The following is a 72089-nucleotide window of genomic DNA, read 5'->3' as shown; positions in this document are numbered from 1 at the left end:
CTACCCCGGCCGCTCAAAGGCCTGGAACCAACCTGTTCGACAGAAGGGGTTCCTTTAAGGGAATGTGGCTAGGGGACCCGAGGGCGCCCCAGCCAGTCACTATTCGGGAAGAACTTCACCGAATGCCACCAGGGAGGCTTGACCTGGCGTCACTATGCGGGACGCTTCCGTCTGCCAGCCCAGTCTGTTAACACACAGAGCCTCTGGAAACTCGCCTCTGGAGAGGCATCCAGCTGAGGGACTGCGAACTGGCAGTGTCCGCCTCAGGCAGGACCTCAGAGACGGGCTATCCTGGAGAACAGCGCTCAGCGTAGTGCTTTCCAACCCTTGCTAGCGAGGGGAGTCAGCTGCTCGATCCTAGGATCTACCGAGCACATACATTACAGGGGTGCTCAGGAGGCCTGAAAAGGCCTACAGGCTGATCTCACAGGGAGGCCCCGAGGGGCCTACGACCAACTGACCAGGCCCAGGCGGCCGTAAGCTCGCAGACAACCCTCATAAGAGGGGAGCTCTTTAGCCTGCCTGGTAGGTACCATGCTATAGGCAACCTATACAGGTCCCTGTCCTGTAGGGACCGCATAGCAGCAGTGTAAACTCGTCGTGCTAGAGTATGCGCCCGCCATCAGGTGCTGCCGGCTAGGACCGAAGCCTGATGGCAGGAACCACTAGCTGTCAGCTTGAGCCAGTTATGTGCCTCCGTCCAAGGAACTCGTTCCCCCAGGGAGGCCCCGCAGGGCCTACTACTTACCAGGCTACTCGTAACCGGCACTGAGGCCGGGGAACGACCTCAGGGAGGCCTGGTGAGGCCTGCTACCTGATAACAGACCATGCTAGCCGCCCTGGCTAGCAACCATGCTCACTGTCATAGGAACTGGGAACCGGGGCTCACCCTCCGGGAGGCCTAGAGAGGCCTAATCCCTGTCACCCAGTGGCCGAGGCCCTGGACCACCCCCTCAGGGGAAGCCAGATGAGGCCTGCTGCAACCCAGCAGGCCCTCCGGGAGGCCTGGTGAGGCCTGCTACCTGCCATCCAGCGCTAGTTCCCTGGAGTACCCCCTCAGGGGAAGCCAGATGAGGCCTGCTGCATCCCAGCAGGCCCTCAGGGAGGCCCCGCGAGGCCTACTACCTGTCATCCAGTGACTGAAGCCCAGGAACAACCCCTTGGGGGAAGCCAGATGAGGCTTACTGCTACCACAGCAGGCCCTCAGGGAGGCCTGGTGAGGCCTACTACCTGCCGTCTAACACCTGAAGCACGGGAATACCCCCTCAAGGGAAGCCCGGCAAGGCCTGCTGCACCCCAGCAGGCCCTCAGGGAGGCCTACTAACTGGGCTTGTAGCCATGCCAGCGACTAATGCTCGCTGGCAGGTTGGATGAATGCTGGCCGATCCAAGTCGGGCTGACAGGGGCTGTCTGCTTGGCTGACGAAGACCTAGACATCCAGTTTCCACCTGGGGACTCACCCCAGGGAGGCCATGATGGGCCTGCTTGTCGACGAGGTACAGCTGAAGCCGACATCGTCGGGGATATTCCTCCCAGGCGCACATTGGCCCGATGTCGCGACTCACCCGCAAGGAGGCCTGCTGAGGCCTCCTGCTCAGAGTCCACTGCCAGGACTGCCCAAGCTGGCTGCTCACAGCCAGCTGGCAACCCATGCCCCTCCCAGGACTGGCTTCATCCCAGAGGCTCACGGGGTCCTCCATGCGATGACGCAGTCCCATTCGGCAGTGCCTACAGACATAGTCTAAACACATTGCCAGAAGCAGTGTACTCAGCACAAAGTGCCTAGACCCTCAAAGCGAGGGGAGTACAACTTACGTCACCTGCGTCGGGGCGGCCGCTCTTCCTTCATGCTTCGCTTCTTCCTTATCATAGCTATCAAAATCCAGTGTTCGGCACTTTGCGTACGTGAGTTTTTGTTGTAGATGTCTGTCTTTATAAAAAAAAAAAAAAAAAAAAAAAATGTTGTGTATTGTGCTAATTAATTGAGATTTCTTACAGCTCTTACAGGTTTTTGGCCTTGTCTGTTCCGTTGCTTCTATTACTCTCCCCTTTTTTGTAAGTCGCTTTGGATAAAAGCGTCTGCTAAATGATTAAATGTAAATGTAAATGTTCATGCAGCGGCCTACCGTTCACGCTAGGGCGTCAGCCATGGCAATGCTTCGGCTTCCAGGGGAGCATCCGACCGAACCATCACGAAGCACGCAGGTTGCGAGTGCAGCTCAACCCGAGCCCTAAAAGGTGGAGCAGAAGACACAGAGCAGAGGGCAAAAAATATTCACAAATATGCTACCCACCGGCCCAACATCCTCCAGGATAGGACAAGCTCTGGAAAGCGGGGTTTTCGCAAAACTAGCCCACCCGCGTACAAGCGTGGGACGCCAAACCCCGCCCCACGACCACTGGTTAAGTCGCTGTTCATTCTGCTTAACACCAACCTGCATTACTAAAAACCCCAAAACGCAGAGAAGGGGGCGGGCCTTGGCCGGACGACTCTAATGTAAGAGGAGGCTGACTAGGGATGCGAAAGAAAATGCCCTGCAATATTCAAACAGAGGGCCTCGGGCAATAATTGCTTTCCTTCTTTGGAAAGAAATGCCCCCATCCCGAAAAAGCCTAGGCCAACAGATGCGGCGGCCCGGAGAGGGCCAGCCTACATAAGAGTATTATCCGCGGCTCGGGGGAGTGAAAAACCTCAATAATACTCCGTCCAAGCCCTGCGAGGCTAGACATAAATCTGTAGTTCGTACGTCAGCCTGAACTCACCCTCCCATCTATGAAATTCCACGAGGGGCAACGTTGACCGCTTTACCCTGGGGTGGCTAAGAGCTTCCTGTTTGACTAGGAGAGCACATTCGCCTAAAACAACAGCACATTCCCACCAGAATGAGCGGTTGCCTCAATACTGCTTCATCACACAGAGAGAAGGCAAAAACTGTTCGCACAGCTGTACATACAACGGCGGCTATTCTCTCCTAGCAAAGCTAGCTCTAAACATACCACATAATGACATCTAAAAAAATCATTCTAGCCACCGGACAGGGGAAGTACAGGGCCATATGGTGTCCTCCATCGATACCGTGATCCCCAAACCCTCGGCGGGGAGCATGAAGTCTCACACAACATAAAGAATAAATGTTTCCCTCACAAGGGGGACTTACCAGCTCACCTCCTGCACGACGATATCCACGCATAAGTTTTACTCACAGTATGCATGCTTAGGAGCGCAACCGCCGGAGGGTGCGCTTCTCACAGCCCAGCCAGGCGGGATCTAGAGTATCATCGTCATGGCCCCACTCAGGACCGGATGTAAGAAGCGCCTGGGGAGAAAATGAAGAAGAGCAGTAAATGAGATGTAATTCTTAACTCACCCACCTAAGGGAGGGATATTTCATTCACGCCAACAGCGTTGTGATACTATTCCTCTTCTGTGGGAGTCCGCCTCTTTGCGCCCCGCTTTTAACCGCGGGGAGCCAGAGAGGCGATGTTGGCACTCAGGCCCCGTCACTGGTCCGTATACCGTGAGGCCTCCCGCCTGCCTGGGACCCGGATCTCAGCGGTGTGCGGGTCCTCGGACACCACCACCCGCGCTCCTGCGACACTGGCCCTCGGACCCTGCTATCGCTAATATGGCGCACAGCTGCGCAGCGCGTCAGAGTATTTTCCCTGATTGAGATCCCTCAGCAGGTCTTCCCAGTACACTTGCAACACCGACATGGCGTAAAAGTAACACCAAGCTGACCCGCTGCCGTGTATGCCCCCCCATCTAAACTTCTTGAAACATAGTTGAAAGAAGCTCAGATGGCAGGGTTGGAGCTCTTAGTGTCCCCGCCTACCCGGATCTTTCTAGATTATTCTTAACAGCAATCCGTGGTGAGAACACATACCCATATCCACACATCCTCCACACATCCTCCAAACATCAGCGTTTACCACCCGCTGATGTCCGTGAATACACTGAATATGGTTTCTTCCATATCCTCACGATCTCAGTCAGGAGATCAGGAAGGAATGGAAAAGCTCAACTGAGCTGATGGTTTTATGGCCGGGGAGAAATCGATCGTTCCGTTTAAACGAGCGATCTCTCCTCTAATGCGCCCGCATGACGGCCGCAGCCTGCATGCAGCACGCTCATTACAGCCATCGACTCAGCATACACGGTAAGGATGGCTGAGAAATTAATTTCCCTTCTCACCAGCCATCCCTATGAGCATTCGTGATTAATCTCGTCAGTCGCTAGATCGCCGGAGGGAAACATCCCCTCGCAGCGATCGGCGACCCCATCCGAGGGACTGTGACGTGCATCCGCGCTCAGCCTCGGCGTGAGCGGGGACCACATCACTAATCTCAGATGCAAAAACGCTCTTCCCTCAGGAAGAGCGCTAGACGAGAATGGAGCGATCTCGGATTGAAAACTTCGCTCACATTACACACAATCAAACACATGACTCCACAAGAGCTTAATTGTGCATGCTCTTAATCCCAGGCAGAAAATAAATGAATTTGGATTACCTTTGACTTGAAGCATTCAGACAAAAACAGTCCCTGAAGACGAAGAAGCTGGTGTCATGTTTGCAAGGCGCCCTTATATACTTCCTGGTCGCACCTTGATGACATCATGGGCTGTCGCCGGTCAATAGGATTGCTGTGATTTGTATATGCATTCTTTAGATAGGAATAAAATACAATCCCGCTTTTATTTTTATGTATTTTCTATACTTCTATACAGGTGTCTGTTCCGATTTGTGTATAAATGCAAGATGTCACATTAGGCTATTCAATTTGTTTTGTTTTGTGAAAAAAAAAGATATGTAAATGTGCAGCTGTGGATGTGTGTTGTTTAGAGATTTCAAACGATTTGTCATTACTTGCACAAAAGCGCATATGAGGAAAACACCCGGACAGTGTGTGAAATAATATTACAAAAAGGGAAAAGTGCCCATAGTTACCAAATTACCCTTAATTGTGTTCAAATATAGGCATCATTGTGACACCATGTTTATTCGGGTTTGGAGCTGAAATTCTTGTAAGCTAAGATGTCAGTTGTTTTGCTGCACACAGCATGCATTGCATTATTAAACTATTCTTTTTGACATCTTAGAGTGAAAACATAGCCTGAACTTGAGGCCACGGGTGATCTGCTTCCCGTATGAAGGGTGATCTTCCTCTGCTTCTGCATCCCTGCTCTACATCACTGCTCTAGAGGAAACCTGCATGGAGAAATGGGCCAAAATACCAGCAACAGTGTGTAAAATCCTTGTGGCGACTTACAGAAAACGTTTGACCTCTGACATAGCCAACAAAGGGTATATAACAAATTATTGAGATTCACTTTTGTTATTGACCAAATACTTAGTTTCCACCATAATTTGCAAATAAAATCTTTAAAAATCAGACAATGTTATTTTCTGGATTTGTTTTCTCATTCTGTCTCTCATAGTTGAAGTGTACCTATGATGAAAATTACAGGCCTCTCATCTTTTTAAGTGGGAGAACTTGCACAATAGGCGGCTGACTAAATACTTTTTTGCCCCACTGTATGTATGCAAGTTATAATTTGTAAATGAAATAAATTATTTTGTACATTTAGTTTTGTCACATCAATTAATTTGTCAATTAAACAAATTGTTCTATATTGGAAGACTGGAGAAGTCCTGAAGTGGGGTCAGGGATGCTTTCCAGGTTGTTCCCTTTCGTTCAGTCACTCCGAGCAACGTCAGTGACTGACGAATGGGGGTTTTGCTTAGAAGCCTATCAACATTGAGATCTAGAAAATGCCCAATGGCAGTGCCAATGCCACGGGCATGCGAGATTTGCATGCGTAACTCCGCCTACCCACGTGGGTATATAATGAAGTAGCTGGCATGATCGCATTATGTTTCTGCTTCAGAGGCAAGGGTTACATACCTCTTCACTCCAAAAGCCTGCTGAGTTATCTGTCAGTTCTTTGAGATGACAAGACCTTCCGGTCTTTGTTGGTGCCAACGGCGTGTTCCAGTGATCGCATACTTCCTGCCTGCTGATCTGACAATCTAGTATCCAGCTGGTGTGTGGTCACCTTCTGATGGCCACATTCACTGCCTGACGTGTTTGGGCTTTCAGCACGCTCAGGCAGCGCTTGTGGATGAGTCGTGTTCCCACTGCGGGAATATGGCCATCTCTGTGTTGCAGTCGAGACTCCCCTCTGCCACACCCCGATCTGACGCCTCTACGCGAGGCATCACTTCGGCTGGTGGCCAGGGTGACCTGAGGGTGATGGTGTGGAATACAGCTCCGACACTCATGTCTCTGCCCACACCCCCCTCTACGCACGGGTACCCGCGAGAGTTAGAATCGAGCCCGCGGCTTCGGCCGCCTCGTGGGTTTCATTCGGCACTCCAGAGGACGATGAGATGTCGATCGCTGCATCTTAAGGTGGGCTAGAGTCCTCAGAGGATTATGATTTGGCTGTGCTGCCGCCCTCGGGTGTGCCAGCAATACCTGAGTCAGACCTGGAGCTGATAGCCATGCTTGCCCGGGCAGCCGCGGCGCTTGGGTTGGAGTGGAACCTTCCGCCTCAACCCGAGCACTCGCGGTTGGATGATTGACTTTTGGGTGCGCCACATCAGGACAACCATCCTGCCGTGCCCCAAATTTCTTTCTTCCCGGAAGAGCCACCGATTGCTTCATATGAGACTGCTTCAGCACTGGCTTCGCGATCGAGTCCTGAGATGGGCATGGTAGTCTGGCACGCTCCAGGTCCCAGTGACTCGGGCCTGCAGACAGACACTCACCCAGTGGTCGAACCTCAGCTTTCTACGGGCCGGTATACCCTTAGAACGAGTTTCCAGGCATGTTGTTGTGTTAACAGATGCCTCCACTACGTGTTGGGGTGCCATGTGCAATGGACATGCTGCCGCGGGCTCCTGGACAGGGCCCCAGTGCCGCCTGCATGTCAATCGCCTCGAGTTGCTGGCAGTACGGTTCACCCTGCACCGCTTACGGGCGTTGCTGAAGGGTCAACATGTACTACTCAGGTCGGACAACACGGCCGTTGTAGCATACATCAGCCACCAGGGTGGTCTACGCTCCCGCCGCATGTCCCAACTCGCCCGCCATCTCGTGTTGGAGTCAGAAGTGCGTGAGGTCCCTTCGTGCTGTCCATATCCATATCCATGGAGACTCCATCCCCACTTGGTTCAGCTGATCTGGGATCAGTTCGGGGACGCACAGGTAGATCTGTTTGTCTCCCACGACTGGTCCATTGCAGCTTGTACTATTCCCTGACCGAGGACACACGCGGCATGGATGCACTGGCACACAGCTGGCCGCAGGGCCTACGCAAGTATGCGTTCCCCTCAGTGAGCCTTTTTGCACAGGTTTTGTGCAAGGTCAAGGAGAACAAGGAGCAGGTCATGTTGGTCGCCCTGTATTGGCACGGCCGGATCTGGTTCCCAGAACTACTACTCCTTGTGACAGCCCCTCCCTGGCCGATTCCTCTGAGATAGGATCTCCTCTCTCAGAGACGGGGCACCCTGTGGTACCCGCGTCCCGATCTTTGGAACCTCCATGTGTGGCTCCTGGATGGGAAGCGGCAGGTTTGAGTACCCTACCACTGCCGGTGGTGGCTTTCATCACTTCCGCTAGAGCCAAGTCCACGAGACACGCCTATGCGTTGAAGTGGAACCTCTTCATCACCTGGTGTTCTTTTTGCCAAGAAGACCCCTGGAAATGCCTGATCAGGTCTGTGCTGTCGTTCCTCCAAGAAGGGTTGGATCGAACGCTGTCTCCTTCCACCCTCAAGGTTTATGTGGCCGCTATCGCCGCCTATCATGACCTCTTGGACGATAAACTGATGAGTAAGCACGATCTGATCATCAGGTTCCTGAGGGGTGCGAGGAGACAACATCCCCCTCGCGCTCCCCTCGTACCCTCTTGGGACCTCTCAGTAGTCTTAGATGCTCGGCAGAGGGCCCCATTTGAGCCTTTACGGTCAGGGGAGATTAAGTTTTTGTCGATGAAGACAGTGCTCCTGACCGCATTGGCCGATTTGACCGGTTGGCATCAAGAGGGTAGGGGACCTGCAAGCATTTTCGGCTGACGAAGCGTGCCTGGAATTCGGTCCGGCTGACTCACATGATCCTAAAACCCCGGCCTGGATATGTGCCCAAGGTTCCCACCACTCCGTTTAGAGACCAGGTGGTGAACCTGCAAGCGCTGTCTTTGGAGGAGGCAGATCCAGCCTTGATACTGCTCTGTCCAGTTCGCGCTTCCACGCTTACGTAGACAGGACACAGTGTTTCAGGACCTCAGCCCAGCTCTTTGTCTGTTATGGTGGGAAGCTGAAAGGGAAGGCTCTCTCAAAGCAAAGTTTGTCCAACTGGAATATTGGATGCCATTGTTTTGGCTTACCAGATGCTAGGGCGTCCATGCCCCCTTGGGGTTAGGGCACACTCCACTTGGAGTGTGGCCTCCTCTTGGGCTTTAGTGCATGGCTCTTCGCTAAAAGACATCTGCAGAGCTGCAGGCTGGGCGACACCAAACACATTCACAAGATTTTACAATCTCCAAGTGGAGCCTGTGTCCGACTATGTACTCACCTCTACAAGTGGCCGGTAATGGATTGGCTCAGGTGTCTTCGCTTGCTCGCCATTCCACTCCACGCACTGGATACGTGCGATATTCTTCTCAGGTAAGCTTCTCCGAATGCCCTGATCTCCTCTAGCACTGACAACGCCGACGCCAGTAAGCCTGCCCTATCTAGCCCAGACACTCATGTCCGGCCAGGTGACCCCCTCATGTGTATTTCCACCATAAGCCTCCCTGAGCGGGTGTATTCCCTTGGCAAGCTTGCTGCTCTTAGCGGGTCATTTGTGTATTCTTAAGTCCTCCCTACGGTTAGGCATTGTGGCGCATATCTTCACCTGGAATTTGTCTCCCAGTGTACCTTGGTATCTTCTGTGTAAAGTCGAAAGCCTTCGGCCGTACTAGCCTTTCGCCAGGGCACTCGCGCTTACACAGGGCACTGGATGACAGCCGAGTGGCGTGATTAAATTGGGACCCCCATTCGTCAGTCACTGTCCAGTCGAAACCCCCCTTGAGAAGCAGTCTGTGGATATTTCACACTGTTACGCCCCATTCAGTGACGTCTTCTGCCCCGAGAGAGCCTCTTTGTTGCCTCCACACTGGCCATGAGACTGTTCCATGGACTTGATTCAGGGTGAGCCAGTGCACCATCTACCATCAGGCAAACTTGAGGAAAGGTTATGGGTTCCTAGGAATGATATCATGACTTATGCATTACTACATGCATTAAAATCTCATGAATCATCAGGAACTAACAGGAATTCAAAGTCTTTCATTCATGACTTCATGGATGAACAACGCCTTAATTAAAACATTAACTAAGGTGAGTAAATCATCATACATTATGGTTTTTTACACATGATCACGATGTTTTCTATGTTTAAAAAATGGTCTAATTCATCATATATGTAAGACTACTTTCGAAACCAGAATTGATGTATGTTTGAATGTTTTATGTAATTTCTGTATATTTTACCTACTATAATGCAATGTTGTTGTTGTAGTTGCAATGTAACATTTTAGAATGGACCCCAGTAAGAGTAGCTGATTGCATAGACTTTCAAGCTAATGGAACCCATTAAAATAAACAAATAAATAAAACTAAGACTACTTTAAATTATGTTTTATTATATTTATTGGGAGGAGCACATTCAGACAATTAACCTTATTAATTAATTTGCTTTACTCTAGTTGTGTAATGTAAGTGTGAACTTGTGAATTATTAAAGGAATATACAAAAATCCACATTACCTTATGCACAGGCTAGACCAGTAACGTTATATCAATTAATGTGATTAACTTAAGTTTTTTATTAATCGTGATCTGAGTTAAGCATGTCTTCTTCATAGTAGCCTGCAGGTAAATGGTCAGACCCCAAAACTGGCCCCAGGCTCAGCACATAGCACATTAATTTTGTTGCCATTATAATACAGTAGTCATCATTAACTAAGCATTAGCTTCTCATGACTTCATCATGTTTGTGGCCCCTCAACTGAAGTGGTGACATGGTCCTTTGAAACAATGATGAATGTGTTATTAAAGATGGCATTGTGAAATAACATGGATATGTACATGTAAGTTCAAGCCTTTACACACAGTTATGTTTCATCTGTACCTCACAGTTTAATGTGAGGTGCAGATGAATATTGAATCAATAAATTCAAGTTAAATTTCCTCCCTCTGCTGCGGCATCGCGTTATGACAGTCAACATGATGATGATTCAATATTCCCGTTATTATACTTAAAATAGTTGACAGAAAAGGCTTAACAAACTTGTGCATAGATAAGCTATATTAGGCCTACAGTACGCATTAATATCTCTTTCCTTTGTGCTTTTAATGTTGTGAAGTGTGGGCGCTCCCTCTGCGTGCTATTGTCACCGGCCGGAGCGGACCGCCACTTTAGCGCGAGTCCCGCTCCTCCCTTAGTTTCCACCCCGAGGAGGTCCCAGAAACACCCCAATGACCAGACGGACGAGTACGAGGGTAAATTAAGAACCAATATTTATTATCTTTAAAAGAGATTTATGAAGAGGGGAAGGGGGAGGGGATACTAAAAAAAGGGGAACACCAGTCCTCCAGGACTCGGGCCTTGGTTTCTCGAGTCGCTCCTGGTTTTCGGCAGATCTTCCCAGCTCTCTCTCTCTCTCTTGTCGTTCACGCCTAGGTTTACAGGTGAGTGTACAGGCGGTACACTGGGCTTTTAGCTTTGGGCATGCAGGTGAGTATACAGGACCATACACTGGGCTCTTAGCTTTGGACGTGCAGGTGAGTATACAGGACAGTACACTGGGCTCTTAGCTCTGGGCATACAGGTGAGTATACAGGCGGTACACTGGGCTCTTAGCTCTGGGCATACAGGTGAGTATACAGGCGGTACACTGGGCTCTTAGCTGTGGGCATACAGGTGAGTATACAGGACCATACACTGGGCTCTTAGCTTTGGACGTGCAGGTGAGTATACAGGACAGTACACTGGGCTCTTAGCTCTGGGCATACAGGTGAGTATACAGGCGGTACACTGGGCTCTTAGCTCTGGGCATACAGGTGAGTATACAGGCGGTACACTGGGCTCTTAGCTGTGGGCATACAGGTGAGTATACAGGCGGTACACTGGGCTCTTAGCTGTGGGCATACAGGTGAGTATACAGGACCATACACTGGGCTCTTAGCTTTGGACGTGCAGGTGAGTATACAGGACAGTACACTGGGCTCTTAGCTCTGGGCATACAGGTGAGTATACAGGCGGTACACTGGGCTCTTAGCTCTGGGCATACAGGTGAGTATACAGGCGGTACACTGGGCTCTTAGCTCTGGGCATACAGGTGAGTATACAGGCGGTACACTGGGCTCTTAGCTCTGGGCATACAGGTGAGTATACAGGCGGTACACTGGGCTCTTAGCTCTGGGCATACAGGTGAGTATACAGACGGTACACTGGGCTCTTAGCTCTGGGCATACAGGTGAGTATACAGGCGGTACACTGGGCTCTTAGCTCTGGGCATACAGGTGAGTATACAGGCGGTACACTGGGCTCTTAGCTCTGGGCATACAGGTGAGTATACAGGACCATACACTGGGCTCTTAGCTTTGGACGTGCAGGTGAGTATACAGGACAGTACACTGGGCTCTTAGCTCTGGGCATACAGGTGAGTATACAGGCGGTACACTGGGCTCTTAGCTCTGGGCATACAGGTGAGTATACAGGCGGTACACTGGGCTCTTAGCTCTGGGCATACAGGTGAGTATACAGGCGGTACACTGGGCTCTTAGCTGTGGGCATACAGGTGAGTATACAGGACCATACACTGGGCTCTTAGCTTTGGACGTGCAGGTGAGTATACAGGACAGTACACTGGGCTCTTAGCTCGGGGCATACAGGTGAGTATACAGGCGGTACACTGGGCTCTTAGCTCTGGGCATACAGGTGAGTATACAGGCGGTACACTGGGCTCTTAGCTCTGGGCATACAGGTGAGTATACAGGCGGTACACTGGGCTCTTAGCTCTGGGCATACAGGTGAGTATACAGGCGGTACACTGGGCTCTTAGCTCTGGGCATACAGGTGAGTATACAGGCGGTACACTGGGCTCTTAGCTCTGGGCATACAGGTGAGTATACAGACGGTACACTGGGCTCTTAGCTCTGGGCATACAGGTGAGTATACAGGCGGTGCACTGGGCTCTTAGCTTTGGGCATACGGGTGAGTATACAGGACAGTACACTGGGCTCTTTGTTTCAACTCACAGATCCGTAGTCAGGCAGAAGTCGGCCTTAGTGCTTCCTCTGATACAGGGCTTTCTCTTCGACCTAGGGAGGGATCGCTGACAACGTTTGATAATTCTTCGGTGGACACACATCAAAGGAAAGACTCACCCACTGCACTCCACACACACTCACGGTGAATTAGGGTCAGGATCACCACATTGGGCCGGGAGACAAGTCCTGGGTAGTAGAACGGATCAGTGCAAAAGATGACCATATGAAAACGTCGAGACCACGATCTTTCAGCACGCTCCTTCCTCTTTTCAATACGTTCCAAATGCCTTCTTAATGTAAACAATTTCTCCAAGGCAGTAACAATACATATCAACACAGTGGTTTCAACCATGAATGCTTCCAACACTTAGCTCATGTTTTCTTCAGCCCAATACTTCATTCTCGCTTCGCCCGGTCTGTATCATCCGCCTCGGGACGTCCCTCTGATCCACCGGTCGCTCTGTCTCACCCCCCGCGATCGCCCAAATCAACTGCGCTCACCCTGCAGCGTTGGCCCGAATCAACTTCACCCCCCCGCCCCCGTTTGCCGGGATCACTCCACCCTTTGCAGGGATCAACTCTCTCCTTGCCCGAATCAACTCTCCCCCCCTGTTCTCCCAGTGCCTTCTTTATATGCCTCCTTTGCTCTGATTTGTCCACCCATCGATCGCCACGTCCAATACACACACCTGTTCCCAATAACACGCTCTTGTCGTTGCCCGGAGTTACCGGAACTGATCGTGTGTTCCCTGTGCAATGGTCCGGGCGGAAAATTTCCGCCATTTTAGGTTCCGCCATTTTAAGTTCCGCCATTTAAAGTCACTCCGTGACATCCTCCCCCGCCAAACCGTTCTAGTCCCTAGAACGGGAATCACCTGCCTAGTCACCGTATCGTACAGGGGGGCCGCCCATGAACACTGGCATGACTCGGAGTGGGGTCTCAGGTACCTCGTCGTCAGCCATTGGGGAATTTCGGTCGCTCAACTCGAGGTGGAACCCTGCCGACTACGCCAAAATCTGTCACCGGCCGGAGCGGACCGCCACTTTAGCGCGAGTCCCGCTCCTCCCTTAGTTTCCACCCCGAGGAGGTCCCAGAAACACCCCAATGACCAGACGGACGAGTACGAGGGTAAATTAAGAACCAATATTTATTATCTTTAAAAGAGATTTATGAAGAGGGGAAGGGGGAGGGGATACTAAAAAAAGGGGAACACCAGTCCTCCAGGACTCGGGCCTTGGTTTCTCGAGTCGCTCCTGGTTTTCGGCAGATCTTCCCAGCTCTCTCTCTCTCTCTTGTCGTTCACGCCTAGGTTTACAGGTGAGTGTACAGGCGGTACACTGGGCTTTTAGCTTTGGGCATGCAGGTGAGTATACAGGACCATACACTGGGCTCTTAGCTTTGGACGTGCAGGTGAGTATACAGGACAGTACACTGGGCTCTTAGCTCTGGGCATACAGGTGAGTATACAGGCGGTACACTGGGCTCTTAGCTCTGGGCATACAGGTGAGTATACAGGCGGTACACTGGGCTCTTAGCTCTGGGCATACAGGTGAGTATACAGGACCATACACTGGGCTCTTAGCTTTGGACGTGCAGGTGAGTATACAGGACAGTACACTGGTGTCACGTCACAGACAAGGGAAAATGGTGCGAGGACTCAAGTGCAGAAAATGATATATTTATTTATAACAAATAAAACATAAACTCAAAACAAAACCCACGAGGGGGAAAAACACATAATAGAATAATATAAATACAAACTTAAACAAACCAACAGAATCACGGGGAGGACGGAAGACGCAGACATTACACAAGGATCCAACACAGACTGACAAACACAAGGAGATTATAAAGGGAACAAACAAGGCAGATAATGAGGGAGAACAGGTGGGGCAAATTAACCAATAATCAGATAACAAGGGGGAGGGAACTGACAGGGACACGAGCACATGCTCAACATAACAAAACCCACAAGTGCACACACGACAGGACAGGCATGTGACATTACCCCCTCCTTAAGGAGCGGCTACCAGACGCTCCACTAGGGACGGGAGGGACAGACCAGGGAGGGACGGGAGGGACAGACCAGGGAGGGACGGGAGGGACAGACCAGGGAGGAACGGGAGGGACAGACCAGGGAGGGACGGGAGGGACAGACCAGGGGGGCACGGGAGGGACAGACCAGGGGGGCACGGGAGGGACAGACCAGGGGGGCACGGGAGGGACAGACCAGGGGGGCACGGGAGGGACAGACAAAGAAGGTACAGACAAGGGAGGGGTAAACAAGGGAGGAACGAGGAAAACAAAAAGTTCAGGAGGCCATGGTGGCCCACAAAGTTCGAATGGCCAGGGCGGCCCACCGAGTTCGGGAGGCCCACCCAGTTCAAGCGGCCGGGGCGGCCCATAGAGTTCAGGCAGCCAGGGCAGTGCGGGTAGAGCAGGGCGCCAGGGAGGCGCGGTGAGAGCAGGGCGCCAGAGAGGCGCGGTGAGTGCAGGGGGCGCCAGGGAGGCGCGGTGAGAGCAGCACGCTTCAGTGGCGCGGTGAGAGCAGGACGCCTCAGCGGCGCACGGAGAGCAGGACGCCTCAGCGGCGCACGGAGAGCAGGACGCCTCAGCGGCGCACGGAGAGCAGGACGCCTCAGCGGCGCACGGAGAGCAGGACGCCTCAGCGGCGCACGGAGAGCAGGACGCCTCAGCGGCGCACGGAGAGCAGGACGCCTCAGCGGCGCACGGAGAGCAGGACGCCTCAGCGGCGCACGGAGAGCAGGACGCCTCAGCGGCGCACGGAGAGCAGGACGCCTCAGCGGCGCACGGAGAGCAGGACGCCTCAGCGGCGCACGGAGAGCAGGACGCCTCAGCGGCGCACGGAGAGCAGGACGCCTCAGCGGCGCACGGAGAGCAGGACGCCTCAGCGGCGCACGGAGAGCAGGACGCCTCAGCGGCGCACGGAGAGCAGGACGCCTCAGCGGCGCACGGAGAGCAGGACGCCTCAGCGGCGCAGGGAGAGCAGGACTGCTCAGGGGCGCAGGGAGAGCTGGGCGCCTCAGGGGCGCAGGGAGAGCAGGGCGCCTCAGCGGCGCAGGGAGAGCAGGGCGCCTCAGCGGCACAGGCAGGGCGTTGGGGAAACTTCTCCAGTCCAGCAGTATCCACCGGCACTGGGACCACCGGAATACGATCTGCTGGCATTGGGACCACCGGAACATGATCTGCCGGAACTGGGACCACCGGAACACGATCCACCGGCACAGGGACCACCGGAACACGATCCACCGGAACTGAGACCACCGGCACACGATCCACCGGAACTGGGACCACCGGAACTGCCTCCGGGGCTTCGGATAAAGCCCTGTGCTCCTTCCACGCATGCAGGACTGCCACCACAAAGCATCCCATCACAGCCCTCCAGGCCGTTTCCGGACTCGGGACCACCGGAACACGATCCACCGGCACAGGGACCACCGGAACACGATCCACCGGCACAGGGACCACCGGAACACGATCCACCGGCACAGGGACCACCGGAACACGATCCACCGGCACAGGGACCACCGGAGCACGATCCACCGGCACAGGGACCACCGGAACATGATCCACCGGCACAGGGACCACCGGCGCACGCTCCGCCGGTACTGGAACCACCGGAATACGATCCGCCAGCATAGGGACCACCGGAATACGATCCGCCGGCAAAGAGACCACCGGAATCCGATCCACCGGTACTGGGACCCCTGGAATCGGGACCACCGGAGCAGGTACGGAGGGAGCCTTTCTCCTCCTCCTCCGTTTCGGGACCACCGGAGCAGGGACCACCGGAACACGGTCCACCGGCATAGGGACCACCGGAACACGATCCACCGGTACAGGGACCTCCGGAACACGATCCACCGGAATAGGGACCACCGGAACACAGTCCACCGGCATAGGGACCACCGGAATACGATCCGCCAGCATTGGGACCACCGGAACACGATCCGCTGGCACTGGGACCACCGGCACAGGGACCACCGGCACAGGCACGGAGGGAGACTTCCTTCTCCTCCTCCGTTTCAGGACCACTGGAGCAGGGACCACCGATCTTGGGACTGCCAGGGCAGGGGCCATCTCCCTGGCAGCTCTCTCCTGCTGGCAGGCGATAGCTTCCACCATTGCCTCAAATGTGCCTCCGTCATATGCCCTTCTGAGCCACCACTCCATGGGCTCATCTAGGGCATAATTAAAAAGGTCCTTGAGTGCAGAGTCACTGAGCCTCAGCCCCTTGGCGGTCTCCAGGAACTTCTTTGCAAAATTCCTAATCTCCATTCCCTCCTGGTGAAGTAGGTGGAGGACTCGAAACCGTAGAATCCGCTCATAGTGAGGACAGGTGGTGAGCGACTCCGGGATCGAGTCCTCTCTCTGCTGAGTCCTCAACATGGTTGGATCCTTCTGTCACGTCACAGACAAGGGAAAATGGTGCGAGGACTCAAGTGCAGAAAATGATATATTTATTTATAACAAATAAAACATAAACTCAAAACAAAACCCACGAGGGGGAAAAACACATAATAGAATAATATAAATACAAACTTAAACAAACCAACAGAATCACGGGGAGGACGGAAGACGCAGACATTACACAAGGATCCAACACAGACTGACAAACACAAGGAGATTATAAAGGGAACAAACAAGGCAGATAATGAGGGAGAACAGGTGGGGCAAATTAACCAATAATCGGATAACAAGGGGGAGGGAACTGACAGGGACACGAGCACATGCTCAACATAACAAAACCCACAAGTGCACACACGACAGGACAGGCATGTGACAACTGGGCTCTTAGCTCTGGGCATACAGGTGAGTATACAGGCGGTACACTGGGCTCTTAGCTCTGGGCATACAGGTGAGTATACAGGCGGTACACTGGGCTCTTAGCTGTGGGCATACAGGTGAGTATACAGGCGGTACACTGGGCTCTTAGCTGTGGGCATACAGGTGAGTATACAGGACCATACACTGGGCTCTTAGCTTTGGACGTGCAGGTGAGTATACAGGACAGTACACTGGGCTCTTAGCTCTGGGCATACAGGTGAGTATACAGGCGGTACACTGGGCTCTTAGCTCTGGGCATACAGGTGAGTATACAGGCGGTACACTGGGCTCTTAGCTCTGGGCATACAGGTGAGTATACAGGCGGTACACTGGGCTCTTAGCTCTGGGCATACAGGTGAGTATACAGGCGGTACACTGGGCTCTTAGCTCTGGGCATACAGGTGAGTATACAGGCGGTACACTGGGCTCTTAGCTCTGGGCATACAGGTGAGTATACAGACGGTACACTGGGCTCTTAGCTCTGGGCATACAGGTGAGTATACAGGCGGTACACTGGGCTCTTAGCTCTGGGCATACAGGTGAGTATACAGGCGGTACACTGGGCTCTTAGCTCTGGGCATACAGGTGAGTATACAGGACCATACACTGGGCTCTTAGCTTTGGACGTGCAGGTGAGTATACAGGACAGTACACTGGGCTCTTAGCTCTGGGCATACAGGTGAGTATACAGGCGGTACACTGGGCTCTTAGCTCTGGGCATACAGGTGAGTATACAGGCGGTACACTGGGCTCTTAGCTCTGGGCATACAGGTGAGTATACAGGCGGTACACTGGGCTCTTAGCTCTGGGCATACAGGTGAGTATACAGGCGGTACACTGGGCTCTTAGCTCTGGGCATACAGGTGAGTATACAGGCGGTACACTGGGCTCTTAGCTCTGGGCATACAGGTGAGTATACAGACGGTACACTGGGCTCTTAGCTCTGGGCATACAGGTGAGTATACAGACGGTACACTGGGCTCTTAGCTCTGGGCATACAGGTGAGTATACAGGCGGTGCACCGGGCTCTTAGCTTTGGGCATACAGGTGAGTATACAGGACAGTACACTGGGCTCTTTGTTTCAACTCACAGATCCGTAGTCAGGCAGAAGTCGGCCTTAGTGCTTCCTCTGATACAGGGCTTTCTCTTCGACCTAGGGAGGGATCGCTGACAACGTTTGATAATTCTTCGGTGGACACACATCAAAGGAAAGACTCACCCACTGCACTCCACACACACTCACGGTGAATTAGGGTCAGGATCACCACATTGGGCCGGGAGACAAGTCCTGGGTAGTAGAACGGATCAGTGCAAAAGATGACCATATGAAAACGTCGAGACCACGATCTTTCAGCACGCTCCTTCCTCTTTTCAATACATTCCAAATGCCTTCTTAATGTAAACAATTTCTCCAAGGCAGTAACAATACATATCAACACAGTGGTTTCAACCATGAATGCTTCCAACACTTAGCTCATGTTTTCTTCAGCCCAATACTTCATTCTCGCTTCGCCCGGTCTGTATCATCCGCCTCGGGACGTCCCTCTGATCCACCGGTCGCTCCGTCTCACCCCCCGCGATCGCCCAAATCAACTGCGCTCACCCTGCAGCGTTGGCCCGAATCAACTTCACCCCCCCCGCCCCCGTTTGCCGGGATCACTCCACCCTTTGCAGGGATCAACTCTCTCCTTGCCCGAATCAACTCTCCCCCCCCTGTTCTCCCCAATAACACGCTCTTGTCGTTGCCCGGAGTTACCGGAACTGATCGTGTGTTCCCTGTGCAATGGTCCGGGCGGAAAATTTCCGCCATTTTAGGTTCCGCCATTTTAAGTTCCGCCATTTAAAGTCACTCCGTGACACTATGACTCCATGTTGCTTCAAGCACATCATTCTGCGCATGGGATGTGCATTAGCGAATGCCCGCTTTGTGCTGCTCTATATTGAAGTATTTCATATAATAATACTTTAGTGCAATAAAAGATTGTTATCATTTATTTTTCAGACCTGTATATCATATGTTGCTATTTTGTCTTGTTTAGTCTAAATAACTAAACATTCTTAAAGCAATATGCATTTACTAGATCAGTAAAATGACATAAGATATTTTTTCTTGTTTTGTTGAAAATAAAATCCAAATCACGTTAGTTTTTGCTTAAAATAAGCTAAATGATTTGCCAGTGAAGTAAGAAAAATAATATTGTTTCTAATTGAAATCTTGTTTCTTGTTTTTGTCCCAAACAGAAATAAGATTATTTCCCTCACCCGATTGGCAGATAATTTTGCTTTTTTTAAGCAAAAACTCAACTTAATTTTGATTTGGACTGAAAACAAAAAAAATAAAAAAAAATAAGAAGAGTTTCCTTTCGAAAGGGAACTCGCGCTGCGTCAGCTGACGCTACGGGGAACGCCTTCAGCGTGACAGGTGTCTGAAATCGCTATCAAATCACAATCCTACTGACCATCGGCAGCTGTTGATGTCATCACCGTGCGACCAGGAAGTATAAAAGGGCACCGTGCCAACATGACGCTATCCTTTCGTCTTCAGGGACTGTTCTGTCTGGTTCGCTGGAAAGTCAAAAAAAAAAAAAAAAATATAAAATGCACACGTAAAGTTAAGGGAGCGTACAGGAAGTGCGCTGATCCGTGTACCAGGTTTCTCACGCCTGAGGACACACACACCCTTTGTGTGCTCTGCCTGGGGGAAGAGCACGTGCAGGAGTTCTCGAGGGGGCCTCCTGCGCAAACTGCGAGTGTTTTCCGTTGAGGACGCTCCACTCTTGCCTGGCCTTCTTCTCGAGGGAAGAAGAGCCAGCATCTGGGAGCGGTCCCGCTCACGCTGAGGCTGAGCGGCGCCGTCTGTCCTGGGGCTCCCAGATGGACCTGGCTCATCGTCTGGAGAGTACAGTTCTCGCGGATGATCAGCCAGGTCGCGAGAGCAGGCTGACGGAGGAGGAGTCGGATGGAGACTCCTCCTCGTCGTCAGCCCGTGCTTTTCCGGTCGATCAGAGGATGGCTGTGGATGAGGAGGAAAATGTGGCTGAGGCTGAATCCTCCCAGCCATCCTGCCCCGTGTATGGGGAGCTGTTAGATGTGATGGGGTGCGCGGCGCTGAGACTTCAGCTGCTGTGGCAGAGAGCCAGGGGAGAGGCTGCCCGCCCTGACAGATTGGGCGATCGGTTTCTCCCCGACCATAGCCGCCCAGCTCCCGGGAGCCTTCCATTCCTCCCCGACCTTCACGAGCAGGTTGTGGGGGCATGGAAGAAACCCTACTCGGCGCGAATCCATCGACATCAGGGTTTTAACTTCGCTGATGTCGAGGGATTGGCCGAGGCAGGGTATGTGTCGATGCCGCCCATCGACGAGACGTTCGCGAACTGTCTCGTGTCCGGGCGGCCATCGACACTAAGAGCTCCAGCCCTGCCGTCGAAACCATTAAAGACGACTTTGCGTCTTAACGGCAGGGCATACACGTCGGCGGGTCAGGCGGCGGCGGCCTTGCACACAATGGCGGTGTTGCAGGCCTATCAAGCTGATCTGCTGAGGGACCTCGATCAGGGGGAGGGCCTACCCCCTGATGCGATGGCTGAGTTGCGCCGCACCACAGATCTCTCTCTCCGGGCGGCCAAACACACAGCAGTCGCCATCGGACGGTCGATGGCGGCTATGGTCGCCACGGAGAGGCATCTGTGGCTGAACCTGGCGGATTTTGGGGGGAAAGAAAAGGCTTTTCTCCTCGATGCCCCTGTCTCGCCCTCTGAGCTTTTCGGCACTTCCGTCGAGGCAGTGGTGGGAAAGTTCAGAGAGGCGAGGGTGCGCTCAGCGGCATATAGAACGTGTATTCCGGTGAGGTCCGGGGTGGCGCCCAGGCAGGAGGGTGTCTCTGGCCCTTCGAGATTCGAGGATCATCGACTGGGCCAACGCAGCAGCGTGGCCTCTCGTGCACCCCCTCCGTGGAGGAGTAGAACGCAGAAGAGGCGGGACACCCGTAACAGGAGGAGGGACATCGGGGAGAAGAACCACTTCCAGCGCCGGAAGCGAGGTGGTGAGACACAAGTGATGTTGTGTCCCCTCCTTTGTTTTTCTGTTGTTTTTCTTTTCTCTCCCCGGGCGCGCTTTACACTAGGCCGCGCGGGCCGATGATGAGCGGATGTGAGACTCTGACGGCCTGCCAGGCCGGTGTGTGAGAGCGCCCCACCCTCAGGTTAGTGCGCCGAAGCATGCATGTTACATGAAGCGATGAGGCACTGAAGACAGCGGGTGAGTCCCCTTTTTAGGGCAAACATTCTTCTTTTCAATGCCGTATGTTTGGACTCTATGCTTCCCTGAGGAATGTTTTTGTCTGCAAAAGAGTGAAGTAATGTGACAGTTGGAGAAGTGGGCCTGTAGTTCCCCGGTAAAGGTGGCTAGAACGATGTTTGTATAAACACAGAGTGTTTATGTAGGCTGTATGTTTGCTAGTGTAGCAACAGTAGTTTATAAGGCTGTTTCTTTTCTGGATATGTGTAATATGAGCAGTTGAGGCCACCGCACATGCCGCAGGCATGTAGCGGCAATATAAACTGATGCATGTTCTCCTGGCGAACTTTTTTAGCTGTAGCCACCTCTGGGTAGCGTTGGCACCTCTGCTAGTGAAATATCTAGATGAATATGTGAGGTCAGGCTAGCGCATGAACTGCACTAAGGTCTGTCCCAGCCCTTTTTAGGGCCGTTGTTTGTGGGATTATCAGACCGATGCTAGTGCATCAAGTTGGCCTAGGTTGTTGATGGGATGACGGTGGCGTCTCGCGGTGGCATATCGCCCTGGCAGTTGCCCGGGCTCCTGTCGGTAGTCCCGCAGGAGCTTTGTATCCCTACCCGGCCTCCCCACAGTAGGGTCGTCCGGCCAATGCCCACCCCCCTTCTGCATTTGGGGGTTGTTATTAATGCAAAAAGGTGTATAGCAGAATGAATCGCGACTCAGCCAGTGGTCGTGGGGACGGGGTAGGCGTCTCTTCGCGGTGCGCAGTCAGACTGGTTTTGCTAGCCCCGCCCCCCAGAGCTAGTGCGGCCGCCACTTCTGGGCGCCCCCCCGGCTTGGTTCAGGAAATGGCCGGTTGTGTGTGTTGAATATCTTTCACTTTTTGCTCTGTGTCTTCTGCTTCACCTTTTAGGGCTCGGGTCGAGCTGTACTTCGCAACCTTCGGAAAGCATGGGTTGGTAGGATGCTCCCCTGGAGCCAAAACACTGTCTGGGCTGACGCCCTTGCGTGGACGGTGGACCGCTGGACGACCAGACGGCCGCCCTAGAGGCAGGTGGCGTAAGTTGTACTCCCCTCGCTTTAGAGGGTTCAAGGCGTTTTATGCTGAGTGCACTGCTGTGGGCATTGTGTTTTAGGTCCACGCTGGTCGGCGCTGCCTGGGAGACTGGGCCGTCGCAGAAGGCTTCTATGGGCCGCTGGGGCGGACCAACTATAGAAGGCTGGCTGGCGGGAGACGCCAGCTGAGGCAGTCCGGGCAGTTAACTCTGGGTCAGGTGGTAGGTCTCAGTAGGCCTCCCTACGGGAATGTCGGCTGCAGCAGAAACCTCGTCATAAGCAGGCCCCTTACGGCCTCCCTGGGGATGAGTCCCCAGGTAGTGACTAGATATCCAGTCCTCATCAGCCAGCAGACAAGCCACTGTCAGCCCGACTTAGGAGGGTTCGCTGAGTTTCAGCATGCCTCAGATGGCGTCCCCTGAGGGGGTGACCTAGGGTTCCGACCATTGGTTGACAGGATCTAGGCCGCTATAGGCCTCCTGTAGGGTGAGCCCCGGTTCCCAGGTCTTGCAACAGTGTGCGTGGGTGCTAGCCAGGCGGCTAGCATGATCTGCTATCAGGGGCAGGCCGCTTCAGGCCGTCCTAAGGTCGTTTCCCGGCCCTGCGGGGTTTCCGGTGGGATTTGGCATCGGATAAGCACCGTCTGTCACCAATCTAATAGGGAACTGCCATTCGGCAACAGGCCTCTCCAGGCCGCCCTAAAAGACCGGACTGTACGTGGGCATCAAACAGGCCTCCCTGGAGGCGAGCCCCGGGAACACAGCAACTCCCGACAGTTTGCACATTGGCTGGCAGGAGGTAGGCCGCTCCAGGTCGCTTGAGGGTGAGCCCCCGAGCCGGGATGCACGGTAGGCCAGTGCATTGTGCTGTCAGGCCTTTCTGGGCCTCTTTGGGAGGGGATTCCTGGACCAGGTCTCGGTGACAAGCTAGCCATTAGCATGGGTGGCTTCTGGGGTTATGGCCTCATGGGCCCCCTGAGGAACCAGTAAAGCCACCTGCCTGCGGCTCTTAACAGCTAGCACTAACGGTGCCAGGTAGAGGCGCCTCCTGGCCTCCCTGGAGGGGAAACGGTTCCCCTAAGCGAGAACGTATAACTGGCTTTGTGCTGATAGCTAGCGGCTACCCGCCAGTGGGTCCCGGCCTGGGCCGGTATAACTCAAGGGCGGGCTCATGCCCTAGCACGACGAGACTCCGTTTCTGCTGTGCAGTCCCTTCAGGACAGGGACTGGCTAGCCTACAGCATGGTTTACCTACCAAGCTGGCTTAAGAGCTCCCCTCATTGAGGGTTGTCTGTGAGCTTACGGCCGCTTGAGTCTGATCAGACGGGAAGGCCCCCTTCGGGGCCTCCCGGTTAGATCAGTCTGTAGGCCTTTTTTAGGCCTCCTGAGCACCCCTGTAATAAATGTGTTCAGTAGATCCTAGGATCGAGCAGAAGAGACTCCCCTCGCTGGCAAGGGTAAGAAGCACTAAGCTGAGTACTGCTCTCCAGGATTCCCGTCTCCGAGTTCCGGTCTGAGGAGGACATTGCCAGTTTGCAGTCCCTCAGTCTGGATGCTCATGAGTAAGAGCGATGTCTGGAGGCTCTGTTTTGACAGACAGGGTTGGCCAAGCTGGGGTGTCCCACAGAAGTGATGCCAGGTGAGGCCTTCTTGGTGGCATTCGGTGAAGGTTTTCCCAAATTAGTGACAGCTGGGGCGCCCTCGGGTCCCCTAGCCACATTCCCTTAACCTGTTAACCGTCACGAGGACGAGGACGTGCTGAAGCTCTCTTTGCTTAAATTAGCTCAAAATTACTATCAGGTGTAAGTACCTTGACAAACTATACATCATTAAAAAGATCTAAGACTAAAGTTAAATTTTTTTACCTCTGTTTTATTCTCAAAGTCTTATAATGACCGTAATGTGTTAATATGTGCCAGGAGTTATGAATATGATCTTGGGCGTCGCTACCTTTTGATTGTAATATGCGCGTCATTTGCTCCCATTCATAAAAAACTCCTCTGTGGTCGTCATGAATACACTCGACAAAACAACTTCCCTCAGGGCTTTTACTTCAAATGTGTGCAGATGTGGAGAAATATTGATAGATTCTCACATGTTTGAGTCAAATTTCTATGCAGAGAAGTATTATTTATTAAATCTTTATCCAAAATCCGCGGATGTATGATTATGAGAGCAGTAGACTGTGATATGCTGTGTTTTCAATTCATTCTGGCAGCCGGAGGGCGCTGGAAAGCTGTACTACTGAAAATTCACCCCCATGTGGAACACATGAAGAATAGACACACCATGTGACATTCAGGAAGTATCTGACATGACCAAAACTGCTTCCTCAGATCGTCAGATCGCTATTTTATGCAGATAGACACGTTTTAAGACCATAAACACACAATCGCGGCAATATATGGTTGGTCTGTGTTCTTTATGCCATGTTGGGTGGTTTCATAATAGATTATATTTATAATGCAATGCTATTCCACATAGCTTTTAGCATTGTATATTTTCTGTCAGATTTTTTGACCCGAAGCTTTATGATATAACAAATTGTTATATAACACACTCTACTTATAAATTATAAAGTGATATGAAGCAAGTTTTGAATAAATCATGATTTTAATCGTATAAATTGTTGTTTTGCTTGTGTGCTAAGCTAACATGCTAGCTTGCCCTAGATGCACCTGCCATTGAGTAAATACTTAATTTTTATGAACATTTTCTAGCATGTAAAACTACTGAAATGCTTATTTGGACGAAATGCATTCGATAGAGTCTCAGTGAGGGTAAAGTGAGAGGTTTGATTTAGAAATGAGGTTTGAATAGAACAGTTTGAATAGAGAATCGTTAGTAATTATAATGCAGACAAAAGAATAATAATTAGAGCCATAACCAGTCCGCAGAAGTGTGAATGTGTGCCGGGGAGACAAACTGAATGGGGCAGTTTGCACCTCTAAACAATAGAGGCAATATAGTCAATGAAAGCTGAGAAGATGTGGCAATAAACATCAGTTGACATTTTAGAGATATCTCAAAATAAAATCACATGAAACGATCTTGTAGAACGTTTAATAAAATTCAGAGTTCTAGACTGATCATCTTCAGATCTGAAATATAACATCGTCAGACTTGTGGCTTTAGCTGTAGTGCATTTCTAGATTTCTCCAAGGCCCACTTCAATTTTATTCATAAAGATATTTCATACAAATAAATTTCTAATAACTTTACAAAACTTTGAAGCTTATTATAGCTTTTTTTGATTATAAAAATATTATCATTTTGACTTTACAGTAATTTGCCAAGTGTCTGCTTTCAAATGAGACCATAATTATGCTTTTAGTGCAAAGGATTCACAAACTGTATTTGTTTTAGTCTGAGTATGCATTTCTTAGGATTTTTTCAAAATTTGGAAGTCAGCTTAACAGGTTAAGGGACTCCTTCCTTTGAAGTAGTAAGTCCCAGGCCCTCGAGCAAGCCGAGAGTAGGAAACCTCAGATAAAACTTGATAAGGTTCTCTCTTAGGCATAAAGCTTGGGCTATGACCGTAGAGAATGATGTCACTGGCAGCCTGTGTGGCTAGAGGGGGAGTGGTTCAGACTTCCTGGAAAACACTCGTCCAGGCAGTTCTCACTGCCAGTAAGGGGCGTGCACTCCCCTCAGCATGGCGGCGTGGGTATATCGTTCCCCGTAGCGTCAGCTGACGCAGCGCGAGTTCCCTTTCGAAAGGGAACGTCCCCGGTTACGTATGTAACCTTAGTTCCCTGAGAACAAGGAACGAGACGCTGCATCACATGGCCATGCTTCAAGGTGTGCCTGCCCACAGTCCCTTCAGACGAAGTGGATAGCGTCATGTTGGCAGGGTGCCCTTTTATACTTTTCCTGGTCGCACGGTGATGACATCACCAGCTGCCGACGGTCAGTAGGATTGTGATTTGATAGCGATTTCAGACACCTGTCACGCTGAAGGCGTTCCCCGTTGCGTCAGCTGACGCAGCGTCTTGTTCCCTGTTCTCAGGGAACTAAGGTTACATATGTAACATGCGCTAATGCACATCCCGTTTGCAGAATGATGTGCTTGAAGCAACATGAAGTCATAGCGAGCACACGTGCACTGCAGAGGCAACGCTTCCGCTTCACAACAAGCACAAAGGAAAGAGATATTAATGCATACTGTAGGCCTTATAGCTTATCTATCCAATAGTTTGTTATAGGGGTGTGCTCAAAATATCGATTCTTAGATACATACCGATAAAATAAAAAAAGATACAGTATCGATATTCTAGCCCTTAGTATCGATACTCCGCCCAGCCATTAGGGGGCGCAGCGGCGCCAGCGAGTTTAAAAAAAACTCCTGGAAATGTTGAAGATTTTTGAAGCGCCGTTGTCCCTAAAGGCAGATGTTTGGACACACGCAAAGGAAGGAAACCAAGGGATCGATAAAACAAATGCAATCTGCAAGCATTGCCAGGCTTCTATATGTTACACCTGTAATACAACTAACCTGCATGCCCACCTGCAAAGACACCGTGCAGACAAGCTAGCTTCGCCGCAGCTAAAAAAAACACGGGAACCTACGCAAACTACTTTGGACAACACAACATCCAAGCTTCACAGCATCCTATCTGTCATAGGATAAAGCTAGCATTACCAAGAGTATCCTTTGCTCAACCTGCCTTTTTGAGGACAAACCTGGTTTAGGCTTAAGATTTTTAAAAATCCATCCTGTTATGAGGTAGATTAGATTTGTTGTTGTGCCAAATGTTAAAGCAAGATGTAGCATTTAAGTGATTTCATAGTGAAATATGTTATGGCAGTACATGGTGTCACAACAAATGAATTATAAGAATATTTAATAATAATAATAATATGTTGTGCTTGTGTGAGCTCAGACTGTTACCCTTGGAAAGTTAAATGTTGACTTGTGGTAATTTCCAGATTAAAACAATTTGTGTACAATTAATCAGAGCACTTAAAGTTGCAAATATTTAATCAAAATGCACTTTGTTATAATCCACTTTTGTCTTCAATAAATTGAAGAAAAATGCATAGTTCTGTTTGTTGAGAAAATGTGTTGAGCATTAACTAATTGGCTCTGGCCCATGTATTTTTATTGAATCGTATCGAATCGTGTCACATTGTATCACATGCTTAACCCAGAGATCATGATTAATAAAAAACTTTAGTTAATCACATTAATTGACATAACATTACTGGTCTAGCCTGTGCATAAGGTAAAGTTGCTTTTTGTATTTTCCTTTAATAATTCAGAAGTTCACACTTGCATTACACAACCAGAGTAAAGCAAATTAATTAGGTTAATTGTCTAAATCTGCTCCTCCCGATAAATATAATAAAGCATAATTTAAAGTAGTTTAACATGCATGATTTAGATCAATGTTTTTTGTGAACACTGAAAACATCATGATCGTGTGTAATAAACCATAATTCATCATGATGTACTCACCTTATTTAATGTTTTAATTAAGGCGTTGTTCATCCATGAAGTCATGAAGGAAAGACTTTGAATTCCTGTTACTTCCTGATGATTCATGAGATATTAATGCATGTATAGTAATGCATAAGTCATGCAAGAATTAATGCATGAATTCATGATAATTAATGTACCCTTACTGTAAAGCGTTACCAAAATGTCCAACAAATAAACAACATACAGATGAACAAATAATAAAGCTCGGACTGCTGAATATTTGTTCCCTTTCCCCAAAAACGCTTATTGTTAATGATATGATTGCAGATAATAATTTAGATGTGCATTCTGTGTGTTTGACAGAAACCAGGCTAAAATCTGACGACTACATTACTTTAAATGAGTCCACGAGCCACGTAATTTATTATATCTCTTCAGTATTACTCAGAAGTGTATTTTCAAATATAATTCCTTTGAAGTTTTAGTGCTTTATGTAATGTTATGAAGTAAAATTGATAAATCCCATTTTGACATATGTGTTGGCTACTGTATACAGGCCACCAGGGCACAATACAGACTTTATCAAAGAATTCGCTGGTTTTCTATCAGAGTTAGTACTGGCTGCACATAAAGTACTAATTGTTGATGATTTTAATATCCATGTAGACAATGAAAAAGATGCATTGGGATTGGCATTTAGAGACATTCTAAACTCTATTAGAGTTAGACAACACGTATCAGGACCCACTCATCGTCATAATCATACTGTAGATCTAATAATGTCACATGGAATAAATGTTGATACCGTTGATATTCTGCAGCTGAGCGATGATATCTCAGATCATTACCTAGTATTTCTAGATATCCAGATCAGATGGTAGACCTGCGCCTGGACATGACCAATGCATCCCTGAAGTGTCAGCAGAGAGTGTGTCAATTAAACTCCCCCCTGTAAATGACACATCAACATGACATCCTCAATAAACCCGTCTCTGGCCTGACGACTCCAATCTTTCGAATAATCTTACAAATATCTATTTATCTAAAATGACCTCTGACCTGTAAAGTTTCCAGAATCAGAATCATACACTGTACACCAGCAGTCATATCCCCCTGTAGCCCAAGACTGGTTTCCCACTGTACTGCCTGGTCAGTATCTGGATGGCAGACTAACTGGGAAAACTAGGTTGCTGCTGGTAAAGGTGTTAGTGAGGCCAGCAGGGGGCACTCATACTGCCAAAGAGCACCGCCCTTCAGGTGAGATGTTGAACCAAGGTCCTGACTCTCTGGGTGCTTCTTAACATCCCTCCTAGTTTCCTCGCTCCTCCGTCCTCCATCCTCCATCCTTTGACCTGGAAACCGATGGAGCTCAGCCATCATGTAGGATATCTCAATTCTCTAATTGCACCTGGAGGATGGAGGAATGAGGACCTGTCCATCATGGTCTCCTAATTATCCCCCTGTCAGGGTGCCGGTCAGATCAGCTTTGGGCTTGTTTGTGTTGTGTATTGTTACTTTGTCCCTCTTTTTACCTTATCTCATTAGGGCTCACACCTGTTTTAGTTCGTTTGTCACCCTTAATATTCTCCTCTTGTCTTCTATCCTGCGCCAGATCAAATATCTGCTTTGCTGAGTTACCTGGCTCTTGTCTGAGGTTACTGAGACTGTGATCTTGCGTCTATTACAGTATTAGTATTAGTATGAGTATGAGTATGAGTATTAGTTTAGTCTTGTTTGCTGCCTTCTTCCTGCAGTTTGGTTATTTCTTTATTTTGTTATTTCCCCCTGTTTTGCTAATCTTGTTTTTTGAGCTCCCGTCTGGCTAGTTTAGTTTTAGTTTGTTTTCCTCTCTCCTTTTCTTTTGCTCCCAGTTTCTCTGTCTACTCTGGCTGCCAGGTCCCTACCTCCATTCTCTCTCTCCTCCTGCCATTGTGACGTTACGTCACCAAGTGTTTGTCTGTGAACCTTGCCTACCTCATTGTCTTTGGACTGTACTCATTACTACCTCCATTCTCCAGTGTTGCAGTTTGGACCGGCTCTGCCATTTGCTCTGAGAACACTTACATTGTACTTCCTTGTACCTGGCTGGCATCATCCCTGTTTCCCCTTTTGACGGAGGACTCCCATTTCCTCGCTGTGATCCTGGTTTTGTTTGCTCTTGTCACTTAATAAACAGTTATCCCTGCAACTGTTTCCTCATCTTTTACCACCCTAACACCCCCTCTCCTGACTGGCTTCATCACTCGGCCTCCTCTCCACCAATATGGCTGCCATGGCATCGTCCAGGTGGATGCTGCACATAGGTGGTGGTTGAGGAGATTCCCCCATTCTATATGTAAAGCGTGTTAAGTGCCTAGAAAAAGCTATATAAATGTATCATTACTGTCTGTTCGTCGAGCAGAGGAGAACTGGCACCCTGACTAAGCCTGGTTTCTCCCAAGGTTTTTCGCTCCATTCTGGCCTGAAGGAGTTTTGGTTCCTTGTCACCCTTTGGCTTTTGGCTTGCTCAGTTGGGGACACTTAAATTTCAACTATATTACTGATATATCCACATTGACACTATATAATTGAAATGAGCTGGATAACATCACCGGTTTCACCAGAGCGGCTGTACAGCCGAATCAAATTCTGTTGCATTATTTCTTGTTAACACTGTGAAGCTGCTTTAAAACAACTGGACTTGTAAAAAGTGCTGTATAAATAAAGGCAGAGGTGGGCAGGGCAGGCAAAATATGTACTCAAGTAAAAATACAAGTACTTGCGGAAATATTTAGTCAAGTAAAGTAAAAGTCTCAAAAAATCTAAAAAAATTAGCATATCATGAAAAGGTTCTCTAAACGAGCTATTAACCTAATCATCTGAATCAACTAATTAACTCTAAACACCTGCAAAAGATTCCTGAGGCCTTTTAATAATTTCTATAATCTTATTAAACTCATTAATTTGGTCATAATTTGCTTTAACCAAAGTAAACAGTACACAAAACTGTATTTTCTGCAAGCTTCAATGATCATTGGAGACTCCATAAGGAAACCAAATAACCAAATATAAGGAGTCCATATAATTCTATTATATAATAAAGTTGAACACACCTAAGCACCCATGAAAAAAACACATTACCTTTACAGAATTCATCACAGTGTATAGTATGTGTAGGGAGCAACAATGACCTCTGATGACGCAAATATCGTCAATTTGCATCATCTGAGGAATTTTTGGCCAAAGGCTAAAGACTACAGCCAGCAGAGGGAGTCATTTCCACATGTTTTACACCCGCACATGAGGATGGAGATCACACTCACAGCTCAGCTCACAGCTGTAGCCTGCAGGCATTCATGTAAACGGAGCACCGGAGCAATGTAAGTGTTTTAACTTCTCAAATTAATTTCTATGAAAGTTAAGCGACCAAAGGCATGAACTGAAAAGGCACCATACTGAACATACGCTGTGAATGTATGCTGCGAGTGCGGACACGCTTACCTCAGCTCTTATCACAAGAGCTCATTCAGCTCATTCATCACGATGAATGTAATCTGACTCCTGCGACTCAATCGTTATATTGAACAGACACATTCAGTTTTTAATTGTAGTGTCTGTTCTCCAACTCAGTCACAGTAATCCAGTAGCGGTGGCTTTGGGAGTGGCCTCGGGAGTGGCCTTGTAGGGCAGCGAAGCATTCTGGGAATTGTTGTCTTTCATTCCCATGAGACAAAAATACATTTTCTGTCTTTTCTCAGTCTAGAAAGCACCAAATTCAAAAAATATTTTCACATTTCTACTACAGTACTACAGTACATTTCTGACCCAGTTTAAATACAGATTCATCTTTCCAGCGGTGAAGTACCCCTTTAAAGCATTATTCTCCATCACGTCTATTGCAGTCTCAAATTTCTACAGAGACTGTGTCAACTAGACTCTCCCCTGTGAAGGCCTCATCGACATCAACAAGCCCGTCGATTCCCATTGGCTGCTCCTGTCACATTCTAAAACATGTACGCAATGATTTGTAGCATTTTATAACATTAAACGAACTTGCCATTGAGTAAATTTTTTTTATATATGAACGTTTCTGTCCGATATAACACAGATTTCAGATTGTATTTTTATTATATAAAAAAAATTAAAAAAACATGTCAATATTAAATTGACTGACCCAGAACTTTAAAAAAAACAAAAAACAAAACAGCAAATGAGTTATTGTATAAAACCCAACAAGCTGGGTAAGAATAACCCAGTGTAAAATGTCAGCTGCGTTACCCTTATGTACCAGCAGATGGCCTGCAGATCCTTTTTCCCTGTCTTTAATTTTAACATGCATTTTCCAACCTACTACAATTAAAACACCAAATCATTACAACTAGCATGTGCTCTGTCCAATATTTACCCAGCGCTGTGTTGCCAAATAACCCAGAAATGTTTTTTTTTAACCCAGCCTTTTTTAGAGTGTACAGTATATCAATGTGTCTTATTTAATATTTCTATTAAAATGTAAATAATAACCTTTAAATGTGTTTTTATTTTTTATTTTATTTTTTTATTTTTTTGTGGGGGGAAGATTTAAAGTATGCGGCCAATACGTGGAAGTGTACTTTTTCACAATGGGTAAAACATTTCTATTTTATTCACGTTGTAGCAACTCAGGCGAATCAAACACACAATCGCCAGTTACATTTAACAAATATGTTTTGAATGCTTTGTGCTTAACAGTAACAGACCTTCCCCCAACACAACAGAGAAAGATTCTCCGTTACCCTGGACACCATCTGATAAGAAGTTTTACGGCCCAAAAGAATTTGGCCACATGAAAAGTCCAGAGTTAAAGACACAAAACTTGTAAAACACACGCTTTTGCCTCACATTATAAACAAACCATCTATAAATGAACATGCACCCCAGGACATTGTATGTAAACTAGGGCCGGGACTTTAACGCGTTAATTAAGATTAATTAATTACGTGACTTTAACGCGTTAATTAATTACGCAAAAAAATAAAAAATTTAATCGCATTTATTTTTGCACCGCGGAACGTTTTTCAATGAATCAGTTTCGTCGGACCGATTATACTGGAACACCAACTAGCGCGACAACTACAACAACAAACCATGGGTGCGTCTCAATCCGCTCCCTAGTTCAGTAGTCAGGGCACTGATCAGGGGGTCAGCCCATTGACTTATGTCTTGATCAGTGCCCTGACTAGGGAACTAGGGAGCTGATTGAGACGCAGGGCATGCGTGAACATGAACGAAGAAGCTGATGAGACCGCTTTGCTTGGCCCCGTGGATGGGAAATTTTGTTTTAAAAAACGAAAGAATGGAAGCGTCGTCAAGAGCATGGTAGTGTGTAAGCTATACAACAAGGAATTTGCGTATCACCGCAGCACATCGAGCCTCAAATATCACAAATATGCTTTTGCTAAACTTAATGGCAAACATTGCACTGGTCTGCTGGACTGAAATAAATAAACAATATTTTGTTGATTAAGCTTATGTTTTCAGTCATTATTCAATTGTATACTAAAAATACATGTGAAAAATTACTTCTCATTGTTCTCAGGTCAAATATTTATATGTGATTAAAATGCGATTAATTTCGATTAATTAATTACAAAGCCTCTAATTAATTAGATTAATTTTTTTAATCGAGTCCCGGCCCTAATGTAAACACATAACTGTCTTGTAAAATGTTTCTTCTGTATGGTATTTTGCATCTTTTTGTCTTTGTCTTAACAACTTACTAGTTCAACCTCATATATGTCATGTCTCCTATCAAATTAATGCTCACTTCACGACTTACACTTCCATGTATGTCAGTTATTCAGAGAATGCAGTGTGTGTTTGTTGCATTAATTAGAGTATGAATGAGCAGAGACCCATTGATTCAAGCTTTAAAAACAAAGAGCCATAAAATCTCCAGAGGAATTTCCCGCTTGGAAATCACAATAATCTCATTGGCCAAGTCTACCTCAGGAGGGTGTGACCTTAAAAAGAGGAGTGCTCGGATGCCCTCTCTCTCTCTTCTCTCTCTGGCTGAACCAACACGTCATCGTGGCTGGCCCTTGAGCACACCAGCAGGGAGGGCCTCCATACACAGAGCCATGTGCTGTGCTGGACCAGAAACCCGAGGCCCACACACGGCTATTGTGCCAGCAGGCCCCAACACTTCATGTGGACCTTCTTCGACCATCAGAGACTCTGCAAGTTCACCGTCGTTCCTTGACTCACCACGGAAGGAATCATGCGTGGTAAAACCCATCAGACCAAACCATCGAACTTACGGCTCAAGCCATATGCAAGTATCATACGCAAAACAAATTGCTGTGTAGTGAGTAAAACTGTAAACCCCTTTGTTCAGACGAAGGGGCTTGTAGTCACCGATGGTTTCTTTCTCAAGGTTTTAGACTCTTTAGACTTCATCCATCTGTACTGACCCGGTTCTTCTAACCACTTTCACTTCAACTCTTGCTATGTATGTTTTGTGTATGTATGTGTTTCATGTCTCGTTCGTGATTTATAGATATTAAAGTTTGTGCACAATATATGTTTGGTTCTGACTCCCTGCCTGCAAACAAATTGTCCCTTAAATGATCGATCTGGTCATGCGCTCTAAGCGCTTATGTAAATACAAAGGAAGTATATTTTTTCTGTAGCCATGAAAAATATCCTTTTCTTAGAATTAAGTAATAATCAATACTAAATGTTCACAAACGAACTGATTGATTGATTGCAATATTAATGTAGCTACATAAAGTTAATCTATTTAAATGATTCAAATATTCATAATTAATCATAACGAGTTATGAATAATTATTCATATTTCCCTTAAGAGCTAATTCGCTACAACGTTGCAAAAAGATATACACTAAAGTGCCCTCCCATTCATCCAGCAGTGAATTCAATATTTGTATTTGTTGGCAGGTATAGATGAACAAATAAAAAATTAATAAATGACTAAATGGGCTGGCATAATTTACTGATAAAGCTACAGAAAACACACAGTAACATTTATAAGATGGCAAGGATCAGAGAAATGCATTTATAAAGTTGTCATGAGATCACAAAACATTTTCTTGATATAAGATGTAATGAAAACATTATTTCTCTTTATTTTATTAAATCTTTCTTTATTATGAGAGGAAAAAAAGAAAAACAAATGTAACAAAAATTTGGTGCAGTCAGAGATGTTCACAATCTCAAAACAACTCCTTTACAGCATTCATGAAACAAATATTTCACGTCCATAACAGCAATTCTTTATCAGCTGACCTCTATCAGCAAAACCCTACCTCATACTAAAAGAAATTATTCTACTGTAAGTCACACAGCAACAGCAAAACATGCGTACAATATAGAGCAAAATGAACATATATGTAAAAAATAAATCTAAAATAGTTTATGATCTAAACAATATATCATGAGAAATAAAGAATATGAATAAATGAATACAACAGTATGGATGAATATGTATGTTTATAGGAAAAAGAAAAGGATAAAAAAGACAATAATAAATGGGTTATAACACAAGATTATGTGTGCTCTTTGAAAGCATAGCCAAATAAACTGTTCTTCTTTCCCTCAGATAAGACACATACGTGCACAGATGGCGTTACAAAGTAATATCACTTATTTCCCAGCAACAGAGTCAAATACAAGAAACATTAATCAAACATAATTTCTAAAGATTGCCTCAAAAGGCAGAATGCTCTGTGTTTTATAATACTTTATCTTTTAAGTAGAGCTGTTCTTCTGTCTTTCTATGTCAAGCACACATTGGCCATGAACACTACAAGTATTTTCTCAAATTGCAACGCTGTTGGGGATTTTGTCTGGGGACAAATAACAATACTCCATTGTTAATCCCTCATTCCGGCTCTTGATGATGTTGGTCACCTCATCTAGTTTCTTGAGGAAAGTCTTTATGGCTTCCTTCACTGGTTGCTCTGTGAATAACATATCTGGATACATGCCTAAGAACAGCTGGGAAAAAAGTAAGTTCTTCAGAAAGCAGAACAACATCTTTCTTTCTTTTTACAAGGTAAGCTGGCCCTTCTCTAAGTTCTGTCCCCTTGGTTACTGTCATTTACTCAGACAAGCTTATAAAACATCCCAGGAAAGAATTGGGGATTTAAGTGTTGATATGACATCTACAGACAATTTTAATGTACATTTTAAAGGTGAAGTAGATGGATTTTTGTTACAGTGAGCTAATAATATTTGAGCCTACACACTGTAAAAAAAAATTATTTAGAAAAAAAGTTACCTGGTTGCCTTAAAATTTTGAGTTCATTGAAATTAAAATTTTGAGTTAATACAATGAACATTTTTTGAGATTCGACAACCTTTATTAAAATATTATTAAAAGATTTTGTAAGCATATTGGGTAATTATGTGTGTGTTATTTCTGATGACGCAGTGAAACATGCCAAATTGTGCTATTTTCATGATTTATCAAATTTTTTATGTGGTTCAGATACAAAAATATTTGGAGTTTCTATTTATTAAACCAATTTCCTTCATTGTATCAACTCACATTTTTAATTTCAATAAACTCAAAATTTTAAGGCAACCAGGTTACTTACTTTTTTAAGTTAAACCAACAAAAACCAACACAATTTTTTTACAGTGCATAGATTTCACAGCATCCTCTTTGGTCTATTTTTTTTAAAACTCAAACCTTGATGCTCTTTACTATGGAAACTTATTTCTGCCACAGAATAAAAAAAATATATATATTGTTCCCACAATTATGACTCTGTGGATTAGGCTCTGAAAATTTGAGAAATCTACAAATGACAGAAATCTACAACCAGTCTTTAATGCATCAAGTGGGATTCTCTCTCTCTCTCTCTCTCTCTCTCTCTCTCTCTCTCTCTCTCTCTCTCTCTCTCTCTCTCTCTCTCTCTCTCTCTCTCTCTCTCTCTCTCTCTCTCTCTCTCTCTCTCTCTCTCTCTCTCTCTCTCTCTCTCTCTCTCTCTCTCTCTCTCTCTCTCTCTCTCTCTCAATTGTGAGTTTCAGAATTGCTTGATGTAAAGTCAGAAATGCGAGATGTAAACTTGCATTTGTGAGATAAAAAGTTAAAATTATCTTTTAAAATGTTTTTTTCTGTAGTGGAAACAAGCTTCCATGCGTTACCCTCAGCCTGTAGGCCTAGCAAGTTAATTATTTTTAGTTTACTATACTAAATGTCTGAAAGGGTTAGTTCACCCAAAAATGAAAATGATTTCATTAATTACTCGCCCTCATGTCGTTTGACACCCGTCAGACCTTCATTCATCTTCAGAACACAAATGAAGATATTTTAGTTGAAAGCTGAGAAAGGCTTCAGATAGGCCTCCATTGACATTCAGCACATTCCCACTCACAAGACCCATAAAGGCCCTAAACACATCGACACACAGCCCATCTCACTACAGCGGCTGGACAATCCTTTGACGAAGCGACGAGAATAGTTTTTGTGTGAAAAAAAATCTAAATAATGACTTTATCCGGCAAGTTATTGTCTTCCGTGTCGGTCTCGCTCCCCCTCTTCTGGGTCATGAGCGGCCGATCTCCGTCATATTCTCACGCATACGTCGGGTTCACAGCAATAACTTGTGTGAACAAGCATTATTCCTCACAATCTGGACAGGCCAATCACATCGTGTCTAGAGTCGGTGGGCGGGGCCATAATGACGACGGCCGAGTTGCGTTTGCGTGCTTCTAGTAAACACAGAAACTGGCGAACGGCGGCGGTCTTTCGAATCAGCTTTGACCGCGACTCTGGAAGACTTGAGTTAAGCTTTTCTCTGAGAAAAGAACAAAGACCGGCACTGAAGTCATTCTTAAAAAGGGAAGATGTGTTCAGAGTTTAGCCGTCCGGATACGGTGAATGTTTAATCTATCAGCTCCGCTTCACCTTCGTTGCTCTGGTTGGTGTAGCGCTATCCTATCGCGTGCAGAGGGAGTTTGAAAGACAACCGTTTATCCGCCCCTCGGATTGAGCCGTCAATGGTGAGTTTCCAGACCAAACATCTTGATGTGGGTCTGGCTTGTCAGGCTATATTCTCGTTGCATTGTAAAATGATTGTCCAGCCGCTGTAGTGAGATGGGCTTTGTGTCGATGTGTTTAGGGCCTTTATGGGTCTTGTGAGTGGGAATGTACTGAATGCCAATGGAGGCCTATCTGAAGCCTTTCTCAGCTTTCAAATAAAATATCTTCATTTGTGTTCTGAAGATGAATGAAGATCTTACGGGTGTCCAACGACATGAGGGCGAGTAATTAATGAAATCATTTTCATTTTTGGGTGAACTAACCCTTTAATTGTAAAGATCTGCCCAGTGGTTGAGCCTTGTGCAAGGTTTGTTGGGCACTTTGAACTAGAATATTATTGTAATTATCTTCCAATTGATTCAGTGAAGAAACAGCAAAAACAACAGCAAAGTTTTTAACTAGGGGAAGTAATAAATAGTTGCTTTTAAAAGGTGACTTAACTTCTTACTAGAGCAATAGTTTAGTTTTCATGCCGAAAAAGTATCTTTTTACAGTTTTATTGCTGACACTTATGTCATAAACATCCTGTGAAAATTTTAATTGGGTTGATATAATTCCTCTATATTTGTAACACACACAGACTTCAACATTCAGCATCAAAACAAAACAATGGTAGCTATACTAAGTTAAGAGTAAATCTAAAATAAATTAATAAAAGTACTCTTTATATAGTATTTTTTGTTACTAGAACTCTTGTGTAAGTATAAAATACTAACTAAGCATTTTTCAGTACTACATACTATTCCCCTTTCACTTCTTACCTTTTTTTAATGGCAATTGGTTTGCATGCTTTTTTAAGTAAGTCTGACTATTTAGATTTTGTAGACTGCTATTTGAAGTGGAAAGTATATCCAAATTAGAGGTCATACCTCGTTCTTCTGGAACCGACTGAGGGCCCAAACTGTTCCTAGAACCTCACTGGAACATCCACGGTCAGGCAGACTCTCCATAATGTACTTCATATCCACTTCACCCTTATGTTTTGGAGGCGGCTTGCGCATGGTGGAAGGACTGTTGGGGATCCAGCCATACCAGTCAAACTAGAACATAAAAGTAACATTTACTCACAGATATTAGATTATAGATATTATCCAGAAATTTTAACCCTCCAACAGATGAAAGTCTGTAATCTCACCTGTCCAAAGTTGACTGCAGCATGTTGTGCTGAAGATGTGAATATCACAGCAGTCAGGTACTCCTCTAATTCCTCTCGAGTCTTCAGAGACTCTGGAAACTCTGCAAACAGTGGCGGTATACATTAACCTTGTGCGCACATTTAAAAGTGACTTGATCCACACAAAGATGCATATACAAGAATACAAACAATCCTGATTTCTTTTAGGCGAGGGTCTATGGGCAGGTAAATGTTTGAGCTTTTTCAGATCTTTTGATCTAATGGACAAAATAAGCTCGTTTGATTTACATACGAATGTGACTAGAGATGGCGGAGAAACACAGAGAATAGCAGCTTTTGTTTCTGCCGTGATAGTGTGTGCGGAAGTGGTAGTCTCAAAGTACATTTACTTGAGTACATTTTTGGATTTTTTTTTTTACTTTTAAGAGTAGATTTAAATGTGTTGCACAGTGGTGACGACCTGTTCCCTTTCAGTCGGTCACGTTCGACGTTCGTCAGAACTGAACCGATGAATGGGATCTGACTTTAGAGACCAATCCTACTTCGAGTGTTTAAAAACAATGAAATTTGGCATGCGATCCACGCATTCCATGCTCCTCCCCGCAGCGTGGGTATAAAACAGGAAGTGGAGTGGTAGATCAGCGCTTTCTACTTCAGAGCCGAACAGTTGTTTGCTGTTTCTACAAAGAGTGTTTGGCTATGAGTCTACAAAAGTGATAGAGAACTGCCCGCGCAGAGTGCCAGTCGTCACTTTCGGGGCTCCGGCGGACGATGAGATGTCAGTCGCTGCATCAGGGGACGAGCTAATGGGCTCCGAGGATAAAGATTCGGCTGCGTTGACCCCTTCGGGTGTAACAGCGTTGCCCGAGTCCGACCCGGAGCTTACGGCTATGCTTGCCCGGGCCGCCGCAAGTGTCGGGCTTGAGTGGAACTCTCCACCACGTCCCGAACCTTCGCGGTTGGATGATTGGTTTCTCGGGACGGCCCGCGCTGGTTCTCAGCGCCCCACCCTGGTTCCATTCTTCCCGGAAGTGCATCAGGAGCTCACGAAGCCGTGGGCGGCGCCCTACAGCGCTCGCCTGCGATCGACTGACTCCTCCGTCCTCACTACCCTCGATGGTGGTGCGGCTAAGGGCTACGAGGGGATCCCTCCAGTCGAACGGTCGGTTGCGCTGCACCTGTGTCCTAAGACCGCTGCAGACTGGAGGCACGCCCCGCATCTCCCCTCCTGGGCATGTAAGTTCTCATCCGGCTTGATGGGCAAGGCTTACACAGCCTGTGGGGAAGCCGCATCAGCTTTGCACGCCATGGCGCTCCTGCAGGTCCACCAGGCCAAAGCGCTGGAATGCACGAACTGCACGAGGGTAGTTCTGACCAGGGCTCCTCACCGAGGAGCGAGTCCAGTCGGTGTTGAACTGCTTGAATATGTTCAAGGGCAGGACAGCAGTCCCACTGAAATTCTTTCAGAGGCTCCTGGGGCATATGGCATCTGCAGCCGCGGTAACGCCACTCAGATTGCTTCATATGAGACCGCTTCAAAGCTGGCTCAATGGCCGAGTCCCGAGGTGGGCGTGGCAGAGCGGTCAATACCGGGTCCCAGTGACTCCTTACTGCCACCAAATCTTCAACCCGTGGTCCAGCACTTCGTTTCTCTGGGCCGGGGTGCCCCTAGAACAAGTGTCCAGGCATGCTGTGCTGTTCACGGATGCCTCTGCCACTGGCTGGGGGGCCACGTACAACGGGCATGCAGTTGCAGGTCTGTGGATTGGGCCGCAATTGCATTGGCATATTAATTGCCTCGAGTTACTGGCAGTACACTTGGCACTCCGCCGCCTCAAGGGGCCACTGCGTGTCAAGCATGTAATGGTCCGTACGGAAGGCACCACGGCCGTTGCGTACATCAACTGCCAGGGTGGTCTATGCTCCCGTCGTCTGCTCCAACTCGCCCGCCACCTCCTCCTGTGGAGTCAGAAGCAGCTGAGGTTGCTTCGGGCCATTTATGTCCCTGGTGGGCTGAACCAGACAGCCGACGAGCTCTCTCGCCAGCCGACACCTCCGGGAGAGTGGCGACTCCACCCCCAGGCGGTCCAACTGATATGGGACCAGTTCGGAGCCACACAGGTAGATCTGTTTGCCTCTCCAGACTCGACCCATTGCCAGTACTGTACCGGTACTATTCCCTGACCGGGGTACCCTCGGCACAGATGCAATGGCGCACAGCTGGCCCCGGGACCTACGCAAGTATGCGTTTCCCCCAGTTAGCATGCTTGCACAGACACTGTGCAAGGTCAGGGAGGACGAGGAGCAGGTCTTGTTAGTTGCGCCCTACTGGCCCAACCGGACCTGGTTCCCAGAACTAACGCTCCTCGCGACAGCCCCTCCTTGGCCCATTCCCCTGAGGAAGGACCTTCTTTCTCAGGGACAAGGCACTCTATGGCACCCGCGTCCAGACCTCTGGAATCTTCATGTCTGGTCCCTGGACGGGACGTGGAGGTTCTAGATGGACTACCACAAGCAGTCGTAGATACCATCGCTTCGGCTAGAGCCCCCTCTACGAGGCGCCTCTATGCTCTGAAGTGGAACCTGTTCGTTGAGTGGTGCGCTTCCCGCCGGTAAGTCCGTGGGGAAGCATGGGCCCGGTAACTCTCATGTTGTCCTGAGACCCCGGCCCGGATATGTGCCCAAGGTTCCTACCACTCCATTCCGAGATCAGGTAGTGAACCTGCAAGCGCTGCCTTCGGAGGAGGCAGACCCAGCCCTAGCTTTGTTGTGTCCGGTCCGCGCTCTTTTCGCTTACATCGACCGCACCCAAAGCTTTCAGACCTCAGAGCAACTCTTCGTCTGTTACGGAGGCCAGCAGAAGGGAAAGGCTGTCTCCAAGCAGAGGTTAGCCCACTGGATAGTGGATGCTATAGTCTTGGCTTACCAGTCCCAAGATGTGCCTTGCCCGTTCGGAGTAAGAGCACTCCACTAGGAGTGTTGCTTCTTCCTGGGCACTGGCTCAAGGCGCCTCGCTGACATATGTAGAGCTGCGGGCTGGGCGACACCTAACACGTTCGCTATATTCTATAGCCTCCGTGTAGAGCCGGTATCTTCCCGCATCCTCACCCTCAGTGGCCAGGAGCGTTAAGTGCCCGTTCTAAGTGTCGGCTTGCAAATGCCACTCCCGCCCTCTGGGCCTGATACGTGCGTCTATTCACAGTACCAGCTACTCTTCGGGCTAGCCCTGTGTCTTTCCCTGGACAGAGCCCGCTCTGTCGTCTCTGGGCGTGTTCTTTCCCCCTACAATTAGGTTGGAACCACCCCAGAGACTGCCATATGTTGCACTACCCTGTAGGCTAGTCCTTATGTGTACTCCACCACCATGTCCTCAGGGGGCCGTGGTCTGCAGCGTTCCATCTCCTGAGACAGGCACGCTTTCCCAGCGTTATCCAATAGTCATTCTGAATGGGTCTTGCAGAAACAGCAGTGACTGTCCTCCCTGCTTGGAGCCCTGGCTTCCGTACCATATGCGTGGATCGCATGCCAAATTTCATTGGCACGTTTTTAAACACTCAAAGTAGGATTGGTCTCTAAAGTCAGATCCCATTCATCGGTTCAGTTCTGACGTACGTCTCCGTTCCCTCCTTCAGGGAACGAGGGTTACATACATACGTAACCGAGACGTTTGTCTTGAAAAGGCTTTGCTTTGCATAGACCAGGCTTGTGCAAAATTCAGAATTTCAGAATTGGCCTCCATTCAATTCATGAATTGGAATTTGAATTGAATTGACTCTGCCCCACAGGAAGTTGAATTGGAATTGGAATGACAGGAAGTACAATTAAATTCATGACAATTTAAAGAAATTCGACAGTAGTCACACAACAGAAAGAATGTGTTGAGTCTGAGGAAGGTTACTTTGGAAATGTAATTGCTTACTGCTATAAGTTACCCATTATAAATATGGTTTGGATTAGTTTATCAATGCAAAGCAATTTCCTTTTAATATGATTAGTAACTAATTGAATTACACATTTTACGTCCATAATACAACAATTACATTCATTTTGTAATTTAATAACACAATTTCATTACACGCATCTACACTGTAAAAATATTACACAGTATTTACTTTAAAAAAATTATGGTAACTATGTTACATAATATTTCAATAGTTTTTATGATGAATTAAAGGCCCACTGAAGTGCCTTGAAACGCGCCGCATTATTCAATGTGTTGACGTAATTTCCCCTGAAACGGCTCCAGATGTTAGCAGCTCCTCCCCTTTTTTGAAACAGCCAATAGCGTTTCGTTAATATACAGTTTGACTAAAGCGCAAGAGCGGACCGTTCTCTGTTTGGTAAAGCCAGTTTCCTCTAACACTGTTTACCATCATAATCTCCTCCATATCGCTTTGAAATGCAGCATTCGGTGCAGAATTCAAATGGGCCGATATGTTTGTTGTCTGCACAGTCTTGCGCATATGATCCGCGCTGCACTCTCATGTCTGTAGTCCAGATTTAGACCAGAGCATTTGGGGTGTGTGTGGCGCTGCTGCGGTGTGTGAATATGAAACGTGATAACAGATTCTTTCGCCTCAAATGAAAGCATATTTACACTGAATCGTTTCCTATCACATATATAGTTGCTATGTGCCTTTCACCATGTAGAAATTAGTAAATGCGTGTTAACAACTGACCGATTTCAGCTTCAGCTTCAGCAGTTTAAGGGGGCGGGCTTTAGATTTTAGAGAGCATTTTGACAGAAAATTTGACGAGAAAGTGAAGTCTGCGATGATGTCACCAAAATCTGAGATTTGTTTTAAAGGAAGTGTGAGACTGTAAATTTTGAATGCTTATATCTCCTAAATGCAAATTTTGTCATAGTTGTGGAACCAGCTCATTCATAACTTTAAGGCTAACACAGTCACACTAAAAGCTAAAAAACTTACATTTTGATTTCAGTGGACCTTTAAATCTTATTAGTGAAATGTGCCTTTTCAATTTAAGTTGATTTTGAAATATATATATATATATATATATATATATATATATATATATATATATATATATATATATATATATATCGTGCAGCCCTATTTGAGTGCTTTTGACACCATGGGTGTTTACACTACAAAAGCAATCCGGTCAAATGCCTTTTCGACTACCTCTGGAATTAGTCGAAAGTGGACAAGCTCAAAACATTTAGACCACGTTTACATCTGTATTTACCACTGTTCACTTGTGATCGGATCGACCAAAACACATCCTAAAGGGATAGTTCCCCCAAAAATGAAAAATTGAAATTTATCTGCTTATCCCCAGGCCATCCAAGGTGTAGGAGTCTTTGTTTGTTCAGTAGAACACAAAGGGAGATTTTTAACTCCAACTGTTGCTGTTTGTCAGTCATATGTGACCAGTCACGGAAAGTAGGGACACAAGTCGGTTCTGGGGTATTTTGAGTTATTCACATATTCTGAAAGTGTAGTCTCCAAGCTTTCCAACGATGTGTAACACATGGAAATCTGATAATATTTGGAGAAGTTGTGTCCATCTGAAATGTATGCCTTTAGAAAAGTGTAAACGAGAGAAAACAGCCTCTAAAAGTTTTGCAGTTCTCACCTGTTCTCACCTGCTGGGAGTGACAATAGGGCTCATTTACATCTCATTTAGATAAGCCACACCCCCTGTAAAGCTGCATGGTTGCTAGTAACGACAGACGCATCAGGAAAAATTTGACCGCATACTACTAATAATAAAGATGCTAACATTACCATCTAAAAGCCCATTATAGTAATGTTTTTTTTTGCAAGTGATACAATGCTAACGATTACAATTAAAACGACAGTTAAGAACAATAGGTAGGTATGGGAAGGTCTAAACATGAGATAACGTGTGTATGTTCTTAGAATGAATATGTGAGATGTGGTTACAGTCCTTAACCGTGGCTGTAGTGTAGGGGTAAGGCGCATGTCATTAAGTTTTGACGCATAAACACGTCAACGGGGTCTAATTCTATTAAATAAAAAAACAAAAAAACTATGCAAAGACAAATTCAAATTAAACCATGCGGCTCGTGACGACACATTGATGTCTTAAGACACGAAACGATCGGTTTGTGTGATAAACCCAGCCTTGTCTCATTGGAAAAACGTACCTGTGGCAACGTTTTTGCAAACCTCAAAATACGTACCAATAGGTACATATCACGACAGTTTCAAAGTGAAATGTCCAATGGGTGGTGCTAAAAGCCTAGTTTTTCTCCGGAACAGATGTGCGTGAATCTGGTTACGTTGGTTTTTTAACGTACACCCACACTAAACCCTAAACCTACCCGATAGTGTTAACAAAAGCAAATGTGACAAAAACAAGATTATATCCGTGTCATTTTAGCATGTGTTTTGAACTCGTCTTTCAGCTCATTTATCATGACCTGTTTTTCACGGGATTCATTCCCGAGCTTTCAGCATGGCAAGTTCAGATCTGTACCAGCTGAGCTATAGAGCAAGCTTAATAGGTCAGAAAATCTGAACATATGGAGCTGGTTAAGTGACGCAAACTCCAAAATGTATTCGTTTACAAATCATGGACTATGGTAGCCTAGAAATCTAGACGCACCCTAGCGGCAGCAAATTTAATCTGCGCGCAAGTGTTGTCTAGGAACTCTCAATACCCTTCTGAGCTGTATTCCTCACAATCTGGATGGACCAATCATGTCGTGTATAGAGTCGGTGGGCGGGGCCATAATGACGGCCGAGTTGCGTTTGCGTGCTTCAAGTAAACACAGAAACTGGCGAATGGCGGCTGTCTTTCGAATCAGCTTTGACCGCGACTCTGGAAGACTTGGAGTTAAGCTTTTCTCTGAGAAAAGAATAAAGAACGGCACTGAAGTCATTCTTAAAAAGGGAAGATGTGTTCGGAGTTTAGCCAACCGGTGAATGTTTAATCTGTCAACAAGCTCTGCTTCACCTTCGTTGCTCAGGTTGGTTGTAGCGCTATCCTATCGCGTGCAGAGGGAGTTTGAAAGACAGCCGTTTATCCGCCCCTCGGATTGAGCCCTGTCAATGGTGAGTTTCCAGACCAAACATCTTGATGTGGGTCTGGCTTGTCAGGCTAGGACTATGGTAAAAAAAAAATGTCATACTGCCTCTAGTGTTCATTTCACTTTGAAACTGTTGTGATATGTACCTATTGGTAGTTATTTTGTGGTTTGCAAAAATGTTGCCACAGGTATGTTTTGCCAATGAGACCAGGTTGGATAAACCGAGCAGTATTTACTTCATATACCTCAAATACAACACCATGCCCAACAGCCCTGAAAGCGCAGCACTTCCGGATTGGAAGGGCAATGTAAATGATCTAGTGTAGAGACATCGCTTCCTGTGTGTGAGGTCTCTACAAGATCTGGCGTAAGTGATCTCGCGCTCGTATACGTCACTCACGTCTGGCGTTTGCGATAAATGTAAAATTTTCATTTTGGGGTGGATTATTCCTTTAATGCCAGGTGAACACAGGGACTTTGATAAGTTAAACCTGTACTCACTGTCAGAATTATTCATGCCAAAGGAAATATCCTTAACAAATGCTTGAATCTCCTCATCTTTTTGAACGGTCTCATCGTTGTCATAGTAGATCTCGACCACATCAGTAACAAAACTACAGGAAGATCAAAAAAGCGCTAAATTAATGAAAATAACGTTTCATTGGACTAATTTGTACTTTTGCACTAGTAAACTGGATCTGAACTGTTACCACCTACCAGTGTATTGTCTTCCAGATCTTCATGCCGTCATCTCTATAATAGTACATGGGCACATCTTCCATTCCTCGAGCTCTTATGGCCTCAGGGAAGCACAGGGACTCGTAGGTTAAAGTCTCCATGGCACTTTGCATCACTTTATTCATCCCAGTGACATCAATGCTACTGATCTTTGGATACCAAGAATTCAGTTAATCTTTGCATAAATATTTTCAGCACTTATTTAGCCTACTCAAGTGACACAAGGAATGGCTTGCCAGTCAATGTCAGAACATTCAAATATGAATAGAATTGCTTTGGATCCTAGAAAGATGCTGTTTATGTGTGTACATATTAAATTAGTTGTAAAGCTACCTTGTTGAAGACCCCGCCTTCATTGACAAGCTTTCCACGGGCCGCTGCATTGATTGCAATTGTGAAGCGAACATGAGGTTTGAGTAACTGTAAGAAGCAAATGATGCATATAGCAACAACAAAAGAGGTTCCTATGTCATTTCTTGGTGGTTTTGGGTTAACATTACACCATGGTTTAAATTAAAGGCAAGGATATCAGACCCAGCAATCCTTCATCATTAATTTAACATTGCATGAAACCACAATGTTCAATTTAGCACTGAATCTAAATATCAAGACATGTACCTTGTATACAGGATGGACTGCAGAGAGCTGTCTGTACATGGCCATTTCAAAAACCTCTGATATCAGATGTGTCTTGAGAAGGTGTGTGACCAACTGGTGTACAATGAAGTCGGCAGATTTCACCCACATCTTGGCAAGCATCCAGTCATAATCCTTATCACTTGGGAGAAAGATTGGGCTCTTTTCCCCTGGGTTTTGACTGAGCTGATTCAGATATAATAAAGCCAAGCAGAACGTTTTTACTTCAGAGGAGCATTTTTAATTTTTATTTAACACTTGTTTTCATTTGATACTGATTATATATGGGACAGATACCTGAATGGCAATTGGGACAATTTGGTCCAATCTGTTCTTGTACAGCAGGCAGATGGGTGCAGCCAAATAGAGCCGAGGGCTGGATGTTGGCACTTCATCCAGTATTTTATAATCCGCTATGAAGATGTTTCCTGCCTGTAAACAGTGTACACAGGTGTATAGTTTAGAACAAACAGTGTGTAGGTTAAAATAATACTGATTTGAATCAACTAAATTATGTAAAGGATGTCACTTGTATTTGATATTGATATTGAATTGACCAACTCAAGTGATGAATGTCTAATGTTTCTAACCTCTAATTCCTGCTGTAGTGTGACATCTCTCTTCAGAGAGCCCTCCACCATCTCATCTGTGACTGGAAAATTTTCTGGAAGATCCTCACACTTCCTGATCATGACAGGATTGCAGCCATTCAGAAACTGATAGCCAAACATGTAATCCTTACTCCAGTCTTGCATCACAGTCTCTGTGGAGATTTCAAAGGGGATTTTTTTTTAAATATTTTTTGTTTAAATTAAGAAAAAAACAAAAACTTTCTTGACAAAGGGAGAAATAATCCAACCTAGATTGTTCTCGATATTAAAATCTTCCAATATCTTTTCAAAATCTTTCAATATCTTTTCAAAATCTGCCACGTCTTTCAAGGGATATATGTAACCTTTTAATTTGCCAAGAGCGGCATCCAGAAACCTGGAACAGAATGCATAACATATAATTATAGACATGAACACTTTTTGCATGGTACTGTATTTGTTCTGAACTTCATTCTGGAAAACTGAGGAAAAATTCAACAAGGACTGTGGCTATGACACATTTCCCCAAACTTACCCTCTGAAGAGATTCCATTTAAACTCTGAAGATTTATTTGGATCAAACCAAATTTCTTGAGGAAGGTCCTTAACGTCGCCATCTATGCACTTAGGGATGTCTGGGCGCCACTCCTTCCAACTTTGACAAGAAAAAATCCCAACATTTATTCATACAGTTGCACTGTCATGTACACTGTTATGTTAAAAGGATAGTTCACCCAAAAATGAAAATTCGCCCATGATTTACTCTCCCTTAAGTCACCCTAGGTGTATATGATATTCTTCGTTCAGACTAATACAATCGGAGTTACATAAAAAAATGTCCTTCTAAGTTTTATAATGGCAGTGAATGTTTGTTTCTGTTTTAAAGTTTATTAAAGTCCTTTTATCCATAATAAAAATGCATCTATCCATCATAAAAGTGCTCCACACAGATCCGGCAGCTAATAAAGTCCTTCTGAAGGGAAGCGTTGGGTTTGTGTGAGAAAAATAGCCATATTTATAACTTTATAGACTAAAATAACTAACTTCCAGTGAACAAACATACGCAAGACGACTTACGGTGAAAGAGTAACCTTGACCCTCAGATGTTGATACTCAGATATATGTCTTTGACTTTCTGTCAGTCTTAGAGTAAAACAAGTTTTAGAACATATATATTTCATATAAAAAATATTTTTGTGCATTTTTTCAATTCAGTAATAATCTGTCAAGTATCTTCTTTAAAAGGAAACCAAACTGAAGTCTGCGTCCAAAGCTTTCAAGATTTATGACAGTTTAAGTTGAAAAAGAGGGATGAGGTGTCTAAGTAGCAACATCTAGATACTGGAGTGCCTCAGGGCTCAGTGCTGGGAGCCCTAATTGGTTCTTCTCCATCTACAATACTGGGATCAGTCATTCAGAAAACCCTTTCACTGCTATGCTGATGACACACAACTCAACCCTTATTCCAGTCACATGATCTGACAGTAGCTGCTCGCATCTTGGCCTGCCTGACAGACATTTCTTATTGGATGAAGGACCACCACCTTCAACTAAACCTTGCAAAGACAGAACTGTTTGTGGTCCAAGCTAACCCAAACCAACTTCTCCATTCAGCTTGGTTATGACTCCATCCAGGACAGCCAGGAACCTTGGAGTTGTGACTGATGATGAGTTAAACTTCACAGACCACATTACAAGAACTACCCAGTCCTGCAGACTTGCCTTATACAACATTAGGAGGACCAGGCCCTTCCAATTGGAGCTCTCATTATTCTATAGATCATTTATTTAAAAGAATCCAATGTCCAGACTTGAGTTTTGCTTTGAACCTTTTTTTCCGAATGTTTCCCTAAAGGAAGGAATGAGACGTACGTCGTCATGGGGAAACGCATGTGAGCCCAATCATCTTCGAGTGTAACTAAACAAGCCAATGCACATTGGGATGCAATATTTGCTTCTCATGCTCCACCCGCAGTGCAGATATAAATACGGAGGCAGACGCAATGGACCTTTGTTTTTAGCTGAGGAGACGAGCCAGTGATACATATATAACCGTTCCCTTTCAGTTGGTCACGTTCTTTATACGTCGGAACCTAACCATCGTTATTGGGGTACCTTGGAAAATACCACAATGGCTACCCTTTCCAGCACCCTGTATAAATCCCATGTATTCAAGGCGGCAGACTTAAGCTGAGAAAGTCAAATCCCTGCTGTTCCGCATGACCCACTTAGTGAGACTATTGGATAACACTAGGAAAGCATGAGGGAAAGGGAACACTGCGGAGCCCTTATCCTACCCAAAGCGAGGTATCGTGGGAGTTACACATATGGACTGGCCAGTTAGGGCAGTGCAACATACGGAATGTCCCTGGGGTAGCTCCAGCCAATTGGGGGGAATGGCACAGGTACTTAGAACAGGTACTTCAGTGTTACTGGATATTTGAAGCGAGCAGATGGGCAGAAACCAGCTCTACACAGAGGCTATAGAATCTAGCGAATGCATTAGGTGTCGCCCAGCCGTCAGCTCTACAATATCTGTCAGCACCCAGAAAGAGGCAACTCTCTTCGTGGAACGGGAGCTTCGTGCCCTGGATGTGCATCCCACAAATCTCCATCAACAGCAAGATGCTATCCTATCAATATGGGCCAACATTTAATGCTTTCAGCAGCTTGTTGAATCAATGCCACGTAGAATTAAGGCAGTTCTGAAGGAGAAAGGGGGTCAAACACAGTATTAGTATGGGACCCCTAATAATCCTTTAGGTGAGTGTATATATATATATATATATATATTGTCCCCTCTCTTCCATGGTACCTGATCTACCATGCTCATTCACATTCCAACGATCCACTGTTTGCCACTGAGGGTAAGAACATAAAAACTTGCTGGTTTACACATCACCTACGTCTTTTTTACCAACATTGTGGTTGTGGCAAGGGGGGCGTGGTTTAGCGAGGTCTGCAGCGGGAGAGAGAGCCGCGGGACGAGCGGTAAGTGAGTGGGTTGGACGCAGATTAATAACACCTGTATCTTGTTCCAGTAATGGGCGTGGAGAGAGGATAAAACGCCAGTGGAACCGGAAGCCTGGGAGAGAGAGACGGACTGTTGACGCGAGACACCCGAGAGAGTTTACCCGGAAGCCGGAAGTACCGACCCGGAAGTGATTGTATGAGTTTATGAGAAGTCACACACCTGAGTGTGCTGCTGTGGTTTTGAGCCTTGAAAATAAAGTTAGCGTCAACAGTCCAGCCGACCCCCGTGTCCTCTTCCTTACACACCCACAAACTTGTTACACTGGTGCCGAAACCCGGGAGGAAGTAGGACAGCGCCGCCGCCATGCAGACGTCTTCCGCCATGCCATTTGAGGACATCATAACATCCCTCGCGGTCCTCCACCGCGAACAACATCAAGCCCTGCTGGACCTTCGGACGGAGCAAGAGGACCGCGAAAGGGTTCCGCTGGCTTGACCGGGAGGTTCGCACCGAGGCCGCCGGGCCGGCCGGCGCACCGGTTCACATGCCCCTTCATAAGATGGGGCCACAAGACTACCCCGAGGCCTTCATCGACCTGTTCCAAAAGTCAGCGGAGGCCTGCGGGTGGCCCCGGGCACAGTGGCCGGTGCGTCTGATCCCATTACTGTCCGGAGAAGCCCAGGCGGCTGACCAACAACTGCCGGTGGCGAACCTCCTGGACTATGACGACCTCAAGAGGGCCATCATTCAGCGGGTTGGCCGGACCCTTCGCGATGGCCCAGCAGCTCCGGGACTCGTGTCGCAAATGGCTCTTGGCCGGCGGAAGCGACGTGGACCACATCGTCGATCTGGTGGTACTGGAGCAGTTTATCGCTCGGCTCCCAAAGAAGACCGCAGAGTGAGTCCAGTGCCACCGGCCCACGTCGCTGGAGACGGCCATCAACCTGGCGGAGGACCACATGGTGGTAGGCCCGGGGGTCGGCGAGCCCCTTCTAACCTCTCACTCTCTCTCTCCCCCCTCTGTCTCTCTCTCTCGCCCTGTCCCTCTCCCTAGGTCCCGCCCTCCGGGCCCTCCTCGCGTTCCCCCCAGAGGCCGGGGTGGGATGGGCCCTGGGCCGTTCGGGAGTTCGAGGGCCCCGCCCAGATGACAAACCTCAATCCATCAAAGTCTGATGCAGCCTGGGGCATTGGATACAAGCCACGTGGTTAAGGTGCGGTGTGTGCACGGGGATGTGGTGGAATATCCGTTTGTCCCAATCACGATTCAGTTTCGGGGAGAAAAGCATCGTGTAGAGGTGGCGGTTAGTCCTCACCTCCGGCATCCGCTAATTCTGGGGACGAATTGGCCCGCATTTTCGGCTTTATTGGGTTCGTTATGTGCGGATGCCGCTTGGGAGAAAAAGGCTAGGAGGGGGGCGGCGCGAGTGCAGCTTGGGGAGACTGAGACGGGACCCTTGGGGACGGCTTCAGAGGAAACGAGCGGGATCGAGAGACTGATTCTCTCGGACCGCGATGACTTCCCTCTGGAGCAGTCCCAGGATGAGACCCTCAAAAACGCCTTCCAGCAGGTCCGCTCTATCGACGGCCAGTCTCTCCAACCTGCCTTGGCTGTCACCTATCCCTATTTCGCCATAATAAAATACCGGTTGTATAGAGTGACCCAAGACACTCGGACAAAGGTAGATACAACCCAGTTGTTAGTTCCGAAGAGCCGCCGGGAAATGCTTTTCCGGGCGGCTCACTCTAATCCAATGGCGGGTCACTTGGGACAGGCGGCCACTCTGAATCGCCTTATGACCCGATTTTTTGGGCCAGGCATTCATGACAACGTGCGCAGGTGGTGCGCGTCTTGTCCGGAATGTCAGTTGGTGAATCCCCTGGCCGCTCCAAAAGCGCCATTGCGCCCCCTTCCATTAATGCAGGTCCCCTTCGAGAGAATTGCGATGGACCTCATCGGGTCATTAGAGCGATCCGCACGCGGACATCGTTTTGCATCGTTAGTTATCGTGGACTACGCAACACGATATCCGGAAGCAGTGGCTCTCCGCAACATCTCCGCGAAGAGTGTTGCGGACGCCCTGTTTCGAATAATCTCCCGGGTGGGGGTTCCGAAAGAAATCCTCACTGATCAAGGCACGGCGTTTATGTCACGTACGTTACGCGAACTGTATGGATTATTGGGCATTATATTCATTCGAACAAGCGTCTATCACCCACAAACGGGCGGCTTGGTCGAACGGTTTAATCGCACGCGTAAAACCATGATCCGTAAGTTCGTACAGGAAGACGCCAAAAATTGGGATCGGTGGTTAGAACCCCTCTTATTTGCCGTGCGGGAGGTCGCACAAGCCTCCACAGGGTTTTCCCCCTTCGAGCTTCTCTACGGGCGCCAGCCACGGGGGGTGCTGGACGTCCTGCGAGAAACTTGGGAGGAGGGGCCTTCTTTGGCGAAGAACGAAATTCAATATGTGCTGGACTTGCGAACAAAACTCCACACACTGGGGCGGCTATCCAGGGAGAATTTTTTACAAGCCCAGGACCGCCAGAGCCCGTCGTATAACAGGGGTACGAAACTACGCAAATTCACACCGGGAGAGAAAGTGCTCGTATTACTCCCTACGTTGAGCTCTAAATTAATGTCAAAGTGGCAGGGGCCGTTTGAGGTCGCACGACAGGTCGGGGATCTCGATTATGAAGTGATACGGTCCGATAGGAACGGGGCACGTCAAATATACCACCTCAATCTACTCAAAAAATGGAATGAGGTGGAATCAGTGTTGTTGGCAACGGTGATTGGGGGGGAGGATGATCTCGGGCCAGAGGCGAGCATTAAGGCACAATCAGTCGCACTGGCCCCTGGTGGAGATCACCTCTCACCGTCCCAACTCACTGATTTATCAAAATTACAGGCGGAGTTCGCCGACGTGTTCTCGCCCCTACCGGGACGCACCGACTTAATTCAGCACCATATCGAGACCGAGCCGGGCGTGGTAGTTCGCAGCCGGCCATATCGGTTGCCTGAACACAAGAAAAAGGTGTTTCAGGAGGAATTAGGGGCAATGCTGGACATGGGAGTAATAGAGGAGTCCAACAGTGACTGGGCGAGCCCGATAGTTTTGGTTCCTAAAACTGACGGCTCGGTCAGGTTCTGTGTGGACTATCGCAAGGTGAACGCAGTGTCGAAATTCAACGCTTATCAAATGCCGCGGGTTGACGAGTTGCTTGATCGGCTGGGCACGGCTCGATTTTATTCGACATTGGACTTAACGAAGGGCTATTGGCAGATCCCCTTGTCTCCATTGTCCAAAGAAAAGACAGCTTTCACCACGCCGTTTGGATTGCACCAATTTGTCACGCTTCCTTTCGGTTTGTTCGGGGCTCCCGCTACCTTCCAGTGCCTCATGGATAGGATTTTGCGTCCCCATGCCGCATATGCTGCTGCCTACCTAGATGATATCGTGATTTACAGTCACGATTGGCAGCGGCATATGCAGCATGTCAGGGCGGTCTTGAGGTCGCTGAGGGGAGCGGGGCTCACGGCCAATCTGAAGAAGTGTGCGATTGGGCGGGTGGAAGTAAGGTATCTGGGCTTCCACTTGGGTCATGGACAGGTGCGTCCCCTAATTAATAAGACTGCCGCGATTGCAACCTGTCCGAGACCCAAGACCAAAAAGGAGGTAAGGCAGTTCTTGGGGCTGGCGGGATATTATAGACGGTTTATACCAAATTATTCGGACCTCACCATCCCTTTGACTGACCTTACTAGAAAGGGGCTACCAGATACGGTCCAGTGGACGGATCCGTGCAAGCAGGCTTTCACCCAAGTTAAGGCTGCTCTATGTGGCGGGCCGCTTTTACACTCCCCTGACTTTTCTCTCCCTTTCTTGTTGCAGACTGACGCGTCGGACAGGGGGCTGGGCGCAGTCCTGGCCCAGGAGGTGGAGGGGGGAGAGCGGCCGGTGCTGTACATTAGCCGCAAGCTCTCGAAGAGAGAGGCTAAGTAAAGCACCATCGAAAAAGAGTGCCTTGCCATCAGGTGGGCCGTTCTCAACCTCCGTTACTACCTCCTGGGGCGGGAGTTCACCCTCTGTTCGGACCACGCTCCTCTCCAATGGCTCCACCGCATGAAGGATACCAACACGCGGATCACCCGTTGGTATCTAGCTCTTCAGCCTTTTAAATTCACGGTGGTCCACAGGCCGGGTGCTTAGATGGCTGTGGCCGACTTCCTCTCCAGAAATGGCTGAGTCGGGCGGTGGGGGTATGTGGCAAGGGGGGCGTGGTTTAGCGAGGTCTGCAGCGGGAGAGAGAGCCGCGGGACGAGCGGTAAGTGAGTGGGTTGGACGCAGATTAATAACACCTGTATCTTGTTCCAGTAATGGGCGTGGAGAGAGGATAAAACGCCAGTGGAACCGGAAGCCTGGGAGAGAGAGACGGACTGTTGACGCGAGACACCCGAGAGAGACTGAGTTTACCCGGAAGCCGGAAGTACCGACCCGGAAGTGATTGTATGAGTTTATGAGAAGTCACACACCTGAGTGTGCTGCTGTGGTTTTGAGCCTTGAAAATAAAGTTAGCGTCAACAGTCCAGCCGACCCCCGTGTCCTCTTCCTTCCACACCCACGAAATTGTTACAGTGGTCTTGCCCTTAACCGCTACACAGCGCACTCATTTAGCATCAGAGCAGCCATAACAGCAGGTTCTACCATCCCTGCTCTTATGCTCCAAAGAATGGGATGATGGAAATCCTCCGTTTTCCAGTGTTACATTCAACCAGGAACTAAAGACATTATTTAAGCACAGAAATCCAAGAGTCATTTCAACATATAGACTTAACGTGTTATGATCAGTACTTGATTATCATGTACCACCACTTTGTTTGGGGTTGTTAATGAATTCAGAGTTAACCTACGTATCAAGTATAGCCTTGCTTCTATATTCCTCTGATCACACATGATCAGATTCTGAAATTAGTTAAGGAACCACGTTCCCTACCCTTTTGAGGTACGCTACCTCCAGTGATTTCGAGGAACCACGTTCCTCTTAGACGCGCTCTCTTTAGTAGTTATGAAATCAATGTGACACATTGAATTTTACAACGTTGTGCTGGGGGATTTATGTTTAAAGGATATATCTTAAGCTGTCTAGGAGCCTAAGCCTTTCGGTAAATCCAAAGATTGTCAATAAATTTCATTCTCAAAGTGGTCCTGACTGAAATTAATATTGTTCAAGAATGTAATTGTTTTGTTCAAACCAGAATTTTTCCTGTGTAGATTCCAGTTCCTTTTTTCTTTGCTCTATAAGCAATCCGCTGTCATCCTGAGGCAATCGAGCTAAATAAACACACAGAGAAATACATAGCACACATTTTACACAAAGAAAGGACAGCATTTATGACATGATTCAATATCAACTGGTCAACTTAATTTTAAAACTTTCTAATAATGTTTAATTTAAAAATGGATAAGGAACAAAGGGAGTCTGCACGTACCAGTGCCCTCTCGGATAATCACTTCATCATCTTTAATCCAGCGATGACATGGGAACTCCAAGCATTTTCCAGAAGGTGTTTTCACTTTGATATGCTTACATAACCACTGGTAACTGACAAAGTGTTTCACCTTTTCAAGTTTCACCTGGACAATGTCTCCAAGGTCATTCGTCACATGGATGTCAAAGGAGAACTCCTTTAACGAAAATCTTTATTAGACAAGTAATCACAGGCTTTGGAGAAGAGGGATAAATCATAACTGTGCCACCCTCAGGATTTTCACAGGTTTTATAATTTTATCTCGCCATATGCATTATTTTATTTCTCTACACTTGTGTATCCTAACTTTTATGAAAAAAATAGTTAATAAGAAAACAAAATGAAATATAGATGCAATAGCGAGGATGGGCCCAAGCACAATTCTGCCACCTGCTTGCTCAATTAAAACAATGCACGATGGGCAGATGCATGTAAATGTTATTTCAATGCATTGTGTTACTGCCACACTTCCTGCTGCCATCTGGTGGTGCTATGACCATGCCTCAAAATAGCCACATCCATGTGATCCAAACAACACCAATTTGATTTAAATAAGACAATGCATATAGAAGATACAAGACTCTACATTTTTCCCTTTTTTGTTATTCATTTATTCCCGCACCATCTCAACACGGTTCCATATCTCAAAAATACTTTGGCAATTTAACAACTTTAATTTCTTGGCATTAAGGTGAGAATTGCATAAATCCCCTTTGGAGGAGTATTTAAAAGCTTAGAGCCTGCAATTATCCAAATTTCACATTAAATTAACAAACAGAAAAAGAAAAAAGGCTGACTTCCTGTTGGGCGGAGCTAATAACAGTACATTTGAAAGTTGTCTTACTTGATAAGAACAATATATTTACAGAGTTTCATGATTGTATGTAAAACTGACCCCACCCAATCATATACATAACCCCCTCCACGGCCATGTCTAAGTTTTTGTCTACACCCAACAACCAACAACTGATGTGTGTGCCAAATTTCATGAGATTTGAAGCATAATAAGAACCTCAAAAACAGAGAATATTCAAAGGAAAGAGCGTTAACATTTTATGCACTAATTAAGATATCATGAATCGTTTCACAATTTTACCTCAGCCATGTCTTGACATTATTCTGAACAAGTTTGAAGCGATTTGAATGAGTATAAGAGGACTATTTTAAAGTCTGTTGTAAGTGATACACTTCGTGCTGCCAGTGGGAGATGCCCTAAAAATGATAAAGGAAATCAATAGGGCCCAAATGCCTAAAATATAGCTGCAAGCATAGATTATGGGCCCACAACCTTCATAAACACAATAAAACCCTTTTTCTCATATCGTGAACACTAGGTTGCACTGTTCTAAAAAATATGCAAGTACCCTCAAGTCATGAGAGCTTTGTCAAACTAATTTTGAATTGAACACGCGAACACGCTACGAAGATTTAGCCTCAAAACCATTGGTGTGCTCATCATCAAATTTGTTCACTCGTTATACGAGAACAGTTTGAGTAATCAACTTGAATTCCATGTTTTTTTTGTCAGCATGGTCTGAAAATGATCTGATTCAGTTTTGGTGAAAAAATGTTTGGTGAAGAAAAGTCTAGGAGGAGTTAAAAAAAAGAAGGTTTCAGTGTAATTCAAAATGGAAAACAACCAGTTCGGACCATTGCATAATCACTGTTCTTGACAAATAAAGCTTCAGAAGAGGTACTTTAAAAAATATTTTAAAAACAGAGCATGAACATTAACAATGTGCTAAAACAAGTTTCAGATATTAAATCATCCAAAGTGTTTACATTCGATTGATTTTATGTCAGGTGGCACCACCTGACATGGAAAGTGTACCAACCTACTCATACTTGAAATAAGCAGTTTTTAATCAGTAATTGAGAGAGATCTACACATCTTTTCACTCTGCCACAAGGATCAGTCGGGCTCCTCTGGATGATGTATTATCATCTTTACTCTTAATAAAATAGCCATGTTTAAATAAACCTAAATTTCAAACCTAAACTGATGCCATTGTATATATATATATATATATATATATATATATATATATATATATATATATATATATATATATATATATATATATATATATATATATATATATATTTATAAATATATTATATTATATGTTTTAATATTACTTAAAAAATATATATTAATTAACTTTTTTTAAATAATTTTATTATTAACCATTTTAAATAAAGTTCTTAGTCTGTTCATTTGTTTGGACAATCACACCACCTGATATTTTGAGGGTTTAGGATAACAAAACAAAATTAATAAGTATTAATATCAAAACATAAGTATTAATAAATGTACTTAAAATTAATTAAAACTAAATCATTGTTATAGAATAAAGTGATGTAAGTCATGAAGTATTAAAGTATTTTAAGAGAAAATAAATAATGAAAATAAAATAAAGCATTAAAAATAATGCACTTGGACACAAAAATGTCACTGACCTATATATATAGACCTAGACCACTTAACATTGAGAAATCCATGTTAAGTGGTCTCTTAATTTTTTTCACAGAGCTGTATATATATATATATATATATAATGGATGCACAATATATCGGTCACACTATTGGTATATATGTTCATTTTTAATGTTATTGTTATCGGCCTCATAAAAAAATTGTCTGATATATAGAAGCTGATAAATACATTTTCTTTTGCAATCAGGCTCTAAAAAATCATATATATATATATATATATATATATATATATATATATATATATATATATATATATATAAAATGACTCACAATAAAAATAATTAAGTCTTTAAAGTTCTTACCGTTTCAAAAGTACTAAAATAGGACTTGTTCATCAGGGTTCTGTCACTGCTCTGATTCTTCGAGTCTATCAGCGTCAGGTAAATGCTGTTAATTGTCTTAGCAATCATCCCTCGACCAGCAGATACACACACCTTGTAGGTCGGCATTGTTCCTGCATTAAAGATGCAAAATCTCTGAATCCTCAGTTTATTCTTAGGCAACTTTATATGAAGTTCACTTCCGGCTCAACTCTCCACCTCCTTTGACATTATAATGTGTGGGTGAGGTCTACCAATCAAAAATGTCATGTTGATACCTACATGTGTGATCTTTATCAAGTTTCTGAACGTATAGATGAGATGTAGAGGTATTCCTGTGGTCTTTTTTTCTTGATAAGCTTCCCCAGTAACAATTAATTATTATACGATAATATAATATAATATAATAGAAGAGTGAAGAGTAATATATGAATGTACATAATTTAATGTGGATATAACAGGTTCAAGGTTGCTCTCAATATTCAGTAAATGATGAAGAATTATCTTTTAACTTTTAATTTATATATAAATAAATTCTGATGGGACTTATAAAAAGTAAATTCATTAGTGCTCTTTATATGGCCAAATTGAATCAGAAGCAGTAAGAAATGAGTGAAACATTAATGAGAAGACAGTGATTTTAAAAGTTGATGATATTTGTTGATCTTTTACATGTTAAACATGCAGATAAATAAATATAAATAGGCATATGCATTAAAAAATTTACAACCTCTCACATCCAAAGTTGCTCAATGTTTTTGATTGCAAGAGAAATTATAGAGAGTTAATATTATTATGAAATGTGTGTGTGTGTGTGTTCGGGTTCTGAATTTATTTATTACTGTCTTGTCCTGCTATCTGCCGTTTATAAATAAAATAAGCAGTTTTCAAAATATTGTAAATGCCATTGCAGTATTTCTTTGGTGGCTGTTTTAATGGTTGTTTTCCAGAACAGATGTTCAGTTAGGATAAATAACTGCGTAACAATCTCATGATTGTTGCGAGGATGAATGACACTATGTGTGGGTGTAAGTTTGGACAAAACTGTGTTTCTGAATATTATAAAGGTGTATATAAATTATGGATATGGCACCTGAAGACAATTTTTTATGTTTCTCAGTTATTTTGCTTTACTTCCAGATTCAATTATAGGCTCCTTCTTACATATTAGAGCACGTTCGCACATGCGCGCTCTTCAAAAAAAGTGTTTTAAATCTCTTGACAAACTTAAAAGCCATAAATTACATTTGTATGTTTTCGAAATAAAAGATAGATTGTACTAAACTGTTAAACTATGCTGATAATGACGGAGCTTGCGACCATAGTTGGCTGACGGTGCTTTTGGGAAACACACCCCAGGTTGGGCAAATATTTAACCCAACGGTTCGATTAAAACAACTCATTCACTGGGTTTGTCCATTTTTCAACCAAACTTGGGTTGTTTTTAACCCAGAATTCTTTAGAGTGTACAATTCACAAATACAAAGATCTAACACACATTTATAACCCAAATGCACACTAAATGGCGAGATATTTGTAATTGGACACTTCTTTAAAATTATAGTTTTCTTACCGAGAGTCTAAATAAAGGTAATGCAATTTAGATGACGATGGAAAGAGTGTTGTTGTTTTGTGAATGTGTAAAAATACACATAGCCTACATCTTGAGAGTTTTTGCTGGACATGTTTATTTAATTACTTTAATTTCGTCAAGCCTATTAATTAGTATCTCAGGTTTGTTGCGAGGATGAATGACTGTGTGTGGGTGTAAGTTTGGGCGAAACTGAAATGTGTTCAACTGTTTTTCTGAATAATTCTACCAATGTAATTTGAAGTATTAGGCAACACTATGGCAACACAAACCCTATATTTATCGATGAACTGTCATAACTGTCATTTCACATGTTCAGTGTCCTTTCCCATAACATTGGGGCTTCTAGATGAGGAGACCAGATATCTGAACACTACACATAATCTTTAACCTTTCGTGTAGTTTTCACAAAAAAATCTCTAAAGAATGTGCTTGTCTTTTATCAGCTGACGCTTTAGTGCCTTTTTATAGTAAGAGAGAAGTACTAAAAATATTGCTTTAATTTTAGGTTCATTTTAAGCCAGCCATAGACTATTGTAATTTTTAAAACAATAGTTGGTTAAACATAACCGGCCCAGATATTGAGATATTAAGACAATAATTTCATCATTAGCAGCTAAAACTACAGTTTAAATAGGCTACTCATTAATGTGTTCACAATTAGCCTATCATGTGTCGGGTCGCGGCACATCAATTAGCTAAGTCATGTTTCGACTTTTATAAGGGCTAGTATAATTTCGACTTTTTAATATTATAATTTCGAAATAGGCTATATCATTTCTTTTTATCTCATAATTACTTTTAAAGTCATAATTTCGATTTAGTAAGTCATCATTTTGACTTTTTATGTGATAATTAGGCTTTGGTTTAAGTTATTTATTTATTTATTTATTTATTTATTTATTTATTTATTTTAATATGGCGGGAATGCGCTTCCATATAGTGATTATATATCACGCAATTGCGAGTTTATATCTCAGAATTCTGACTTTATTACTCGCAATTGTGAGGGGGAAAAATCAGAATTGTGAGATAAAGCCGCAATTATATTTTCTCAAAACTTTGAACACAAATCCAAATTTTCAAGCTAAACTCACAAAACCCTTGACTCTTCTGAAAAAGTCGGAGATTGCTTCAAAACCAATGAACCTTTTCTCAATTTCTACAGAATTAACAATATACTCAGCGCGCTAAGAAGGTCATGGGTTCGATTCTCAGGGAAAGCAAGAACTGACAAAATGTAAAATGTGTACCTTGAATGCAATGTAAGTCGCTTTGGATAAAAGCGTCAGCCAAATGCATAAATGTTGTTAAAATATGTTCATTATGTCCTCAGTTGTATATAATGTTATACTGTTCATTGTTATGCATATGTGTATGCCACAAGGGGGCACTGAAAGTGTATACTAAAAGAAAAGAGAAAAGACGCGTGTGCGTATTGAGGATGTTTGTCCCAGTTGATTTGTGGTAGTCCCTAACTAAAAAGCTGTCTGACCGTGAGACTGATGTGTCGTCAGCTAAAATAATAAATATGCCGTGAACGGCTAAAGATGATCCCATCTCTCGTCTATCTTTTTCCTCGGAACCCAACGCTGACCCGCAACAGTAATACTACGTAACCTTAACAAATGTAAATGTAAATATAGGCTACTGTTTTATATTAATTCTCTATTAAAACTCTATAACATAGGCTATATCAAAATTATCAACTACAAATTAATGTTAATACGTGTTTCCCCGAAGCGTTCTCAGTTAAGTCTGCCTTCTGTAAGTCATTCTTTCGTAAGGTTGGTCTGGAGCACTCTTAGCTAATCCTTATCTCCATTGACAGTTCACTCTGATAGTGGCCACCGCTGCTTCTTTATATCTCAATCTATTACAGTATAATTCTGCTAACTGAAGTGTTTAAGAATACAATTGTCATTACACTGGTGGCTGTTAGTTTTTTTTTTTTTTTTTTTTTTTTTTTTTTTTTAGCACCTGCTAACATCGCACTTAAAAAGGTATACCTTAACCTCCAAAAGTATAGTTTGAGGAACACGCAAATCGTACACCTTTAGTTAATTATAGGCTACCTTTAGAGTCTTCGTATCGCGATAAGAGACAACGCCATAATGCAGCCCTCCTGATCTATCCAGAACCAGAACGATTTCCCTCATCGTCTAAATTGTATTTCTTTTCTTTGGAACTGTTTGTTTGTGTGTGTAATTTCAGAAAATAATCATTTCTGCACTCTAGCTGAGCTTTCAAATTAATGTAAAGCCCATTGATGAATTCTGATGCATTAATGAGCAAAAACAAAGTGCGTTATGGCGCAAATAAACTTCTGGCATCAGCCTACACCTCTCGTTTTTTAAAGAGTGCACAGTTTATAAGAAGAATAACACACATCGCAACTTCAGCTGTTTAAGTTCTTATCTCTTACTATAAAAAAGGCATAAAAGCGTCAGCTGATAAAAGACAAGTGCTGCGTTTCCCGATACGGTTGTCTCAGCGCGCTATGAAGACTCTAAAGGTAGGCCTAGGCCTATACCTTAACTGAAGGTATGCCATTTCTATGCGTTTTCCCCGAACTATACCTTAGGAGGTCGCTTAAAGGTGCACTATGTAGGGTGAAGTCAGCTAAAATGGGCCACATTTTGGTAAATGACTTATAATACCATCAAATAAGCTGTGTATGAGATCTAATGATATTTTTATAAATTAGCATGGGTCTCTTAAATATGTATATACATTTTAAATGTGAAAAAGTATAATTGTTTTACAATTATGAGAGTTAGAGTATAAGCTGGTACCTTCTCGAGCCACGGCATAACATTCAGGTAAAATGGGCCAATATAAAAAGAGAACAAAACAAATAATATTTTTTTTTAAACAGTAAAGTGACACTACTGTCTTTAGTGTGTCACAAAGGCACCATAAAAAGTATTTAATTAAACAGAAAGTCGGACAAATATTTCATTAAAAAAAAAATGCTAATAAAATGAACTGATCATCCTGAATAGGTTTGTGTTCCCTTTCAGTCGGTCACGTTCGACGTACGTCAGAACTGAACCGACGAATTGGGATCTGCCCTCAGAGACCTATCCACTTCGAGTGTATAAAAACGAGCCAATCGGAGATTGGCATGTGATCCACACATTCCACGCTCCGCCCCGCAGCGCGGGTATAAATAGGAAGTGGAATGGTAGATCAAATGCTTTCAACTTCGGAGCCGAACAGTTCAGTACTGTTTCCACGAAGAGTGTTTAGAGACTGAGTCTTGGAGAGAAGGAAGGAACTGCCAGTGCGGGTGTATAGCGCTTCTCAGCGAGAGACCGACCAGAGTTGCAATCGTTTGCATTCATTAAAAGAGCTTCCATTGTTGGTTCGCTGGGCGTTTTCCCTTTGAGTGTCACACGCAGGCTTGCACTGTGGACTGCGTGCTGACCGCGGTCATCTCCCTGAGTGCTTCAGCACAACTAAAAGAGCAGTTTTCCATCCTAAAAGAGCAACAGGGTTTGACCCTGCATCTTTTTCAAGATGTCATTCAAACCGTGTGTTTCTGGGTGCGGTCGCTTTCTGTCCCCGCTTGACGGTCACGTTCGTTGTCTCTCGTGTCTGGGCACTCAGCACGCGGAGGCTGCGTTCGTGAATGACTCATGTTCCCACTGCGGGAACATGACCATCGCAGTGTTACGGTCCAGACTCCAATACCTCAAGGCAGGTGGAGCACCCTCGCGCATCCCCCGGTCTAGCGGTCCTTCTGCGCCTAAGCAGAGGGCTTCTACTCTGGCTGATGACTTGGGTGGGGACCTGAGGGTGACGGTCAGGGCAAACCCGCCGGGTCATATGGCTCCTCGGGCCCCTCCCCCCTCCGCTGCGCCGGTGGAGTTTCCGGAGGAGCGTGCTGACCTCTCACGTGGAGTGCCAGCCGTTTCCTTCGGGGCTCCGGCGGAAGACAGGATGTCGGTCGCTGCATCGGGGGACGAGCTAATGGGTTCTGAGGATGAGGATTCGGCTGCGCTGCCCCCTTCGGGTGTGACAGCGTTGCCCGAGTCTGACCCAGAACTTACGGCTATGCTTTCCCGGGCCGCCGCAAGTGTAGAGCTCGAGTGGAACCCTCCACCGTGTCCCGAACCTTCGCGGCTGGACGATTGGTTTCTCGGGAAGGCCCGTGCTGGTTCTCAGCGCCCCGCCCCGGTGCCTTTCTTCCCGGAAGTGCATCAGGAGATCTCGAAGTCGTGAGCAGCGCCGTATAGCGCTCGCTCGCGATCGACGGACTCCTCCGTCCTCACCTCCCTCGATGGCGGTGCGGTGAAGGGTTACGTGGGAATCCCGCCGGTCGAGCGGTCAGTGGCGATGCATCTGTGTCCCAAGACCGCTGCGGACTGGCGTGGTGCCCCGCGCCTCCCCTCCCGGGCTTGTAAGTTCTCGTCCGGGCTAACCGGCAAGGCTTACACAGCCTGTGGAGAAGCCGCATCGGCGTTGCATGCCATGGCGCTCCTGCAGGTCTACCAGGCCAAAGCGCTCATGGAACTGCACGAGGGAAGTTCCGACCAGGGCGTTATGCAGGAACTGCGTGCGGCGACGGACCTCGCTCTCCGAGCGACGAAAGTCACTGCACGCTCCCTGGGTCGGGCGATGTCCACTCTGGTGGTCCAGGAACGCCACCTGTGGCTGAACCTGGCAGATATGCGTGAAGCGGACAAGGTGCGATTCCTGAACGCCCCTATCTGTCAGGCCGGCCTCTTCGGCGACGCCATCGAGGACTTTGCCCAGCAGTTCTCGGTGGCCCAGAAGCAGACGGAGGCTATCAGGAACATCCTGCCCCGGCGACCTGCTGCTGCCTCCACCCAGTCGCCGGCCGCAGCTCCCCCGCCTGCTCGTCGCCGAGAGCGTCCCCCGGCGTCCGCCTCCGCCCCTGCCAAGCCAAAGCAGCAGCCTCCACAGGCCAAGCAGGGTGCCGGGCGCAAGGGTGGCGCCCAACCTGTCCAGACCGCTAAGCCTGCCGGCAAGCGCAAGGGGAAGCGGCCCTGAGACAGGCAGCCCAGGGAGGACAGGAGCTGCTCTTCGGGAGATGATGTCCGCATCCCTCCCACACCCCCCGGAGGAGGACCGGGGGGTCCCGACTGGTCTAGTACATCTGCCGCCAGCTCTCCGGAGCTCGGCGGTACCCACATACTCACAAAAAGAGCAGTTTCCTATCCCCCTGGGCCCCAAGAGGGTCAGGGTGGCAGTTCACGACGCCTCCGAGCTTTGTCTCTCCCTCCCTCCCCTCCCCTCGCCAGGGGGCAGCAGAGTGGGCTCCGAGGACGCCTCCGGGCCTTCTCACCCACTCTCTGCCTCTCTCGGGAAAGCTCAGACAACACTCCGGGCCGCCCACGGGCCTCCCGAGTCGGGTCTGAGCATCCCACCTGTCTGCCTCCGGGCAGCGAGCAGTCGAGCGGGCTCCGAGGACGCCTCCGGGCCTTCTCACCCGCTCCCTGCCTGCACCAGGAGAGCTCGGGCCGCCTCCGGGCCTCCCGAGTCGAGCCAGAGCTCTCCGTTGCGCTGCCCCACCCCGGGCATGTCTGTGGTGCCGTTGGTCCCGCTGGTACGGTCCCTGGGAGCGTGGCTACAGCTCCCTCGACCGTCCCGTTGGCTCATCCGTACCATCAGACTCGGCTACGCGATTCAGTTCGCGCGCCGGCCACCCAAGTACAAGGGCATCCTCTTCACCTCAGTGCAAAGCAGCGATGCTCAAGTCTTGCGGTCAGAGATCGAGGTCCTACTGGCGAAGGACGCGATCGAGCCGGTTCCTCCAGCCGAGATGAAGACAGGGTTCTACAGCCCCTACTTCATCGTGCCCAAGAAAGGGGGTGGGCTCCGGCCAATCCTGGACCTGCGCGTCCTGAATCGGGCCCTGCACAAAGTCCCGTTCCGGATGTTTACGCAGAAACGCATTTTTCAATGCATCCGTCCCCAGGATTGGTTTGCAGCGATCGACCTGAAGGACGCGTACTTCCATGTCTCTATACTCCCTCGACACAGACCGTTCCTACGCTTTGCGTTCGAGGGGAAGGCATACCAGTACAAAGTCCTGCCCTTCGGGCTGTCCCTGTCGCCTCGCGTCTTTACGAAGGTCGCGGAGGCAGCCATTGTTCCACTCCGAGAACGCGGCGTTCGCATCCTCAACTATCTCGACGACTGGCTCATTCTCGCCCAGTCTCGGACGCGGAGGTTCTAGATGGACTACCACAAGCAGTCGTAGATACCATCTCTTCAGCTAGAGCCCCCTCTACGAGGCGCCTCTATGTACTGAAGTGGAACCTGTTCGTTGAGTGGTGCTCTTCCCGCCGGGAAGACCCCCGAAGGTGTTCGATTGGTGTTGTGCTTTCCTTCCTGCAAGACGGGTTGGAGCGAAGGCTGTCTCCCTCCACCCTCAAAGTGTACGTCGCCGCAATAGCGGCGTATCACGACGCGGTCGAAGGTAAGTCCGTGGGAAGGCACGACCTAATCGTCAGGTTCCTCAGAGGTGCGAGGAGACTAAATCCTCCTCGTCCATCCTCGATACCCTCTTGGGACTTGGCTCTAGTGCTCAGAGCACTTCAGAGCCCTCCCTTCGAGCCTTTGGAGTCCATTGAGATTAAAATCCTGTCAATGAAGACAGTGCTCTTGACTGCTTTGGCCTCAATCAAGAGGGTAGGGGACCTGCACGCACTTTCGGGCAGCGAATCGTGCCTAGAGTTCGGGCCTGGTAACTCTCACGTTGTCCTGAGACCCAGGCCCGGATACGTGCCCAAGGTTCCTACCACTCCCTTCCGGGACCAGGTGGTGAACCTGCAAGCGCTGCCTTCGGAGGAGGCAGACACAGCCCTGGCTTTGCTGTGTCCGGTCCGCGCTCTTCGCGCTTACATTGACCGGACCCAAAGCTTTCGGACCTCAGAGCAACTCTTCGTCTGTTACGGAGGCCAGCAGAAGGGAAAGGCTGTCTCCAAGCAGAGGTTAGCCCACTGGATAGTGGATGCTATAGTCTTGGCTTACCAGTCCCAAGACGTGCCTTGCCCGTTCGGTGTAAGAGCACACTCCACTAGGAGTGTTGCTTCTTCCTGGGCGCTGGCTCAAGGCGCCTCGCTGACAGACATTTGTAGAGCTGCAGGCTGGGCGACACCTAACACGTTTGCTAGGTTTTATAGCTTACGTGTAGAGCCGGTATCTTCCCGCATCCTCGCCCCTGGTGGCCAGGAGCGCTAAGTGCCCGTTCTAAGTGTCGGCTTGCAACGCCACTCCCGCCCTCTGGGCCGGATACGTGCGTTTATTGTCTCCAGTTGTGTTCCCCGGGAAACCGGCTAACCCTGTCGAGCTCCTCCGTCACCCCATGCGGTGTCAGACGTTGCGGACCGTCTGACGCTAGGCCTGCACCCGTATGCTTGTGGAACGTGGTTGTAGGCTGGGTTCCATATGTAGCGGTTCCCTCACGGCAACCCCATATGTGTATTCGTCCACGGTATCAGCTACCCTTCGGGCTAGCCCCGTGTCTTTCCCTCGACAGAGCCCGCTCTGTCGTCTCTGGGCGTGTTCTTTCCCCCCTACAATTAGGTTGGAACCACCCCAGAGACTGCCATATGTTGCACTACCCTGCCAGGTTAGTCCTTATGTGTATTCCGCCACCACCCCTTCCCTGAAGGAGGTGGCCTCGCAGCGTACCTCTTCCGAGAGGGCACGCTTCCCAGCGGTCTATGGTCACTCTAAGTGGGTCTTGCAGAAACAGCAGTGACTGACCTCCCTGCTTGGAGCCCTGACTTCCGTACCATACTAGACGGTCCAGTGCGCTCAAGCAGGACGCTGGAAGGGCCAGCATCCTGGCGTTTTCCAAAGGGATCCCAATTCGTCGGTTCAGTTCTGACGTACGTCGAACGTGACCAACTGAAAGGGAACATCTCGGTTACGTATGTAACCCTCGTTCCCTGAAGGAGGGAACGGAGACGTACGTCCCGTCGCCAGGAGCTGTGCTTCAGCTAGGAGCCCAGTCACGTATTCGGCTCCTCAGTTGAAAAAAGCATTTGATCTACCATTCCACTTCCTTTTTATACCCGCGCTGTGGGGCGGAGCGTGGAATGTGTGGATCACATGCCAATCTCCGATTGGCTCGTTTTTATACACTCGAAGTGGATAGGTCTCTGAGGGCAGATCCCAATTCGTCGGTTCAGTTCTGACGTACGTCTCCGTTCCCTCCTTCAGGGAACGAGGGTTACATACGTAACCGAGACGTTTCTGTGCATTAGTGTATTTTGTGTGCATGTATGCTTGTTAAATATTTTTCAAACATTTTGTTAAAGATTAGAACATGTTTGACAAAAAAAAAAAAAAAAAAAAAAAAATCTGTGTAAAAGTGTATGCGTGTCTATGGAGCCCATTTTAGCTGAATACTTTGGCCCATTTTAGCTTGACCAGACATTTCGGCATAAAATGATCCTTTTCATAAAAATCAAAGTTTCTTTTTTAAATTAAACTTTTTTTATTTGAAAGAGCATGTCATTACCTTGTTCATAAACCTTTGCTTTGTTGGTAGGCTTACTTATAATTGCTTTAGTACCCTTATTTATGATGGATGAAATGTACTATGTCAGGCTCACTTACCTTACTATTTCTCTGACAAGCTTCATGTAACTGCCTGCTCTGCCTACCATAAAAAACTCAGACCAATCAAAACTATTGTTACATGTCAACAAGTGTTGAAGTAACAATGTAAGATCAGTTACTGTGATTGGCTGTAAACAAATTTAAGAGATATGATTCTACAACCTTACTTGGCCCATTTTAGCTGAGTTCACCCTAGTATTTTTGCAGTAAAATATCCAAAAACCACTAGGCCAGTGTTATATATTTTGTTCAGCTGAGTAGGCCTACTAGCAATATCCCAAATGTTTACAACTATTTGTAAATTGTGAGAAAATTGCTATTTTAACCAACGACCCGGGACGTTTCAGCATAGCGTTTGAGTCGCCTGTCAATCGCGTCATATCTGCGTTTCCTTGGTTTTATTTTGCAGAAGCGCTTTTCTCTTTTTGCAGTGTGAACATGTCACAGCAGCGCCGAGCGAACGCACATCGGAACGTCATAACATCATTTGATTGTTAAGCGGGTGGTGGGAGAAAAACATTGATGTTCTGGATTCGGACAGCAATAAAATCACAGATGTCCCCAGGAAAAGGTCATACTTTCGTAAGGTTGGTCTGGAACACTCTTAGCTATAGGCCTACCTTATCACTATTAACAGTTCATTCCACTAGTGGGCACCACTGTGAAAAACGCTTCTTTATATGTCAGTCTATACGAATATAATTCCGAAGTTGCAATATACACCCAGTGTCCAATAAGGCTAGTTGAATTTTTTTTTATTATTTTTTTTTTTTTTTTATGCAGGGATTAAAATTGTCATAAAAATTTCAATACAAACACTGATGGTTGTTAGCTTTTTAATGATATTATCCATGGTACATCAGCTAGCAAACCATTAGACAGGAAAATCTTAGGAGTCTATTTAAAGGGAATGATTGTGGAAGAGAGTTTAGTTAAACTTTGGCAGCGAGGCAGCGAATAGAATTGTGCTAAATCAAAGACGGCGCCGTCCGCGGAGCCATTTAGTGTATGTGCACTATTTCATACATGAAAACTTTAGTCCCCTGGCTACCATGTCAGAAGCTGCTATTAAAAATAAATTTCGCCTACCACGAAAGCAAATTCAGCAGCTTTTTGATCTTGTTGGACCAACTTTGTCGAGACACAGCTACCCCCTCAGTCCTAAAATCAGCTGCTGGCGGCTCTTCTCTTTCTTTCTTTTTTCTCCGCCATATAGTAGGCTAGCAGCTGATTATATGTTTTGCGGGCTGCGTTTTTATTGACTATGGCCATCTAATAATATAAATGATTTATTTACACAATAATGTGATGCAGCTGCTGCAGGGCCGTGCACAGATATTTTGAGGGGCAGTGGCCCAAACCAAAAAAAAGGGGCACTATAAGGCTATATCATCTTAATATAGAAAATGAATAACAAACCTTTTACAAACATACTGTAAATACAATTGTTAGGCTTTAGTGCTAATTAAATTCCTGTTGTTCTAATTATTCTTCCAAAAAGTTGATTCTGGGCTAATTTGATATCTTTTCTGTTTACATTTTTTACTGGAGATTTAAGTAGCAAATGAGAATCACTATATATTTTGAGACAAAGGTCTTGTTTATGATTTATGTAAATCATACGCAACAGATTTTTAATAACAGAATATTTAAAAGTATGGTATTTGGGGTAAAAGACATATTTAACACGATAATAAACAGCTGACTGACTTCCATTTGTTGACATGACATGGTAAAGATTCAGCTGGTAAATATCTTAAGTTGGGGGTCCATCTTAGAGGCAACATCATATTTATAATAAAAAATATGATAATAATCACATAATACACATATATTTAGTTGTTACAAGGATAAAACTTTATAAAATTATTATGGAATCTCATTCATTCAATGTTTTCAGATTATTTACTTAGGCTAAACATTTGTTTCTGTATTTTAAAATATATATTTTATATTAACATTTGAATATTTACTGAACAATAATTAAATATTTTATCTAATCAAAATAAACAGACAATACTGCAAACGTTGCTTTTTTGCACAAGTATGGACTTTTTTGAAAAATGAGCACATTTTTCTTAGGGTGTGCTTTAGCCCCATTGTAGGCTACCCTGATACAACTCATGTATATTTATAATAGTGTAGGGCCGCCCAAATCGTCCCAATGGAGGCTAACGATCGGCGGGTGAAGGTCGCTGCGCGTTCGTCTTTTCAGCGGGGAAAAGGGGATTTTATTCCAATTCCTCGTTATCTGACTCCATTTAATGGTAATTTAGAATTTAGGTTAGAATGCCAATTGGTTATTTGGTCATTCATTTTTAATAGTTTACGTACACATTTAATTATTCCGTTTAACCCTTTGTTGAAATTATACCCAACCTGAATAATTCCAGAGCAAGTCAGAATCAATCAAAGTGTAACAATTTATTAACAGTCAGGTAAATGTATAGAGCCAATTACATAGTCAATTCAAAGGTAATCCATATATAACATCAAATACTCTGAAGTAAAGAATGAAATGTATACCTGACTTCTGAAAAT

General features: G+C 46.2%; 1 protein-coding gene across 1 annotated transcript; it reads right to left on the bottom strand.

Annotated features, from left to right (window-relative positions):
- Window positions 1-35621: 35621 nt before the first annotated feature.
- On the bottom strand, window positions 35622-48201 carry LOC137082707 (polyunsaturated fatty acid 5-lipoxygenase-like). The gene is made up of 10 exons (XM_067448087.1): window positions 48033-48201; window positions 47740-47874; window positions 47425-47628; window positions 47140-47226; window positions 46786-46955; window positions 46570-46682; window positions 44767-44772; window positions 39048-39148; window positions 38782-38952; window positions 35622-35859 (listed from the first exon to the last, which is right to left on the bottom strand). The coding sequence occupies exons 1-10, from the start codon at window positions 48195-48197 to the stop codon at window positions 35680-35682; spliced, it is 1332 nt and encodes a 443-aa protein (XP_067304188.1). The 5' UTR covers window positions 48198-48201; the 3' UTR covers window positions 35622-35679.
- Window positions 48202-72089: the final 23888 nt, after the last annotated feature.

This window comes from Pseudorasbora parva, chromosome 1 (genome assembly GCF_024679245.1).
Source record: "Pseudorasbora parva isolate DD20220531a chromosome 1, ASM2467924v1, whole genome shotgun sequence".
Lineage (NCBI taxonomy): Eukaryota > Metazoa > Chordata > Actinopteri > Cypriniformes > Gobionidae > Pseudorasbora > Pseudorasbora parva.
This window is presented reverse-complemented; position numbering and strand designations above follow the sequence as displayed.

Coding starts and splice junctions, on each gene's coding strand:
- LOC137082707 (XM_067448087.1), bottom strand. CDS start 48,197: ATGCAAGACTGGAGTAAGGATTACATGTTTGGCTATCAGTTTCTGAAT. Junction 47,227..47,424: donor CAGTCCATCCTGTATACAAG/GTACATGTCTTG, acceptor TGCTTCTTACAG/TTACTCAAACCTCATGTTCG. Junction 38,953..39,047: donor CTGCAGTCAACTTTGGACAG/GTGAGATTACAG, acceptor TTTATGTTCTAG/TTTGACTGGTATGGCTGGAT.